Source organism: Ochotona curzoniae, unplaced genomic scaffold (genome assembly GCF_017591425.1).
Source record: "Ochotona curzoniae isolate NIBS_2020 unplaced genomic scaffold, NIBS_Ocur_1.0 contig_2210, whole genome shotgun sequence".
Classification (NCBI taxonomy): Eukaryota; Metazoa; Chordata; class Mammalia; order Lagomorpha; family Ochotonidae; genus Ochotona; species Ochotona curzoniae.
Window position 1 is genome coordinate 34,749,229 of NW_024465369.1, and position 72,089 is coordinate 34,821,317.

Consider the following 72,089-nt stretch of genomic DNA (forward strand, 5'->3'; position numbering starts at 1 on the left):
TTCCGTATCACTTAGTATCTGTCACTACAAGATATTTACCACAGGGCATTCTATTATATGAAAATCTGAACAAGGTAAGGGACCGGTAAAGATATCCTTCTGTCTCCAACACTAAGTTCCATTAAATACCATTTTGTTCCCAAGACAGCAGCTGATTAGTTTTCTGCTCTCAAGACTTAACACTCATTCAACAGCAGTGCTAGTGAAATAATTATTTTACCTTAAAAACAACTTTTAATCAACACCATTTAAATAAAATTGCAGGGCAGGCCACATTGTCTACTAATGGGTAGATCTAACCTCTCAATACATATTCTAAAATCCAATCTTATTCCGGTAAGCCTAGTTTTCAAACATACTCAATAGCTATCTTGAACGACAAAGTTTGAGAATCTAAGTAAGTTGTTAAGATTTAAACTACAGTTCAGATCCCAATCCTCGTCAAAATGCCTGCTTTAGCATACTAACACAGAAATGCTGCTCAGAATCACACAAGGTGTTTGAAGTAAGATCACACATTCATACATTCCAAACCCAATTGTTAGTAGGCAAGTATGAGTCCACACATACGTGCTCTTAAAAATGTTCTCCAGCATTTTCTGATGAACATTGGTCAAAAGCTTATTTCCCATGAAGTATTTGACAACTCTTTGGTTTTGCTAGACATTTTGACTTTCACTGAGCTGAAAGACTGAAGTTATTTGCAGTACCTAACTTTTTGCAACAGGTATAGCTTCACTGACAGGTTATGGTTTGGGGGGGAGGGGGGTTGTTGTCATTAAGTCACTTTCCCAAAGTATTAGGTCTCAAGCTAGAGAAAACAGGATGCTCCTAAGTGGTATTTCCTTTGACTTGAGGCAGTACAGACATCTAGTTCACCAGGTGAATGTTAACAATGAGAACTATTTGCTACACACTGAATGCGCAGTAACTCCAGTAACTGAGCAAAAACCCTCTAGTGCATACTTACACTGAGAAATATTACACTCACATGTATACTGCTAGTTAGAAAAATTTTTATAACTAGAATTTACTTAATTCTTCAATATTGTTTCCAGAGTTATGTTTAATACTTAAAATATAAAAACAGAATTTTAAGATTTGCCTAATGAGATTGAATACTTTGATTTTGTTAGGTAAAAGATCTAAAGTTCATTAAAACATTCCTAGAGGGTACTCAAGAAAATCTTAGACTGCTTAATTTCTTCACTGCATTCAGCCTCAACAAATGATAAAATTTGCTTTGAAACTCAGAGATCAAGAGTGTTCTGTACACTTACTACAAAATCTCAGCATTATTTTTAAAATCTTTATGATCACTCTAAAAAGGTTTAATCTCCTGACTTAATGGGCAGTTTGCTCAAGTAAGCAACCTTGTCAACTTAATCCTCTTCACATAGTTGTAAGTAACATTAAAAATTACCTAAAGGAGTTTGAAGATTCAGATTCTAATCCTTGTAACCTCAAAAATAATTGTGCATTCAACTGGCTGATTTCTGTAATTCCAAGCAATACTTCCCATGTCACATCACAAGCTGAACTTTCACATTCAAAAAGAAAAAACTCATCCATGTTTATACAAAGTCACTTCAAAAAATATAAAATGAAATTTTAAGGATTATTTCAGTGCAACAAATGTTGAAAATCCATCCATACTCTTCTTCATGAGTGTTTTCCATGAACTCTTCAAGACTCCTCATGTGTGTCTGGAGTTGTGCTATGCATTCAAAGACATTAACTGACAGTGTTAGGGTGGGCCTGGAAAAGATAACAGAAACCTTTATCCCCACTATACACAGAAGTGATGGGAGATGATGTGATTTTACTTTCAATTAGCTAAAATACAGTCATATCAACATTATTATACCTTCCTTCCTCCTCTCCTGCCTTTATCATTAAATACATGCGAATTCACAGCAAACTTCCCAAATAACTCCTGTCACTGCAGTATCGTTTTCAGGAGTCTTCATGTCAATTCAACATTTTTTCCAAAATACTCCGAACAGTGCTTTTTAAAAGATAAACAAAAACAAGAAGGGGGGTTTGTTACGCGGCCTGGATAAAACTGACACAAATCAGCGTGGGTTGGGGGCTAACAGAAGCTTTGTTCTCTTCACTAAGAGAACTTCAGAGAAATTCAGTAAAACTGCCGGTGCTTTTCAATTCTTCTACAATATTCTCTCTTACAGTTCACTACCTAAAAATAAAAAACGGAGATAAAGAAAAATATAGCACACAAATCCCCACACCATAGTAGTAGTTAAACGCACAGGAATACAACAAACTCAAAAGAAAAAAAATAGTGTTTTATTAACTACCACACTGTTATAATACACTTTAAACGTACAATAAGGTAGCCTTTAAATTTGAGGTGGTCTTAAGAATAACAAATGAACAGAATTCCAAATTTTTGAAATAGGTGAACTGCTGCAGTTATAGGTATACATTTAGGAAAACTGTATAGCTCTTACAAGACCAGCAATTGTAACTTTATTTTGTACATTTTTAATTGAAAATATAAACAATAATTAAAAAATAAAAAGAAAATACAGCATAATAAAAAACATACAATTCTCAATTAAATGTACTGGATACATATAAATTTTTTAAGGGAAGAAGCAAAAAAGGAAAATGGTTGATATTTAAGTGCAGACTGACTACCTAGACAAAGAAAAGACTTAAAAAAATATCATAAAACCTCTAGTTTTCTATGACTAATATCCATATAGTTGGAGTATCGTCACTATGAAAGTGATTTTGTTAAATTTGCATATGTTATACTTTATTGGTAATTTACATGATGGCTTTTAAGGCCCTGGCAGACACATGGTTTTTGGAAACAAGATTGGATAAAAATCACTGCTAAGACGCAATACACCTTATTATTATATATATTTTTTTGGTCCTCCAATATTCAGAAAAAGGATAATTCACTATAACATTGTCTTACCACCCAAATGCCTCAACCTATACATTTTAAATTTTTTAAACATTGGTTATATTGCCCAACTTTGTTATTGAAAGAATATTAACAAGACATTATTTTGGCAAATTAAATCTTACACATGGCTTTTCAACAGGATTTAAAAGGTGACTATCCCTAGAGTTCCATGTTAAAATGTAATTTTCAAAATCTTACAAGAGTAATGCTTAAAATATTGTACAGTTAACCTAATTAAAATAATTAGCTTCAAAATGACAAATTGATAAGCTAAGTAAAGCCTACACTATGTAACATTTGCTTGGAAACTTGATTTGTCAGTTATGCATAATAAAAATTCCAGTCATCAAGAAAATTACAAAAAATTTTTTTATCATAACATGATTTCTCTCACCCACCAACTTTTTTTTTTATCTTACAATAGATAAATACCAACATGTTCTCATTTTTACACTAAACCACACAGGATTGATGCATTTGGTTAGACTACCATTCGCATTGTTAAATTCAATTTCTCTTTATATAACTTGGTAAAATTTCATTTCTTCTAGATTCCAAAAGTACCTACAAAACCCATGCAATTTTACCATTTTTATATACTATGGAATATCATACAAAGTAAGGCATTTCAGTGTCATGTATAACCAAGTTACTGTCAATCCAAAAATTTTTGCACATCAATAAAAAGATATCTAAGAACTTAGGAACAATATTCTTTTCACTACTGTATAAAAATAACCACAATGAATAAGTATTTGTGTAATATTTACTCCATTGTCTCATTTCCAGAAACTGTGACAAGCTGTAAAGGTATTTCCGTGTTGGTAAGGATATCTTGATTGCTGGTGGCGGAAGTACTAACAGTTCCTATCCCTGAAACAGAACCTTGTTGAATATTTGCAAGGATAAGTGTTGTTCCTCCTGCAGTAATCAAAGTATCATCTCTCGCAGCTTCCACAGATGCCAGCACTGTACTGCTTGAGTGAATAACTTTTTTATTTTGATGGGTTTTAATATGTTTGGCAAGATGATCACTTCTCATAAAGCGTTTTGAACATTCTGGACAAACAAATTTCTTCTCACCTGTTAAGAAAAAAATTAAGTTATTTAGTTTTTAAAATTCAATTTTAGCAGATTAGTCACCACCCCAGAAACAGTACATCAACACCGACAGGAGCTAGCAGCAACAGTCTATTAAAATGCATCAGGTTCCTGCAAGATTCTTAGAGAATAGCTCTCCTCAAAATATGCAAGCCATATTTTTTTTCTGAAAAGCAATCCTCCAGTGTATAACAGACTGATATTTAAATAAACATTCAAGATTTTAGCCATGTTAGGACTTTATTATACCTATGTTTGAAAAACATCAGCTTAAAAAAATCATTTGCAGCATGCTTTATTAAAGTCCAAATTAAAGTACACTTTGAGCTATAGTTAAGTTTTAATTAACATGTCATATCCATGCTTCTAAACCCTCTTCAGCAATTTTATGGAGCTCTAGAAACAACCAAGTACTTCCAAGGCTGAGGCAGATACAAGCTCAGAGGTTCACTCTAGTGGAGTGATCCAAGAGTAGTGAGGACAGCTGACATGGTCTCAGCAGGACTATTCAAGAGCAAACCCAACACTTAAGATGTTAGTTAATACCCTGATGTTTGCCTTATTCCAAGACATAAATAAAATACTTTAATATGAAGCATATATTGAATTTCTACTATATGATCTATTATGTGACAGGATAATTGGAAGAGATGGCAAAAGGAATTCAGTAAGAAATCAAAGAATAAATCTATTATTTTTTTCGTCAAAAATGTCTTGGCTATCTTCATCTCCATATTTCCATTCCATGTAGGTCCTCCCTAGACCTCGTGTCTATATTTCAGTAACATCTCAGTCTCACTCCGCAGTCCAACAAATCATCGTCATGATATTTCGTAGCAGATGAGCTGCCGCCTTTGTAGGAACCTTAACCTGCTTCCCCAGTACTTCCCACCTTTATCTGATCACAGACCTCTTCTCCCTTTGTAACAACTTACTAATCAAAGTCCACTCATGAAAACTGTCTTGGGCCACCCTAACATCTGGAAATCAGTATCTCCACATGTGAGCATATTTAGCATGAGACACTGCAACACAAACTCCTTATTACTGTCTACTTTTCTTACACAATTAAGTTTCTTACAGTCTCATCTGTCTAGCTAACCAAAGAAAAGAAACTAAGAACAAGTAGAGCATGTGATCTAATACTACTGCATACTGCAAGGTTATTTTAAACAATATATAAGCAAAAGGAGGTGTGCAGCAGCAAAGCTTGTTTAAAAAAGAACCTACAATGCAATCCAGATATCACAGAGTTTAAAATCCACTACATTCCCCATTTCCCCATGCTTCCTCTTTATAACTTCTCGGTATTGTAAATAAAACAATTTTTAATTTTCCAGTATTTAGAACAGACTGATGGGACATTCTGACCATTTAACTCTACTTGACAGCAAAAGAAAGCTGTCTGAGTCAAGTTCTAGGGCCATTTTTTCTATAACAACCATACAACACTAGCTTAAAACAATGTGCACAACAGAGCTTTGCTAAGCAATGCCTTAGTTACTCCTCAGTGAAATCTTTCCCTTCCTGGTAACTAAAACAACAAAAAAGGTGTTAATGCCCAAATTTATCTTGAGAAAACGCATTATTTTTTGTTAGTGTTGGGGAAGAAGAACTAACACAGATCAAGAGTAAAAAACAACAAGCAACTAATTTAAAATTGTAACAGATAAGGAATAGCATAAACGAGCCTTAAATCATTCAATGATGCCCACAAAAGCTAACCAAAATTTGCATAAAATACAACTACAAAACAACCCACCCTGGCTTGTTTCTTAGAAGTAGGCGAAATTTCCATGTAATTACATTTTAAAGATTTGGTTCAATAGATACGCTAAAAAGTACTGGGGCGATTATTCAGATTTAATTCATTTTTATCTGTTAAAAATAAACATTATGAACCTGTATGTGTTCTTCTGTGCCTCTGTAATTCATCACTTCGAGTAAATCTTTTACCACAGAACATCCAGTTACAAACAAAAGGGCGCTCTCCAGAATGCCAGCGTAGATGAGCTCTCAGATGTGAGGTCTTCCCATAGACTTTACCGCATCCTGGTATATGACAAATGTGTTGCTTCTTTTTCCCAAGATTGGTACCTCTAAAAGAAACACACACAGAATAATATGCACTTGCATGAAAATATCAAAATGAATACCACCACTTAGACCTATATTCCCATGTTGTTTTTCAACTAAATGATGCTATCACGATGAAATCCATCAAGAAATCAAGACCATTTTAGATAAATGCAAGTGAAAATTTGTACTTCAAGCATGTTTTACCTATTAATTTTTCTCCAAAATTAGTGTGATTGTTGTCCAGATATAAATATGCTCAAAATTATGTAAGCAAAAGGACACTTCATACATAAGTTATTATTCCATCAGAACCATTCATGAATTCTATGTACAGGCCCAATCCAATGAAGTTAAAAGGTGCTTACTTAGAAAGTTAGATAGTTCAAACATATACATAACCACTCCAGAAAAGTTTATGGAAAAATGTTAACTAAAAGATGACTGGTGGTGGCCAGCATTATGGCATAGCAGGTAAATCCTGCCACCTGCAATGCCAGCACCCAATATGAACACTAATTCCCACCCTGGCTGCTCTGTTTCTGATCCAGCTTCCGGTTACTGGCCCAGGAAAAAAAAAAAAAAAAAGCAACGAAAGATGGCCTGAGTTAGTGGGGTCTCTGCAATCCACATCAGACACCTTGGATGAAAACTGGCTCTTGACTTCAGCCCGGCTCAGCCCCAGCTGTTGCAGCAATCTGGGGAGTAAACCAATGGACAGAAGACTTGCCCCTCCCTAACTCTTTCAAATAAATCTTTAAAAAGGGAGGAGGAGCATTTTCCATTAACTTTTTCAATGTCCCTCATATAAATCAAAGACTAAATGACTAACTGATCACAGGTACAATTAAAAAGTAGACAGGCAGTTTAAGCATAGCTTAATATGATTGCAGCATATTTTGCTCATGCATTTTTACGGCCACAACCTAATGTGTGCTTATTAAAAACTCTGTCTAAAGCTAGATGTCCTAATTCCCTTAGTATTAGCTTAAATACATTCAAATCAAAATTCTCTTTATAATTAAGACTGCTTTCATATAAACCATATAAAGATACCCAAAATTATTCATGATATAATACAGTTTGATCCATATCACAAAATTTGACATTTATTACATTTCAGCATTTAATACCAAGAGCAAGGATTAGACGACAGGTGAACCAAGGTATTCTTAGCTTAAGCAAATAGAAAACATTCTGATTCCAAAACTGATATTTGAATAGTATCACAAACTACAGTAAATAGTTATTTTTCGAGCCCTTAAAAACAAAACAGGCTAGTTACTGAAAAGAAAAAACTTTTTTTAAAAAGAAAAACATGACATTTCAGACAGAACAGTTACCAAAATCATACTGCATAAACTTTGCATTGTTTGAGATTTTGTTTAAAAGCACATTTAAAATCTCCCCACATCCCATCCTCCCCCAATCTCAATTCTAGGTGTAGCCTGTAAACCTTCCACAGCCTATAAAATCCTACTAAATCAAATATACCTATTGTTTTTCAAATTTTACTGGAAAAAACGCATATTTCCCCACATTTATATTTTAATGTACTCACACTCAGTAGCATGTGAAATTGCCATAGGACAAACAGTGCTAAACGGTGCAGTGCTGGCTGTAAGATGCCATAGGTGTTCTGAACAGGGAGACATCAATGGGCTCCGGTAGTTAGAGAAGACTTCGTGGAGGAGGTGGGTAGGATTTAGATAGAAAGGAGGGAAGGCATTCCAGGCAGAGGAATAGCATAAGTAAAGACAAGGAGGAGTCATGCTGTTGTCTCAAGGGCAAGGACGTCATAATCTAACACAATTCCAGTTCTGCTCCAGTCCACCCCCAATTTCTACAACTCTCTTCCAAGAGCTGAGTGAGACAGGTTTTTCTGGCTCACTTGCAACACCAAAATTTTCTTTACCAAAGCCAATTTTCTTCCCATTTAATTTAGCTTTTAATATTTGTTTTATTCTTAAATGGCCATATGAAAAAGAGAATGTTTGTGGCTATTGGTGTACAAACCAATGATACACATGTTCACCATAGCAATTTCACAAAGGTTCCAATTCAGTTCACTTGTATATTCATCACTTCTTGCCCTCCTCAGGTGAATCAATGTGCTTTTATAAACTCAAAAGTACTATTTCACAAACTTAGCAAAATTTATCAAGGCAAACAAAGCACATTTATCATAACAAAGCACAAGCTAACAAATTAATAGTAACAATCTGGATTCTCAAATAATCAAGGAAAGACATTTTCAATTCAGTTACAAGGAAACAGGAAAAACTGTCTGATAATCAAATGGACATCTAATGGGGGGGGAGTGGCAGAGTGGCACACAAATATCCCATAATTGAAGGGAAATAAATGTTCAACACCCAAGTACAAGTTTCTACTTAAAAAGGAAATGCTAGACATGGAGTTATGGCATGTCCAATAAAGGAAAGGTAAGAAAAAGATCACCTAGCTTTCTTCTGTGATTAACATAACACTACTAACACCTATTACACAACCACTAAAAACTGAATTTTCTTATCAAGTGCCTAAATGTGTTTAACAAAAATAATAGTTCCAAGATATAGAGGGGTTTTAAAAAATTAAGTAAATCCAGTCTCTTGCTTGGAGTGGGAGCAAAGGTGAAACGCTGAACAAATGGATTTTGCAAAAATAAGCAAATTTAATTAATTAATTAATTATGGATTAATGCTTAATTCATACAAAACCCTCATCACAATATCTTTAAATCTAATTTTGCTTTACTACACTTATATGGCCCTTTTGCTGAAGAGTCTCTGAACACTGTTTCTGGTCAATAAATACTGGCTAACTAAACACAGTGTTCAGATTATTTATATTTTATACTTTGCTTAAAATGTACACAAATGAAATTACCTAATATTTAATATCTCCAATTATCACTTGCCCACATTATTTAAGAAATGTTGCAAAGAAGTCAATACTCTAAAAACATTTCTAAGTGTCACTAATTTCATCTTAGATGCAACATTGTCATTTACACACATGTGCTTCTCATATGTATAATAATTGAATTTTGCTGAAACAGGCTCTAAAAAACAATAGTTTTCTTCTTAAAAACCTCAAATTTAGAAGTAAACTACTTCCAAAAACAAAGATATTAAAGTCTTAGAAAAAAATGTCCAAGTATTTCTAAAATCCTCAGGGAAATTTTTAAATAATATGATAAGACAGTAAGAAGGAAAACTGAACTCAAATTGTTCATGCTACATACAAGATTGCAAAACCATAAGTAATGGGACTCTTCCATAACAATGCAAACAATGCATTCTGCAAATCACTGAAAGGTGTAGGCAATGTAAAGTTAGAAAAAAACTATTTGCATGAATGACACACTAACAGGAACTAACAGATTCACAAAGGACATTAAACAATTCACAGAACAAATTTCAAAATAAACTAAAAATGTCCAACCTCAACCATTAGAAAATACATTACGTAAAATAACAGTGAAGTTGCTTTTTATCTTCCAAAACATTAAAGGTTTAAAAAAAAAAAGGAGTGGGAAAAAAACCAAAGCCAACAAAGGTTTAAAGAATATATCCTCACACACTGCTGGGGGGACTACTTAAACTAATGCAGCCTTGCTAACAGACAATTCATTCCCTCTGACCCAGCAATTATACTTTGCCAACTTACACTAATGACATAATCAGACAAATTTGTAAAGATACGTGTGAGGAGTATGACAATAAACTCCCAATGAAAGATGTTAAGTTATATATCCATAATGAGAAAACAGACATAAAAACAATGGAGACTATACAGACCTGGACAAATTTACAAAATATTCCAACACAAGTAAAACAGTGAGAATAAGATGATTTTACTCTAAAATACATGCAATGTCTGGAAGAATATCGGCAAAAATACGACGATGATTTTCTTAAAATGAATAAGATGTGGTATGTATGTATGTACATACGTGCGTATGCATACATGTATGGACCTTTAAGAGTTATTTATCTGAAAGTCAAGAGTTACAGGGAGAGGTAGAGATCTTCCATTGGCTGGTCCACTCCCCTGAAGTCCACAACAACTAGGACAAAGCCAGAAGCCGGGAGTTCTATCCCAATGTCCCAGTGAGTGCAAGGGCCCAAGCACTCGGGTCATCTTCCACTGCTTTCTTAAGCACACTAACAGGAGGCCAGGTTGGAAGTAGATCAGCCAGGACAAGAACCAGAGCCTAAGTGAAATGCCAGCATAGCAGGTGGCAGCACAACTTGCTGCGCCATAATGCTGGTGCCCAGAATTTGGTATTCTAAAATCCATATCTGAGTTCTTATGAGCACATATTAGTGTAATAAGATAAAAGAATTTTTTTCCATTTTAAAATAAGAAATGGGTGAAATATGGGCCAGGCCTTTATCCCTGATTTGACCTTCATAAACAATTCATCTTTTAAAGCTTTACCAAGAAGCAGATTTCAGAAGCTACTGCCTTGCAAAACTTATTTTAACAGATCAAAACAATTCAAAGAACAAGTAAAATCTGTAATGGCTAAAAGTAGATACGGATATCCATGAGTGAGATGCAAACGATCATCCCCTGGGAGGCAGCACAGCATGACGGTTAAAGCACTGAAATATGAAATTGTGCCCAAATTCCAGTTGTGTATGCTCTGAGAAGTCATTCTCTAGGTCTCACTTAAAAGACTAAACAGGGCATTGTGGCATTGAGAGCTAATATTCTGTACCAGAACACTGGGTTGAGTCCCAGCTGCTCAATTTCCAATGCAGTGTCCAACTAATGTGCCTGGGAAAGCAGCAGACCATGGCTCAAGTCCTCCTCCCATCCGGAGACCTAGATGAAGTTCCAGGCTCTTGGCTTCAGCCTGGCAAAGTTATGAGATCTTTCTCTTCCCACCCACTCCAACCCCATGTCAAATAAATGTTTAAACAAGGGGGGAAAAAGTAAGTTCTCAGTGTTAGCTATTATTAGCCATTATTTCTTTTTTTAGGTGGTCTAGCCAATGTCCTCAACCACAAAGAGAAAGGCTTTCTTACATCGAGCTCGTATTTCATTCACTGTCTATTGTCTACTTTAAATAGATTTCCAAGAAAGGTATATTAATAAGGCCTTTTACTATGACTAGGCATTGGGGTTAGTAAACCCTGTAGTATGGTACCATAATTATTAAAGTTTGATGAAAACTTCCTATTAATGAAAAATCCCTCTCTGTCCATTAATCCCATCTTGCTTGATAATAATATTGCTCTTAAACTTTCTTTTTGCTAGCACTTGACAAAAAATCCTTTTTGCATTCTGTTGCCAATTTTTTTGAGATGTCCCTTATAATAAACATCAGACTGGATTTTATTGTTTTTCAAAATATGATCTGATTCTCAATATTGTAATTATTAAGCAAACTCATCCATATTTAACATAATTACTGATCATTCTGAGTTTATTCCTATCATGTTATTTATCCTAATGTTTTTCATAAACACTCCAATGAAATACTATAATGCCAGTTCCTTAAAAAAAATCATCATTAAGGCTTATTTTCCTTTCTGTTGAAAATGTAAATGCTTATGCTTATCAAGTATTTCAGAGCTGCTTCTTAACTTATTTTTACATAACTGCTATTCTCAAGCTAAAAATCAACTTTTTCATCTGTATTTGGCAAATCTCATTGCTGGTTTGCAAATATGCTAATTTCTGTTGTGGGTCTAAAAAAAGGCATCTGTTAACACTGATTTTTAAAACACAAACTAAATTTTTTAAGTTTAAAAGGCATTTAGAACAGAAAGTTCTATTTCATACATTTTTGTCTTTTAAATTCCACCACACGCAAACAGACACACACCCAAAATGATCATGTAATGAACAACTTGCCACAATTAAGTGATCCAGCATGCAGTATATCAAGAATAGGGGTGATGTTATTAACGCTCTTAAAAGAAACTATGGTTTGTACGTGCATACCTCCCACCACCTTCTTTACAGTTGGGACAGGTGCAAGCTACCCTCCGAAGTCTCTTTCCTTCTTGATGTTGTTGGTCCCCTTCTTCATCTACCACCTGCACTCTTAAGTGTGTTAGATCATTGGTATTCAAGGTAGAATCACCACTGAGCTGCCACTCTTCAGGATCAGGCTCTTCTTCCTTGATCCTAATATCTAAAGGAAAAAACAAGTACAGATGAGAAGCAGCCCACTGGCCCAAAATGACAGCATGAGATCTGAATCTCCTGAAGAAAAGCTGTGTATTATGTTGAAGTAAAAAATGCAGAACCTAGTCATTTTGGCTTATTCCTCTCCAACAACCTCCTTTACTCCAATTATTAGAAATCAGTCCAGAAAGGAACTAAAGCCAGTGTGACAGCTTTCTTTTTTAAAGATTAGGAAAGAAAGGAAAACATCAATGATACTTGCTCAACTAGTCAATAAATCCAATGATCAATTCAGACTGGCACAAATTCTAATGCCTTTAATTTCTCTTTCATAACTTGCATCTATCATGCCTACATGCACATGGTATATGAATGCAAAAGAAGAGTAAGCATTCACTTAAAAGTGTCATTCATGCTAAGATTTAATTACTATTAAAATATTTATAATGGTCACATTATGGTAGAAGGATGTATACAAGTATGAGACAGCTTCTATTTCTAAGGAATTTTATCATATATGACTGGAAAACAAAATGAATGAATAATGGTGTAATAAAAGAGTTGGCAGGGCAAGAAGTTTTGGCATTTTCTTAGCAGGGCCAACTGGCTTTCATTATTTACATACCAAAAACAAGGCTATATCATCTTCTAAGTGAAACTAAGAACAGATCAATTAATACTTTTTTAATCTTAGTGGAATTGTTTTTAACTCTCAGTGGATTTAGAACAAACACTGAATGTAACCATCTTTGGTAAAAATAAATTCCCAGCAATTTTTATTTGATGTATGTAAATGAAAAATCTTACCTCAGGGCTATTTAACCAATTCTTGGGCAATAACAGCCTAAAAATTACACTGATTTAATAACTCCTGAATTTACATTAATGAAAAAAATAATGTGTAACCAACAGTATCTTAAGCTTACCTAACAACCACACCAACAGTCAAGAGGGAAATGAAAGAGGGGATCCTGGTCTGGGTGGATGGGCACTACCATCCCCTGGGAGCTGGAGAAGATCCAGGTACAGGGGAAGGACAGTTAAAGAGTTCTAGGCAGAAAGGCATCAGCTGGTACTGTTTTTGAGACCTACGAGAGGACTTCAAAAGGCTAATGGGGAAAAACTGGAATTAAAGAAATAACGTGTATTTTCCATATGCCTGCAATAGCCAGGGCTGGTCCAAATAAAAGCCATGAGTCAGAACTTCACCTGAGTCTCCCACAGGAGTGGCAGAGGCTCAAGCACTTGAATCATCCATCATCTGCTGTCTCACAGGTGCATATTACAGGAAGTTGGATCTGAAATGAACTTGGAACTTGGATCCAGGCAATCACAACAGGGTACAGGAGTCCCTAACAGTAGGTTAACTGTAGTGGCAGCATTAACTGCCCTTAGATAAACTTTCTAAAATGCCCTCATCCAAAGAAACCAGACCCACAGGTCTGGAACTTAAGAAGAGATAGGTATGTGCCAGAGATACAGACTGGCAGATCATCAGTATTCATCAGTATTTACACAGTAATGAAGCCCATCTAAGGAAACAGATCCTTCAGGGATTGAAGGTAGAACGACAAAAGACGTAAAAACATGCTAACATAAAAAGATTTCATTTCAAGAAAGACAGGAAGCAGATATTAAATACTATAATTAAACTAAAAAGCTATCAAAAGGTGAAAAAGTGTTAGTAGGTATATTCAACTTTTTCAAGATGCCCAGTTCAGAGATCAGAGACAAACATGGCAGCAGAAGCTGAAGACACTGCAAAGGGGAACATGAGAAGGCATATCTACAGACAGAAAAAAAAAAACAGATAAATATCATTCTAAAAAATTTTAAGAAAGATTCAGTTTGAAAACACAGAAGTGAAGTTCCTAAAAGTCAGGACATGATCATTCAAAAGATTCAGAGGTTAAGCTGATGGAGAACAGCCTTTTCCTCTCACATGAGGGAAAAGGGCTCATTCACTCACTCATTTATCCAGTAATATAACTGTCTACTATGTGCCCCGATACATAGTGAATCTGACTTGGCGGCTGGAAATCAAGGCGAAAGTGAACAATCAGAAATGAATCTAATCCTTTCAGATAACCAATATAAATGAATCTTAGCTTCTGTTCATTTATAATCAGATGTCCACTTAGATCATTATGCCAAGATTAATACTACAGATATTGTACAGTACTAGCTTTCACAAGATGAATAAAACAGCAAACATCAAATGTAGTGTTGAATATTAAGTTCATATAATACATGTTATTGGGTGTTTTAACAACTACTCATTTTACCATTCAACCTTTTATCAATGTGTATTCGGCACTACATGTGATAAGGCGGTAGGAAAAGGCAGACAAAATACATCAAGAAGCAATGGAGTCTAAAGATGTGATGCTTGAGAAGACTGACAGACACAGAGAACAAAAAGCCACAAATGAGACAGGACCTGAGAGCCTACAGAACTAGAGCAGGTCCAAACGACATGTCTTGTCCATCCGTCAAACCTTCCTTATCACATTCCTCGGCTACCAGCAATCTGACTGGACAAGTCACCAACTTCAGGTGAGTTGCGTCAACCTATTTTCTAAACAGCCTCTCAAAATCTTCTTGCTAAATAAAAATCTAACTGTATTACATGCCTGATTCAACATTCTGTACTAATTCTCTACTTTGTAGAATAAAGTCTTAACTCATTAAATCAGTATTCAATCTGACACCATTATTTTCCAACTTTAATATTAAAACACCAAAATTCTCATCATTTTCAAAACATAGCCTTTCCCAAAGTCCCACCTTTGCATGCACTGCTACTCTCCTAGACTGTTATCTAGCTTTCTTGCTCTTCATGTTAACACTTCTTACCCTTCAAAACAAGTTTGAAAATAATTTCTTTATATATGCTTATAAAAGAACCAATTATCTTTAATTATAAAGTGCCCAGAAAGTGTCATGTATAAGTGAACCAACCCTTCTTAAGAAGGAACTTTCAACACAGGTAACAATCTATCCAGAAACACTTTATCCCTTTCCTTTCTAGGCTCTGTCCACATAAAATGAGATGAAAGGTTAAAAAATTTCCTAAAAGCTCAGTTCATATGAAAAAACCAAAGTATTTGCTGAAGGCAGTAATTACCCAACAATTTATACCCAATTATAGTCACTGCACTTACTTCAACCAACACAGAATCATACGAAATTAATTAAACCAACAAGTTCTAAATAAGTCCCCTCTGCCAAATGTAAACCAACTTAAAAACAGAAATAGGCTAAACAACCCTAATCTGAAATGCTCCAAAACTCAAAACATTTTGTGTACACTCAAAAGGTTAGGATTTTAGGACACTTCCCATTTTTTATCTAGGGATGCTCAGCCAATAGTATATGCAAACACTCCAAAAAAAAAAAAAACAAAAAAAAAAAAAAAGAAAGAAAAAGAACTTCTGAAATCTATAATACTTCTGGCACTGAGCATTTCCGAAGAGGAAGACAAAACTCATACCTTAAAAGTAAATCTTCAATACTAGGCAGTCAAGTTTACCTCTTCCTCACTATTTTATAGCACAGATGACAGAAAAACTTTTTTAAAACAGTACTCTGTCAGTGTCCTACATGGTACCAAGTTATTAGAAATTTACTCTGTACAAGATTCAGGAGAAAGATAAATAATACACTTTACAATGGCTCACAGAAGTATGAAGAGATACTCAATATTAAAATTTTTAAAAATTGATTTCTAATTACAATATCATTACTAACTGATTTATTTGTGTGTGTGTTTACTTGAAAATTATGTGACAAAGAGAAAGGGAGATCCATCTTCCATTCACTGGTTCCACACTCAAATACCCGAAACAGGGGGGTGCCAGGCTGAAGTCAGGAGCCTGGAACCATGTGGATGGAAGGAACTCAAGTTATTTGGGCCATCATCCTTCCACCATCCCAGGCACATCAGCAGGAAGCTGGACTGGGAATAAAGCAGATGCCACTCAAACTGGTACTCCAAGAGATGTGGTTATCTCAAGTAGTGACGTAAAACACACCTGCTCTAAGACTAAAAAATTGTACAACAACTGTATCAACTTTTGTTAAATACTGATGAACAAGTGGTAGAATTAGCCAGTTAGGGACATCCTTAAAGCAGAGCCAAAGATGGCTGCTAAAAGATTTCATAGCTGGTTACTATATGGGGTTTAAGAACAGGAAAGGAAGTTGCATCCCAAGCAACTAGAAAAATGGAGTTGGTGCAAAGCAGGTTTAAAAAATGTCATGCGATGGGAGGTGCCTAACTCTGGATGTGAAAGCTTTGGCATGGCTATTAAATACCCAAATAAAGACATGGATCAGGAAGCTGATGGGTCTAGAGTCCAAGCAGCAATTTGGCCTGCCAATACAAATATACACAGTTCTGGGTCACCTGGAATACCATTTGAGTAGAAGGAACTCCCTGACAATGCAGCATGAACAAGCGGAGGAGACTGGAAAGGAGACCCCCAGAGGTCAATGAGAGAAGAAAACGGGCACCCAGAAGCCAAATGAAGAACCCATTCCAAGAACATAATCTACCATGTGAAACGCTCAGTAAGAAGAATAAAGGGGGGTCAGCACTGTGGCACTGCAGGTAAGGCCACAATGCTACATCCATATGGGTAGAGGTTCAAGTCCCAGCCACTCCAACCTTCAATCTAGCTCCTTACTAACGTGCCTAGGAGAGCAGTGGAAGACGGCCCAAGTACTAGGACACCTGAACCCATGTGAGTCACGGGATTGGAGTTCTTGCCTTCTATGCTTGGTTCAACCCAGCCCTAGCTCTTGGGGTCATTTGGGAAGTCAATCAACAGGCAGAACACCCTCTGTGACACTCCTTCCCTATCACCTCTCCAATTTTGTCTTTCAGATAAATAAGCAAATCTTAAAGAAAAATACACCTTTGGAGTAACAATAAGACAGTCACCAATGATCCTGATAAACACTGTTGTAATGAAATGAGGAAACATTCTAGAGTGGATACAAGGCAATGGAAAGATAATGAAGGCACATAGAGACAACTGAGCTTTGCTGTAAAAGCATGCATTAAAAAATTGGTTAGGCCACAAATGCAGATTTACACCAATGTAGCCTTTAAATTCAGTTGCAATATCTGAGTAAGATATACTGAAGTTATTACCAATGAACATGCCTAACTCAAGGATATCAGCATAGTATCTAACACATAACATAATACATTGAAGAACTTTTACAAGCTAACCAAAGTATTGGCTCTTTTACTATATTTGTTACAACATTTAACTTTCCTTTTCACCTAATCTTATACAGCACTGACACAATATGCCTCCCACAATCACAGCTGTTTTCAAAGTCTACAAATAAAGCAACCTGTTGAAGAGATTTAGCAGAAAAAAAAATACTACATACCTGAACAAGAGCTGAAGAGGAGAAAACAAGAAATTTAAATTATAACACATATATACACAGACACACACACAGAGGTATATATGATATAACTGGAGATGAGAATGCTAATAACCCAGGGTAGGCCTAATTTCTATCATAATTGCTACTAAATCTACCATCTTCCTGATTTTCTATGCCAAAACAAATTCTAAATTTTTTTAAAGCTAATTGCAAATCTATCAATAAATTAAATATGTAAGATAAATTGGATCAACAAGTTTGAAACGTATGTAAAATCCCTAGCAATAGACAAACGTGAATTGCAGTACTGTTGATAAAAAGAGGCAATCTTTATCAATAGTGAAATCTGTATGATGTTGATGCTCTTACCAAACTCTCATATACTCTGTGCCTTTAACTTTTTTAAGCATTAATAAAATCAACTCATTTAATCCTCTGCTTATTTCTTTTGCTTTATTTGCTTTTTATTGTTAATATTACTTTGCCATAAAAATCACCTAAACAAAATTACAAAATAGAGCCCAGCACAATAGTGTAATGGTTAAAGTCCTTGCCTTGAACACCCCGGGATCCCATATGGGTGCTGGTTTGTGTCCCAGTGCTTCCCCTTCCCATCCAGCTCCCTGCTTGTGGTCTAGGAACACAGTCAACAATGGGCCAAAGCTTTGGGACCCTGCACCCATGTGGGAGACCTGGAGGAAGCTCCTGGCTCCTGGCTTCGGATCTGCTCAGCTTCAGCCATTGTGGTCACTTGGGGGGTGAAGCATCGGATGGAAGATCTTCCTTTCTGTCTCTCCTCCTCTCTGTATATCTACCTTTCCAATAAAAATAAGTAAATATTTAAAAATAATAATCTCATAGATCCAGCTTATTTTGTTTTGTTTTTAAGTTTTATTCATTTATTTATTTGGAAGAATTACATAGAGAGGGAAAGACAGATCTTCCACCCACTCGTTCAGTGCCTAGATGGCCCAAAAGGCTAGGCCTATGTCAAGTCAAAGCCAGGAGCCCAGAAACTTCACCCACATCTCCCACACGGAAGGCAAAGCCCAAGCACTTGGACCATCTCATCTTCCACTGCTTTCCTCAGGAACCTGGAAGAGAAATGGATTGGAAGTGGAGCAGCCAGCATCACAGGCCATAGCTTTACCTACTGCACCACCAACGCCCACCCCTCACACACTTGTTTTAATTACAATTGTTGTAATCATCTGGATTCCTGTGGACAATTTTGAACTCCCTGAAGTCTTTTTAGTGATTTTTCTTTTAAGGGAAATTGTTCTAAATTATAGACACAGGTTCCTAAAACATAATTACTCAGGTGTAATCAAAAAAAAAATTAACGCTTTAGTGGCAGGTTTTAAGATGGAATTCTAGGGCCTGGTGCAATAGTGTAGTAAAGTCCCCACCTTGCACGCTCCGGGATCCCATATGGTCGCCAGTCCTAATCCCGGCGGTCCTGCTTCCCATCCAGCTCCCTGCTTGTGGTGTGGGAAAGGAGTCGAGAACGGCCCAAAGCCTTGGGACCCTGCACCTATGTGGGAGACCTGGAGGCAGCTCCTGGCTCCTGGCTTCGGACTGGCTCAGCTCCAGCCATTGCAGTCACTTGGGGAGTGAATCACAGGATGGAAGATCTTCCTTTCTGTCTCTCCTCCTCTCTGTATATCTGCCTTTCCAATAAAAATAAATAAATCTTTTTAAAAAATGAATTCTATTCACTTGCCAAACATAACCAAAATATAAATATATACCATATTATCTGTTGTTAACACTGAACAGTCTCTTCCCAGATACCCCTTCTGAGATCTGGATTCTAACTCCTCTCTTTCCCTAAGCAAGCAGTGTGGTACAGAAGGTCAAGCCACTGCTTGAAGTGCTGATTCAAGTCTCAGGTGGCTCCACTTCTGATCCAGGTCCTTGCTAACACGCCTGGGAAGGCAGGGGATGGCCCAAGTGCCTGGGCCTATGCCACCCACAAAGCTGACCCAGCCAGGGAGGCCCCCTGGGGAGTGAACCAGCAGATGCAAGTGGTCCTGCTATCTTGCACTCCCCCCTCCTTTTTCCTCTCTGAACCTTTCCAAATAAATCTTTTTTTAAAAAAAATTTTTTAATCTGCCATCTTATTACAGCAGTTTTCTAAAACTGCCATCAATATTTTTCTACTCATTTGGAAATTATACATTAACAGGATTATTCTTCCTATTATACCTAGATAATATCATCCTTAATACACAATCACATGAACATAATGAATCTTTTTTTTTAAGATTTTTTTTTATTGGAAAGGCGGATATACAGAGAGGAGAGACAGAGAGGAAGATCTTCCGTCCGATGATTCACTCCCCAAGTGAGCACAACGGTCCATGCTATGCCGATCCGAAGCCAGGAGCCTCTTCCGGGTCTCCCACACGGGCACAGGGTCCCAAAGAACTGGGCTGTCCTCGACTGCTTTCCCAGGCCACAGGCAGGGAGCTGGATGGGAAGCAGGGCTGCCGGGATTAGAACCGGCGCCCATATGGGATCCTGGGGGGTACAAAGCGAGGACCTTAACCACTGCGCCACCGCGCCGGGCCCTGAAATAATGAACCTTGTAACACACCATACACAGTATCACTATAGTCTCACCACAAATATAAGGAAAACGTTGTGATGTTAAATTAATACATGAAAAATGCTTTTTTTTTTTTTACCATAATAATCTGAACTACTAGGCTAAATCCTTGTTAAGGAAAAGGAGGTCTGCTGTTAGAGGTTTTATTTAGATAGAATCAGCTCCTCTTCAGACACTGTTAGCATACTGTTCATGTTAACGTACGTTAACTCATTTCACTCTCTCATATACTCTGACAATAGTTTCTTTCTACTCGACTGCCTTATCACGCCACAAGCAGGGAGTTGAACAGGAATTGGAGCAGCCGGGACACAAACCAGAAACCCATAACAGTCTCAGTAGTTGTAAGGTGAGGACTTCAGTCACTGAGCCAGACCCACAATATATTTTTCATTTAAAACAAGCTATCATAGCAACTGAATCCTAACTTAATTTACTTCCCTATCTTTAAATCACCCACTCTTTGAAACATTGCATCACTAGAGGACAAACCTATACTCCTGCTCAAGTCTCTGTTAAAGTAAATTTCAATTGGGGGAATACGTAAAAATAGCAGTAGGCAATATCTGACATATTGTTTTAATCTGAGAGAGAGAGAAAGCCCCCATCTACTGGCTCACTAACTGCCAGAGCCAAGCAGGTAGCAGGGACCCAACTGCCTAGGTCAACACCCACTGCTTCCAAGAGCTTGCACTAGCAGGAAGCAAGGACTGTGCCCCACAACTCAGGTATGCATCGGGGGAGTCCCAACCGGTGTCTTAACCACTAGCCAAAATCCAAACCCTAAACTTGATTTGTAAACCTCACCTTTCATGATCTTATTCTCAAGTTTTCATAGTGTCTACTCAGTAGATACATATGTTCCTCCAGGTTCATTTTCTTAAAAATGCAAAAACAGCTTCCAACTTAATTCCATTGCCAATTCTTTTAACTGTATAATCCCAAGAAAAGTCTCTTAAATTAGGTGGCTTGCAGTTGCCACTTAAAATACTATATAGCCATGTAAGAAGAGAATTCAGTTATGCTTTTTAGATACTCATTAATTATTGAAGCACAATGGTAATGGCAACACATAGAATATACACTTAATTTCTAAAATTTAACCTATGGTTCTTTGCTAAAAGCTTCAAATACAAAACATCACAGACTTTACAAGTCTTAATTGCTGCTTTTGTTTCAGTACTTGGGTCCGGCACAGTGGCCTAGCAGCTGAAGTCCTCACCTTGAATGCGCCACGATCCCATACAGGCACCGGCTCTAATCCCTGCAGCTCCACTTCCCATCCAGCTCCCTGCTTGTGGTCTGGGAAGTCAGTTGAGGATGGCCCAAAACCTTGGGACCCTGCACCTGCACGGGAGACCTGGAGGGAGTTCCTGGCTCCTGGCTTCGGATTGGCATAGCATCAGCCGTTGTGCTCACTTGGGGAGTGAATCATCAGACAAAAGCTCTTCCTCTCTGTTTCTCCTCCTCTCTGTATATCTGACTTTACAATAAAAACAAATAAATCTTTATATATATATATATTTACATTATATATAATATAAATTAATGTTTTTATATTATATATTATATTAATATATTGATATATAATATATGTTGTATATGTTAATATATTAATATATAATATAATATATATATTACTTGAATTATTTACCAGATAACTACAGGTTACCAAAATTTGAAATCTCTCCAGAATCGATTATTTACTTATCTCTATCCTCAGCAGGAAGCTCCAAATATTCTTTTTCAATGACTCTGGTTTATTACAGCTGTGGTATTAGACAAGAACACCAGAAAAAAAAATCCAGAATGTTCTTTTATTTTGTTTTTTTCACCAAAGTAAACTTATCGCCTAATTTCACGTTTTCACAAGAAATTTCCAATGTGTCCTTGCATCTGGGACCCCAGGTCTCTGGATACATCAGAGCAGCCCCATTAAGAACCACTTTGTACACTGGTGTTTCACCTAAGACTTCATTTGAGGAGATACTTAGGCTGCAGCACCGAACTAAAGCTCACACTGCTGTCACTGTTACTGTGGACCGGGGGAAGAGGCATGGTGCGGGGGTTTTCCCCTTCATCAAAATATATATATATATATGCTGCCTTTAAACAAAACAAGGAAGTTCTCCTTTTTCAACCATGTGAGTGATATGGAAACAACTTCAACATCAGGTCCAAACGTGATCCCTCTTCAGAAAGATTCACTTGTATTCACAAAAACAACCAAGTTACCTACCTCACTTCCCCTCAAATGCTGTCCAAACCCTCCACCATGCCCCAAACACCTCCTACCCCTGCAAACAAAAACTCCAGAGAGGAAGGGGGACACAACAATCACTGATTCATAGCAATGATTCATAACCTCCACTGAGGAGACAGTGCAAGGGTGTTCTCTCAGTGGGGGCACAGAAGGCTCTGATTTGGGGACGTGCTCTGTCTCAGTGGCTCCTGGCTCTGCCCCCCGGGGGGATTTTGCCTAGTGTTATTCTCTTCCACCTCAAGTACAGTGACTATCAGTGTCCCTCCTTAGGCGAGCAGGTTAGGGAAGGATGGGACGGAAAGCAAGATCATTAAATCTCAAAATCACATTTTCAGATTTCTGTCACTGAATGTACTGCCGATTCCCTGAAAAATTCAGAAGGCGTCTTACCTATTCGATTCCAGCTATTTTTAAGCTCCAATACCTACAACCACCATTTTTCTAAGAAACACTTCTTAGATTTACTACATTCTCCTGTCATGCCCCCATGATAATGCATATCTGTTTCTCTCTACTTAACTGAGGGTAGCTTGAGTTGACTTTATGGCTATAGGACGGAATCTACATTTATTTTTAAATAAGAAGCTTCTTCTAAGTGGTTTTACTTATTTTCATTGGAAAGTCATACATACAGAGAGAAGGAGATACAGAGAAAGATCTTCCATCCACTGGTTCACTCCCCAAGTGACCCCAAGTGGCAAGAATGGTTAGAGCTGAGCTGATCTGAAGCCAGGAACAAGAAGCTTCTTCTTGGTCTCCCAAGTGCATGCAAAGTCCCAAGGCTTTGAGCCATCCTCAACTGCTTTCCCAGGCCATGAGCAGGAAGCTGGATGGGAAGTGGAGCAGCTGGGATATGAACCAGTGCACATGCTGGATCCAGGCCGGCAAGGTGAGGACTTTAGCCACTAAGCCACCGCACCAAGCCTCGGGAATCTACATTTTTAGACCCTTTCTTCTATTCCAAGTGAGTAAAACTAATCACTTGGTGTACATTTATTCTTAGTTGGTAGACAATATTCTAAGTTGTCTTAATTTATTCAGAAGTTTTAATAATGGCAGTGGTAACTGCCAAAAGACTGAGTTGTGATTATCTGTTCAAGTCTTCCGAGTCTCATCTTTCACTGACTAGCAGTAGTTGGTTTTTCTACTACTAATCTCCAATGTTCTAGACTTCTATAATCATTCCTACCTGCAAACCAATTATTTTCTAGCTCATCTCTTCATATATATCGTCAAATGAAGACACAGACAGTTAAAATATGACAAGTTTCCAACTTCACCTTGTAAAGCTGCCTACCAAGCAGGTGCATTAGATACATTTCCTGTTCCCCACCTCACTGCATCCAGACTTTATCAAACATTAGAACTATCTGATAAAGCTGCTGTCTTCCCAGTTTCTAGTATCAGTTCCCAGCTGACTGATCTTTAAGCCAATATTACAATAGACATTTTTTGCTGGAACACATCTTGTATCAATTTTTATTTTAGTCAGGACAAGCTATAGCAAGTGCTGTCCAACAGAAACACAATGAAAAGCATTGTATAACTTCTAGGAGTCAGAGAAACATGAAAAAGCAATGAAATTAATAATATACTTCACTTAACCCCTTATTTCAATAGTTACATTTTATCTTGCCATCACTATAAAAACTGATACTCCATTCCATTGTTACACTAACTCTTCAACTTTCCATTTGCACTTTACATTTATTTGATCAAGCCTACCAACCTTAACTATACAGCACCACAGAACCAAAGACAACCACACAAGAGAGCACAGAGCAAAGCTCAACTGGCAACCATCGCTCTTGCAATCACTGACTTAAAACAAGCTTACTATCTTATTATCTATCTTAGATCCATCACAAATCAGCCATCACAGGTCAACTAAGGGCGCACTGTATGCTTCTTCCCTTACAGATCAATACTATCAGAGTAGTCACTATGGCCTATTTCATTGATAAAGCAAGCTAGACAGCTACATCCAATGTGGTAAGCGTATCCAGGAATAAAGTATTAGGTGAAGTGTGCTGATGACTTATTATACTCACAGTTTAAAACATTTAAACTCTATTCTCAAATTCCATTTTCTAATTTTCATTTTTCCCTTGGTATAAACCTGCTTCAAACAGCAAATAAAATAACAGTCAGGGCTGGTGCTATGGCATAGCAAGCTAAGCCTCTGCCTGCAGCATCAGCAGAAAGCCATGAACAGGTACAATTCATGTCTCAGCAGTTCCACTTTCCATCCAGTTTTTTACTTAAAGCCTAAGAAATCAGCAAAGATGGCCCAATTCCTTAGGTTCCTAAACCCACGTGGGAGAAGTAGAAGCTCCTGCCCCCCAGCCTGAGATCAGCATGGCTCTGGACCTTGCAGCTATTTAGGGATTGAACCGGGAGACAGGAGAAATCTGTCTCTTCCCTGCAAAATGTCTTTCAAATAAAAAATAAAGTTTTAAAGTAAAGTTTAACTTTGTTTTCACATGTCTAAGGCCAAAGCCTTTTTCAGCAAAAACAGGTGATTATCTTCTATTTCATCTTCACTTCTGCTTTCAAGATAGAACTTCGGCCTACTGGAGAACCCGTAACATCTGAACTGTAGGACAGCTGGGAATTAGGTGATAGGGGATAAATGAGCATTACAAGGAAGGGCTTACGTAAATTTAACAGCAAACCTTGCTTAGCAAACCAATGTAGTAATATACATGTACACTGGCTTCATACAGCAGTTATCCTCTCTGCAAAACCACTGCTTTTAAAGTTGAATGTTTTAACCAAAATAAAATAAAATAAATTCTGTTAAATAAAGCAGCAATCATAATATACACAACTTACAGGCAGCCAATGTAGAGGCTTTTCTGGAAAGAAAAAAAACCAAACTTAAATAAAACACAACCAACGAAACAACCAAAACCAAAACTATCCACTAAGTTCAAGCTGAATTTCCCAATAGTCAGGGGAAGAGAAATACTACTTTCCTCTTACCACTGAAGTGTTACTATCCCAAAACAAGTTGGGGCGTGGGGGGGGGGGAGGAATCAGTCAGGAAAGTAGGATCACTGTAGGGATGGATCACTGTAGGGATGGATACTTTAGGAAAGGTAGGAAATGTTCCATTTTCCAGAATGTTTTATTAGTGATGCTAATATACTACCAGCTAGTCACACACTCCCCACTCCATATCCAAACCCCCCTAAAACATTTTATTTTTTGTAACTTCCTCAGCCCAGTTTATGATCTCAGTTATGTCATCACCTCTATCCCACAGAAATTCATCCTTAGCTCTGCTCTCCACCTCTGCTACCAAACACTCCTCAAAGATTAGCATTATTCTACCACTCCTGCTTCATTCCTCCTCACAACTCAGCCAATAACTCTTCTTTAAGCAACGGATTCATGTCACTTGTTCCCAATAGCTGGTCACCAATCCTATAAACTAATCATTTAAGATGTATAGAATTCTTCCTTTCTCTACTTCATCTTTGTTTCACTGCAATGGCCTCCTACCTTCTTTTACTCTTGGTTTGTCTCATTCTAACCTATTGCTGAGATGAGCACCTATTTTTCTTATTATTTTTATTTAAAGATTTGTTTTATTTTTAATTGCAATGTCATATATACAGAGAGGAGGAGAGGCAGAGAGGAAGATCTTCTGTCCAATGGGTCTCTCCCCAAGCGGCCACAATGGCCAGAGCTGCGCCAAGCCAAAGCCAGGAGCCAGGTCTCCCACGCGGGTGCAGGGTCCCAAGGCTTTGGGCCGTCCTCAACTGCTTTCCCAGGCCACAAGCAGAGAGCTGGATGGGAAGCGGGGCTGCCAGGATTAGAATCGGCGCCCATATGGGATCCTGACACATTCGAGATGAAGACTGTAGCTGCTAGGCCACTGTGCCGGGCATGAGCACCTATTTCAAGTACTAATATATTCATGTTCAAAAACTTCGAAGGGTTTCTTAAGTCAACTTAAAAAATTAGGAAAATCCTTTCCCCAGCAGCATTCTTAGCATATTTTCTCAAATACATATGCCCTATCAGCCACAAGATAGCAAATAGCCCAAACTTCTATCTATATCATTATTACAGCATTTCTCCAAATAGTTCTTCACAATTAACCAGGGGAAATACTAGTCTGAACAAGGCACAATCAAGAAAAAGGATGCTGTTTCCTTGCTTAACCAGTCAAGCTTATTTTCTACAAGATTCCTCAGAAATTTTAATATACTATATCCAACACCTTACAATTTATTTTTGAGGTCATGTTCAGTTATGTAACTGTCTCCTGTATGGACTGCCTCTATTCCCACTTACACTGACTTAACACTTCCAGCTACATGGGTGTGTACTGTTGATTACTGTGTTTGCTCAAGTGCACCCAACAAATCAGTAAGCTCAAGAACATGAGCACATACAAACTTCACTTATTTGATCAGACAGAGGTTCACACTGAGAAACATTCGTCTCATCTCAAGTTCTTGAGCCTTTACTTTGCCAAGTAAAGCTGCCAAAATCCAAGCACCAACAGCATTTATAAAAATGTAGATGGCTTTATCCTTCATATCCAAGGGGGGAAAAAAAAGCAAGATCACTGCACTATACTTTAGTCCCTTCAAGTTTATCCAAAGGATTCTTCATACGGGAAGATAAAGCAGGAACACAGTTTAAACAGGGCCTTCACAGAACCAAAAATACTCTGCCCACTAGGGAGCCCAAGCATTCACACCCTGCTCAAACTGCTACTGTGAATAAGCCTCACTAACCACACATTAAGATGTATACACAGAAGTAAGGTCCAATCTTACTTGTATGTTAATTTTAGTTTTTAAAATGTCTAGCAAAACAAACTTTTCATTCATCAAAAACAAACAGCTCAAATAATTTCAAAAGCATTTTTAAAAAAAATCTCAAATAACAACCAAAAGCAGAACAGTGCAACAGACCCCAACGTACCCCTCACCCAGCTTCAATAACATCTGACAATTCTGTTCCTCTACAACTCAGAAGTTCCTCCACGTTATACACATTGTTGTGAATTACCTGCAGAGAACTGACTCTTTTAAATCTCTCATCCTGTTACTCTTAATATAAATACACGAAATTTGTTGTACTGAAAGCAGCTATGGGTGTAACATGTAATTCGTCTACTAAATTCCCTCATAAAAAGGCTGAGCTATTATCTATTTTGCTCCTTTCCTCCTCCTTCCCCAATCAATTTACAGGTTAGTTTGTATAACATGGTTCTGTAAGTCAAGGATCTTTTAAAGACTACAAATTTAACATAATTACACAATTGGCAATGGCATAAAATGAATACTGTGCATCTAACACATCTGAACAAAGCAAATAATAAAATTTACAAGACATATTACCATCCAAATTTTCTGTACCTATTACTGAAAGTTATTTATGCATTCACAAAAAAGGTAAAAAATGATTTTGAATCCAAAAAGACAAACATTGCTAACTATGTATACTACAAAACAAAGAAAGCAAGTAATACTAACCTGTAATTCAAAGGAGGCAAGAAAAGTCACAGGACAAGGTCACATGTAAGCTAAACTTTAGAGCTATGTCAACGAGAAGGTTACTCTATTCTCTGTGCTGTGGCTCAATATTACTACACTGACCAACACATTACATTAAAGTACCTGTATGCTTGCCTAGCCCAGCAGCTGTTAACAGGCAAAGGAGAGATTTAGTCTTCCAGATGCAAGGGCATTTTTTTACTGTGATAACTGGAGGTAGAGCTAAGGTAAACCTCCTGAAAAGCAGAGGACACACCCCAGGACCAAGAACCACTAGGCCCAAAGTATCAACAGTGGAGAGGTAGAGAAATTCATCAGTAATCAACGCAAGCATTATCACATTTCCAGTATGTGACACACAAAAAAAGCTCTCCATATACCCAAGGCACTGACAGAGTCAGTGAAGCTGTTTAAGGGTTCTGTTTTAGGTTTATTTGGGGAGGGGTAATTTTTATTTGTTTGAGAGATGCATATTGATATATCGATATACTGACATATAGATATAGATATATACATATAGATCACTCCCCAAATGCCCACAACTGGGCTGGACCAAAGCTGGGAACTTGGAACTCAATCCAGAGTTCCCACATCTGTAGCAAGAACTCAATCATCAGAGCCAACATCACCACCTCCCAGGGTCTGCAGCAGGAGAGAGCTGAGTCAGGCATCAAACCGACACACACAACATTGGATACAGGCACCTCACCCAGAATCTGAACCGCTAGGCCCAACACCGGCTCCCAGTAAGATTTTACAGAAAACAGTAACAAGTTCTGTGTTTAGGAAAAATGAGTGACATAAAGGAAATACTGGAACAATTTCTAGTATTTTCCAGAATTAAAAATGCCTATGTCCTCTAACCTAGGAATCAGAACTGATGAATTACAATAAAAACATGAAAACTATATCTCAGGATGTATATTGTTCCAAGTAAAATAAAACTATATATCTGTGCAAATATATTCACATGATCTTAAGACTGAAAATAAATACACATCAGTTAGAGCTAGCATTGCGGTTTAGTGGATTAATAAGCTGCCACCTGCAAAGTCAGCATTCCATTTGGGCACCAGTGAAGTCCCAGCTGCTCCACCTGCAATTCAGCTCTCTGCTAATGGGCCAAAAAAGGTAGCAGAAGATGGCACAAAGTGCTTGGGATCCTGCACCCATTTAGGAGACCTACATAGAGTTCCAGGCTCTGACTTCAGGCTGGTCCAACCATGGCCACTGTGGCCATTGCTAGAGTTCCCCAGCAGATGAAAGCTATCTCTCTAGCTCTGTCTTTTCAAGTAAATAAATCTTTAAAATAAATACACATCAGTAAGGATCTTCCCAAACAACTTATAAGACATTTATTAAATACTGTTATTGTCATTGGTAAGAATGAAACTGCTGGGGCCAGCATTGGGACCCAGCGGGTTAAGCTGCCATCTGCCACCAGCATCCTGTATGGGTCCTGGCTGCTTTAATTCTGAACCAAAAGCCCAGTTAGTCCCCTGTAAAGTCTGCAGGAGACCCAGATGGAGCTCTAAGTTTCTGACATCAACCCAGCCCAGTCCCAGCTGTTGCAGTCATTGGGAGAGCGAACATAACAAATGGAAGAGAAAGCTCACTCTCTCACTCACACTCACTCTCTTTGCTTTTAATAATCGTTTTTTACTTCTGTCTCTCTGTAAATCTGCTTTTCCAATGAAAATAATTTTTACAAAATTTGTGGGAAAAAGATTGCTGTATACTTATTACATCAAGGTATCCAATTTAAAACTTCCCAAATTAAATAGAACATTAAAATGATACAATTTCAGGGAACGGCAGAGAATATACAGGATGGCAATATTTGTAGTTGCATCTTTACACCACAGATATCCTACACATAAAAAAACAGCAACCACAGGTAAACTAAGGAAAGGAAGTGAAGGACCACAGTAAGGGGGGAAAGAGACTAAGAGGCATTAGTCTTCCATATCTCTGACCTTTTACCTTATGCTAGATATCTACTTATTAAAGAAGTAATTCATTTTTAAAAATTGTAATGTACTGGTAAAAGGAAAGATCCAATATATGGAAAACACATCAGAGGTTTAACAATGGCCTAGGGAGCCAGTCAGAACCAGATTAACAACATGAAAATGGACTCTGCCTTTTGAATGAAAAGTATCACTGTATTCTTATAATTCTATGAACTATGCTGAATCTAGGAAATAAATTAATTTCTGAAAGGGGGAGTGAGAATAGAGAGTAGATCACAAAAATATAGCAGAGGCCATTTTAAAAATGGGATTTTCCAAGGGAACAAAGAAGAATTTACACTGCACACACACGCCAGCAGGTAAAGGTTACGGGAGTCAAAGCAGCCGTGCTGATGGAAGTGGGTACCAGGACTGCTGCAATGCTACATTTCACTTTCCAACTTTCAGATTCTCATTTCATACACCACCTTCCTTTTCAAATTTCTAATACCTGCCCATTCACGCTGCTTATCACAAAGGGAAATGAGAAACATTTAATGCCTAGAAGTATCTCTCAACCAACTTATTTTCATCTGTACAGCTCTTCCCTGTGTATTTCCCATGGCAACATCATTATCCTCCCACTTACCTGTGTCTTGCATTTCACCTTCAAAACTTAGCAAAAACTTTGTTGTAGGGCCGGTGCGGTAGCCTAGCAGCTACAGTCCTTGCTTTGAACATGCCAGGATCCCATATGGATGCTGGTTCTAATCCCAGCAGTCCTGCTTCCCATCCAGCTCCCTGCTTATGGCCTGGGAAAGCAGGTGAGGACAGCCCAAAGCCTTGGGACCCTGCACCCTCATGGGAGACCTGGAAGAGGTTTTGGACTCCTAGCTTTGGATTGGCGCAGCTCTGGCCATTGTGGCCACTTGGGGAGTGAATCAACGGATGAAAATCTTCCTCTCTGTCTCTCCTCTTCTCTTTATATCTGACTTTCCAATAAAAAGAAACTAACTCTAAAAAAAATTTTTGTAGGCTTTGTTATACCTTCTTCCCCTTATCAGCAACTCCCTATTTTTGAGACATTGCCGGAAAAACTCTCTCTCAGTCAAAGTCCTTCCCTCCAACTACCAGGTCATATTTCAGTACTCCCAACGGGGGGAAGGGGGAGAGGGGAAGATTTTTTAAAGCCCCTTAAAATATTTCTAACTGCTAACAGTACTATTACAAGCTAAGACTCAAATGATTTCATTGGTCATATCTATGTACGTATCAATCTCTGGCCCAACCAGACCACCAACATTTGATACACAACAATTAACTTGAACCATCCAGTTGGGTATCTAAAAGGCATTTCACATTTTGACATAATCAAAACAGAATTCTTAATCCCCTGTTTACCCCATCCTCCCCAGATTTCCGTATTACTAGATGAGCCAAATTCTGCATCCCTTCTAGCCCAGATCACTGTCAGCTTTGGGCTTCCTCTGCCTCAGCCAACTGCCAGAACCATCTTTTTGACACATAAATCAAACTATGCCAAATTCAAAACTTTCCAATGTTTTCCTATTAAAATGAAATAAAACCCAAATCCCCACAGCTTATATTATCTGATACCTAATCCCCAACACTTCTATTATCCAAACCTCATTTTCTAACATCCCACACTAAGTCCTAGACACCTTGCTCACCCTCTCTTCCTGGAATACACTCTTTCCTACAGATCTCAACAAGACTAGTTCTTTTTTCAATGTTCAGTCCAATTACATTTCCTTATGAGGAAATATTTCTTAATCACCCTATTATAACCAAAATCTACCATCCTCCATGGTTCTTTCATATTCAATTTTCTTCATAGCACCAGTTACTTAAAAAGATCACACTCGCTTCACTGTGTTTACCTACTAGAACACTAGGTGAATATACTCTGTATCACCATTACAGTTAAACAATCTAAACATATCTCCTGGGATATCTTATTAAAAGATCCTCAAACATCTGTTGACTGGATGAATGATGACAGACTAGTTAGCTGTGATGCTGATGACACTACTCAACAGAGAAGTATAAAAAGTATCACATATTGTCAAAATAAACAAAACATTGTTAACAAAAAAAAAACTATCACATATTAAATATCCTCATAAAATAAAGCTGGGTAAAATTTAAAACTCACTAATATGACCAATTAGCTTGGAAAACAAGCTATAATAAAATTCTTCTCCTAGAATAAAAGTATATAGAAAAGCAATATAGAACAATGTTATCAAAGAAAGCATTCCAATAAAAACCACAAGTCAGGAGCGAGTGTGAGTGTTCTGAGTCAGTGGGTCACAATGGCACTTAGCACAATCTGAGTCCATTGCGAAGTGGATGTCCTACAGCAAGGGGCCTGCTTGGATATCCACACCCACCTCAGAGGGCCTAGGTCCAGACCTGGCTTCTCCAACATCTAATTTCTTTCCTTGCTAATGTACCTGGGAGGCAGCAGCATCTACACAGGAGACATGGAGGCAATTTCTAGCTTCTTGCATTGGTCTGGCTCAACTATAGCTGTTAGAGGCATTTGGAGAGGGAAACAGTGGATGGAAAAAAAAAAATCTCTCTCTTTCAATTCAAAGTAATCAAATCAAAGTAAGTCTTAAAAAAAAAAAAAAGAAAAGGAAAGACAAGTCACATGTGAGGTGACTTCCATCAACCCCAGATTTTTAATTTGCATTACTTATTGGCATGTGAGGGAGTAAAGTTTGATTATTCATAAATGAAACACACTATCCCAAAATCAAAAGAAACAAATGTATAATGGTGGTATGAATTAAGAAATAAAATGCCAAGGTAATGTATTATAGGAGGAAGCACAAAGCCTATAGCCACAAAACTGAAGCACTTTTTTCTTCCAATCTGTGACAATAGCAACAGGATCACTGTAAGAATGAATATTAACCCAAAACACTTAAACTCTGTCCTTGACACAGTAGATATACACAAGAGATTTTCCTTTTGCCCAGCAGTATTTATGAGGTCAGTGCAGTGGCAACCTAAACCTCTGCCTACAGACACTGCCTCAAGTTTCGGCTGCTTCCACTTCTGATCCGGCTCTCTGCTAGCAGCCTCAGAAAACAGCAACAGATGGCCTAAAGCCTTAGGACCCTGCACCACATGGGAGACCCAGAGGCTCCAGGCTCCTGGCTTCAGAGCAGCCCAGCCTGGCCACTGGGGTCATTTGTATAGTGAAGCAGTGGAAGGAAGGTTGATCTCTAGGATTCTCCTATCTGTAAATCTACCTTTCCAATAAATGTTTTTTAAATCTTTCTGTGCATTGCTTCTACTCCAATTAAAAACATTAGTACAGATACCCAGTTTTCCATGGATAATGGGGAATTCTCAACATTAGGCAGTTTGTTTCAAAGAAGTAATGCATTCTTTAAATTTCATTCCTGGGACCAGCGTGGTAGCCTAACAGCTAAAGTCCTCGCCCTGAATGTGCCAGGATCCCATATGGGCACTGATTCTAATCCCAGTGGCCCTGCTTCCCATCCAGCTCCTTGCACCCACATGGGAGGCCCAGCAGAGACTCCAGGCCCCTGGTTTCAGACTGGATCAGCTGTAGCTGTTGCAGTCATTTAGGGGGTGAATCAGCAGATGGAAGATCTTCCTCTCTGTCTCTCCTTCTCTCTGTATATCTGCCTTTCCAATAAAAATAAACATCTTTTTTTAAAAAAAAAATTGTAAAATGGAGAATACCACCAGGCATCCCAGTTCTGTTAAAAAAAAAAATCTTTTTTCATTCCTATTTCAAATACCTGAATGAATTTTAAATATGCCCAATCTTGAGGGGTAAAACTATATTTACGTAAAACAAAACCTGGTAGCCGACCAAGATTCAGGAGACTAGATCTTAAAATCTGGAGAAATTTTCTGTCTAAAGAAGATGCATACTTTGCTCCTTCCCACGCAGGTTCAAATACAAAGCAATGACAAACAAAACAAAAATAAGACTCCAAAGAAGTTCTCATAAATAGCATGCATCTCCCAGTGGGTCAGAAATGTAAAGAAATTTCAAAGGCTCAAATGGGCCATATTTCCAGATAAGTTGGGGACTGACTCCTCAGAGTAAAAGTATTCCATCGAGGAAAAACCAAAACTTAAATCATTGGTGGTAAGAGAAGTCATTTCTGTTAAAGTGAAGCTTTAAGGGGAAAAAAAAGATATTAATTAGTTTATTGTTTTACTTGCAAGACACAGCTATCCCATCCACTGCTTCATCTGATCAATGACAGCCAGTGGCCTGGGGAAGGCATGACAGAAGTGTGCAACTCCCTTCAGGCCTCCCATGGGGAGGAGTACTTGGCCAGGGCTCAAGCACTAGGCCCATTTTCCACTGCTTTCTTAGACAGGTGGATCAGAAATGGAGTAATAGGATTTGAACCAGCACTCCAACATCAGACTGGCAGAGTAATATGGGATACCAGCATAGCAAAACAGCAGCCACAATCCTCTCCCTATAGGGGAGGTTCAAAAACAAAAGACAAATTCCAGAGCCCTGGTTTAAAAAGTTTTCTCCTATATTTTAGAAAACTGTTAAATTCAAACTTACCAAAAAGGAAAGTCCAAACAATGTCAGATTTTCAAGCATTTATCTATGCATGCTACACTTAACACAAATAATTTTTTTAAGATTTATTTTTATTGGAAAGGCAAATTTACAGAAATAAGGAGCTACATAAAGATCCATCTGCTGGGTTCACTCTCCAAGTGGCCACAACAGCTGAAGTTGAGCTGATTCAAAACCAGGAGCTTCTTCCAAGTCTCCCAGACAGGTATAGGGTCCCAAGATCTTGGGCCATCCTCTACTGCTTTCCCAGGCCACAAGCAGGGAGCTGGCTGGGAAGTAGAGCAGCTGAGATACGAACTGGTGCCCAAATGGGATCCCAGAGGATATAAGGTGAGGATTTAGCCACTAGGCTGTCATCGGCCCAACACAGACAGCTTTTAACTGATTCTTTGAGTGAGAAATAGATAGATCAAAATGTATCTTTTTGGGCCAACACTGTTAACTCCAGCAAGAAATTCCATATAGAAGAGCCAATTCAATTCCCAATTGCTCTACTTTTGGTCCAGCTTCCCATTAAAGTGCCTGGGAAAGCAACAGAAGATGGCATGAGTGTTTGGGGCCTGTTGCCCACATGCTAGACCGAGACAGAGTTTCTGACTCCTGGCTTCAGCCTGGTCCTGACCCAATCACCATGGCCATCTGTGGAATGAACAGTGGATGAAAAATCTCTATGCCTCCCATTTTCTGTTAACCTGCCTTTAAAATAAATAAGTCAGGGCCCGGAGGCGTGGTCTAGCAGCTAAAGTCCTCACCTTGAACACACTGGGATCCCATACGGGCACCGGCTCTAACCCCAGCAGCTCCACTTCCCATCCAGCTCCCTGCTTGTGGCCTGGGAAAGGAGTCGAGGACGGCCCAAAGCCTTGGGACCCTGCAACCGCGTGGGATGCCCGGAAGAAGTTCCTGGATCCTGGCTTCGGACCAGCATAGCATCAGCCGTTGTGCTCACTTGGGGAAGTAAATCATCAGATGGAAGATCTTCCTCTCTGTCTCTTCTCCTCTCTATATACCTGACTTTCCAATAAATAAATAAATAAATAAATAAAATAAATAAGTCTTCCGGGGAAAAAATCATTCTTGTCAATAAAAAGACCAAGAGAGAATTTTTCATAATAGCTACAAAATGGAAACTTCCTAGTTTTTCTTACTAAACAAATACTGTACTAACTTACTTTCTCAAATTATTTCCTGGTTGCTTTAAAACTGGAACCAAAAACTCCTTTATATTTCCCTTTTTTAGTTTTTATTTCAATAAACTAAATTATCATTCCAAAGAAAAACCCCATTTTGTATTTAATTCAGTCTTTCCACATTTCAGATTTATTCAGCTTTGAAAATAAATTACTGAAGTACTCATTGCTTTTTACCAAGTCCACAAAATTAAGTACAGCACTCCATAATATGAAATTCACTTAAATTAAAAACTGATTCAGGCCTGGCGCAATAGCGTACTGGCTAAAGTCCTCGCCTTGCATGTGCCGAGATCCCATATGGGCGCCAGTTCTAACTAATCCTTGTGGCCCTGCTTCTCATCCAGCTCCCTGCTTGTGGCCTGGGAAAGCAATTGAGGACAGCCCAAAGCCTTGGGACCCTGCACCCACTTGGGAGACCAGGTTATGGCTCCTGGCTTCAGATTGGCTCAGCTCCAGCTGTTGTGGTCACTTGGGGACGAATATCTTGGACAGAATATCTTCCTCTCTGTCTCTCCTCTTCTCTGTATATCTATCTTTCCAATAAAAATTAAAAATAAAAATAAACAAAATCTTTAAAAAATTTGATTCAAAAACGATTCTTCAAATTTTTTGACCTCAGGACTTCTTTGAAACATTTAAATATTAGTGGATATGATAGACCCCAGTACTCCAACATTATACATTTCCATAACTGAGAAGCCATGAAACAAGGTCAACAAATGGTATGAGTTAGAGCATCCACAACAACAACTATCATATCCGGATGTGGGGGGAATAATGGAAGATGCATCCCTGCTTTCAGACGAAGATGGATTCCCAATGAAACTGTTGGACATGTGTAGACAATGGGATGCTGGACTGTCTGACATTGTCTGTGCCAACAATGTTGGGGTACACTTAAATAAGAGACTGATAGAATTATGATTCCTTATGAAGGACTACACCATTGTAGTAAAATGGGGAAAGTCTGTTGGGGGAGTTTGGGGGCAAATCCCAGCCTACACGAAATTTTACCACATAATTCAAAATTCAAAATAAAAATGTACATTTTAAAGAATAAATAAATAGTATTACTAAAGCCCCCAGTAATGCTTATTTTTCATGTAGGGCACACATATTTGTGTGTATAACATACTATGGGATTATTTGTCATATCAGAAATTATAAAATTTAAATTTTAGAGCATTTCTAAAATAAATCTTACAGACTAACATCAATTAACAATAAAAACTCATTTTCCAAAACAATAAAGGTTTGATAAAAAGTAATATTTCACATTTTTACAAATCTATAATATCAAGACTAAGGCATCTACAGAGTCTCAAGATGTGTTTCTACATTCAGTTTCTTGCAATATATGACCTATGTTGAAACACATAAAAAGTTATGCTAAGATTCGTATGCTAAAAAAGAAATAACCCGGCATTTTAGTCAGTTACAGGTATTCTTTAGTAGTACTCCAAATTTGACAACTGCTGAATTTTTTTTAAAGACTGATCTACTTATTTGAGAGAGTTGCACAGAGAGACAGAGGGTGTCTTCATTCGCTGGTCCACTCCTCCCACAGCACCAACAGCCAAGTCAAAGCAGAAGCTCCATCTGGGTCGCCCACGTGGGGGAGAGCGCTTCACTCACCGGCTGCTGCTTTCCCAGGCACCTTGGCAGGGAGCTGGATCAGAAGAGGAGCAGACGGGCTCGAAATAGTACCATAAGGACGCAAGCACCACAGCTGCAGCTATCTGAACCTTATCAGTAAACTCTTCAGAGGTCTCACACACTGAATTAATCTTTTACCCTTGCATGGTTTTGAAACATTATGGCTGGCAAACTGAAAAATACTGTTCACTGAGCTTCCATATACATCTTGGAAGCACTGACACATCCCATTATAACACAACATCAAGAAAATCCTACTTATTAGTATCACCGGTTCATCTCTTTAGTTTCCCCAAATTCTAATTTTAGCAGCTGGCATCAAGGCACAGGATTAAGGCACCACTTAAGGCATCAGCATCCAATATCACACCGATAGTTCAAGTCCCAACTGCTTACTTCCAATTCAGCTTCCTACTAATGGCAATATGAGATGACCCGCATATTTGGGTCCCTGCCGCCCACAGGAGAGACCAGGATGGAATTCCCAGGTCCCAGTCTCGGCCTGCCCTAGACCTGCTGTTGCTGCCATTTGGGGACTGAACCAGTGCATGAAAGGTATTTCTCTCTTGTTCTGCCTTTCAGATAAACAGTTTTTCTAACAACTCAATTTTTCATTGGAAAGCCCAAATTTTATCACTGACAGCAAATACTATGACTGCCTGTGACAGGGTCACCTCAATCTATCGAGGAAATATCTGTCACTTAGTGAGGTTCAAAAACTAAAGTTCATCATTCTTTCAAGTAAAAACATTCGTGAAAACACCATCTAGTTTTGCTTGCAATTGACACAACTGCACAACAAGGGGTAACACACTTTTTTTCCAAGACAACTATCTTGGAATAGTTTATCCCATAAACTATCTTGGGATACTTATCTTGATAGGTAACAGAAGTTATATTAAAGTATACTTCCCATTTCGTCACCAAGAAAATGATAAAGACATGCAGCAGGAACTGCGCAGATCAAAGCCACAATGAGATATCACTTCACTCCTAGAGAACAGTTACAGTAAAAAATGATGGTGAAGAACAAGCAGAAGTGGGGAGACAGAGGAACTGGAACCCTTATGCATTGCCACTGAGATCACAGAAGGGCACGCACTCTGGAAATAGTCTGGCAGTTATTCAGGAAATTAAACAACATACAACCCAGCAATCCACTCCCAGATACAGCCTTCAAAAGAAAATGTATTTCACAAAACTATACACAAATGTTCATAAGAGCATTATTCATAACTGCAAAAAGTATAAACAACCCAGATGTCTATCCACAGGTAAATAAATGTAGTAAATAGCCACACAACAGAATATTATTCATCAGAAAAGAAGAAATGAAGTTCTCACACCTGCTACTATACACATGAACCTTGAAAACATTTTACCAAATCAAAGAAGCCAGACGCTAAAGGCAATGTCACGTACATTTACATTCATATGAAGTAACAGGCAAACACAGATAAAGCCAACCTAAGGGCACAAAAATAGATGCCTGAATAGCTGCCAGAGGCTGAGCACAGGGAGGAGTGGGGAGTCATTGCTAACAAGTACCCGCTGCTGTCTGCTTTCTGGAGTGACACAGATGCTCTAAAGTTAGAGTACTGAGGGCTAGAAAAGTCTGTAACTATATTAAAAACCACTGAATTGTATTTTCTAAGGGATGAATTTTATGCTATGTGAATTATATCCCATAAACTATTATTTCAAAGAGACATGTACCACTCAGGATGAAATTTTAATAAAAATATATTTACTGGTTCATAAAAGTCATTTTTCACTGAAACCGAAAATTTTCTTTAACTGTTAAGTGTCAACATAGTAAAAATATCTAATGTTTTCTTCGTGTTATGAAGAGTAGTTGGACAGGAGAGATCTCTGGGGCCCTCTCACAGGTCTACAGATCAAACTTTGAGGACTGCTCCTCTAAACCACAGCTTCACAAGGCACAAATGCAAAATCAGAGATTTCCAAATACAGATCTGAGGCTCTACATAATTTCAATTTTATATGCATATATCATGAAATTTCTCAAAACTAAGGCCATCTCTAAATGGTGACTGGAGTTATTTCTATCACTTCGATTTAAGAGTTTGGAGGGCCCGGTGGCGTGGCCTAGCAGCTAAAGTCCTCACCTTGAACATGCCAGGATCCCACATGGGCACCGGTTCTAATCCCGGCAGCTCCACTTCCCATCCAACTCCCTGCTTGTGGCCTGGGAAAGCAGTCGAGGATAGACCAATGCTTTGGGATCCTGCACCTATGTGGGAGACCTGGAGGAAGTTCCTGGCTCCTGATCAGCACAGCACCAGCCGTTGCGCTCACTTGGGGAGTGAATCATCGGATGGAAGATCTTCCTCTCTGCATATCTGACTTTGTAATAAAAAATAAAATAAATCTTAAAAATAAAAGTTTGGAATCACTGACTCAGTAGAAGGCTGTTAATGCAGTATTTCCATAGAAACTCAAGTACAAAGTAGAAAAGTTACAGTAATAAATTTGGGATTTGCTGCATAATGAAACACTGAATGAAATATTATCTTAGATAAATAACATTGCTAGAATAGTTCTTTTTCCAACTGTTTTGTGTGAATCTTGTACAACATCACATGAGTAGATTTCTGAAGTTACTACCCACACTGTCAATAGTTATCCTCTAGCATGGCTAAACTTAATACCCAACATCAAAAAAAAATCAACTATTCGGAGTGGTGGGGGTAGGAGAGGGAACATGATGAAGGATGACAGGACCTGCCATGGGCTGTTTAAGACCCAGAAAAATCATCTGTTCTAGCCCTGTCAGGACAGACGCAGGCAAGGCTCAAAATTCAATGAATCTATACCCAGCTAATTTTTAAGTTGATAATTTTGCATGACCCACAAATGATGTTATAAATACCCAAACAGCCCTTGGCAAAACAAAGATTTCCCTCCCCCACTTCTGGTCTAGAAAGCACCCTATATTACCCAGTCCTACACTCCCATTCTATACAATGAGGAAAGCAAGTTTGCAAGAGAAAAGCAACTTGACCACAGCCACACAGTGAGCTAGCTAGTGGCTGAATTGTCCTGACTCCGAGCATCGTGTTTTCACTGTGCTGCCCTGGTTCCCAAGAAAAAACATAATACATAAACCAACAACTCACATCACAACCAAAGCCAACCAAGACATTCTACCTGCCAAACAAACATTTTATAATGCTTGGTGATACCAATGAGCATAGAAGTCAAAACAAAAACAATTTTAAGGAAAACCTATAAGCATCATTGTTGATACAAAGAAAAATGGATTCTCAACTTCCAATACTTCCAAACTTTCAAAGGTGAACCATTTAAGATAACAACACAGATAGAAAGACAGAAACACAGAAAAACGTACCATGATCTTTAGCAAGAGCCAGTTACTTATCTTACAACCCCTAAAATACAATGTTTCCATGTATATTATTTTCAATTTATTTCGTGTATGACATAACTTAGACTCACCTGCGGGACTGTCAGCATTCTCTCCTGAATGCAGCTGAATCCCAGTAGAATCTATAGAGTTTACTGTAACTGTCTGTAGATTTGGCAACTGACCAGTGCTCAGACTAACTGGAGTTGAAGTCAAGGCTCCACCTGCTGCAACTTGACCAAGCGTGAGTGTCTGAACAGGCGTCAAAGTTATCTGTTGGGCAGCAGTATTCTGTATTTGCAAATTCTGCAAGTTCTGGACTCCTTGTACTTGAAATGTCTGCCAAGTTATCTGTCCAGAAGGGGTCACTGTCTGTGCCTGAATTAAAAAGGTTCCAGGATTCAGCTGCAATTGAAGATTTTGCAAAGCTTGTTGTGATATATTCTGACCACTGGCTTGCACACCATGGATTGTCTGTGGTGTAATACCTTGCACAATTTGGGCTTGACTGGTTGGCTGCTGAGACTCTTGGAGTTGTAGATGTTGTACAACAGGCTGTGCCGTAGAAACCTGAATATTCTGAGCCTGCGTCTCTTCAGAAACAGGCGACTGGATATAATTTCCCTGAAGATCTGAAGAATGAACTTGCCCACTAGAAGTAGTCAAGCTATTTGTGTTTTGTTGTAATATACCTGTACTATCTATCGTAACAGGCAACTGTGATGAAGAGGACGTTGGCACAAATAAATCTGTATCAGTATTAGTTTCGTTAATATCAGGAGAAACCCGTTCACCAGTCCTTTCTGAATTGTCTGAACTATCCATAGCTTGTCCTGTGTTTATCAAATGTCCATCGGCATTGATGCCTGCAGTCATTGTCTGAGAACTGCCCGAGAGTCCCAAAGAATCTAGATCAACACTATTGATTGGTACAAAGGTAATATTTCCTGGCAGACCAAGAGGCACATTAGCAACTACTTGGGTTTGGCCAGGAAAAGATGAACCACCAATTGCAACTCCCTGAACCTGGACTTGACCAGTCTGTGGTATGAGATTCTGGATATTAGCAGGAGGCGTTCCAGAGGCAAGTAAGGTCTGATTAGAGCCAGGAATGATCTGAATTTGACTGCTTTCTTGATTTATACCCCCATTATCTGAAGAACCTGTGAAACCAATCTGGACCTGCTGACCATCTGTGGACTGAATCTGTGGTATTACTTGATATTGAACATTGGACACGGTACCATTTGATGAATCTGATCCTGGTGCAACTGAAAATATTTGTTGATTCTGCAAATTCTGAAGGGGAAGGACATACTGCCCACTCGAAGTAGCAGCACTTGGAATCTGCACTAGATTACCAGCTTCATCTTTTATAGTTGTAGGTGTGGCTGACAAAACCTCCCAGCGATTTGGTGCGCCTCCTAACTGTGTAGAAGCCAAATCACCTGTCTGGATAAAAGAAAAAAAAAAAAGTTGTGATATGTTGGTAGTATATTTAAGTGAAAACTCAAGGCTTTACAAACTGATATAAATACTACTACCTGAAAACAAAGTTACCTTAGTAACAGATTTCAAATACACAAGCAATAATTATCACGTCACTTTTGTTACTGCAAACACAGCCCAACCGTTTGAACAGTGCAAAAAAAAATCTCAGAATATTCTTTTCTCACACAACTACAAATTAATCTTCTCATCTCTCATCTATGTTCTTTCAACTATAATCTTTAACACCTCTACTTTATCCCCACCCCACCAAATCAGTGAAGGTGGCTAGAGAAGGTTATGAATAGTTCAAACCAAACTTCTCAACTACTGGAGCTTTTAAAAGTGTATTACTGCTACAAACACATAACCAAATGAGGTACATTGCATCTGTGCCCCCAAAATAGGAATACACGTGCAATGTTAGTAAATCATCCAAATTAAGAGGACTTTTACATTATTGCTTTATTAAGCTTTGATTAAATAACTAAAGCACCAATATATTTTAGATTACACTCATAGCTAGAGTTATTCCATGAGCAAGTCAACAAACTTACTTTTCCCATACATTACCAGAAAAAGTATTTGAAAACTTAGAAAAAACTTTACAAGAGAAGGTTATCACCCTGAAACCACACGGCAAAGCAAGTCCATCTGAAAGGTATTTCTCGACTCTAAACGCTGGCGGATACATAGCACGACTTCACCTAGGGTTCTATTTTAACTTCGTAGCAGGATACCAGGCACACATTTCCATTCTGTGACCTGCCAGAATCTCACATATCATCCTCATATCTATGGATTAAGCAAGATAGGAAAAAATCCCCATGTGGAAAGCAAAAAAACAGTAAAATTCTGCTTGTCAATGTCCAAAGTAGATCTTTTTTAAGGGAATATTAACAATAGAGTCTAACATTTGAGCTTTTATGTGCCAAGACAAGACAATCCCATGAGAATAAGTGTTAGTTATTATTCCTATTTAACAATGAAGAGTGAAAGATAAAAATCACATACCAAATAGCCAAGATTTAAAACTAGGCTAAGCCTAACACAGGGCCTTGAATACTATAAACTACTTACACCTTCTAATGCCAGGGGTAAAAACAAGGAAGGTACAACACATCGTAATTTATCAAATTTATCAAAATAAAGTTAAGTGCCATGGTCTGGGATGCAGTCCACATGACTGAACCCTGATGGCTCTGTGAGGAGACACAGACACACAGGACTCTGCCAGCAAGAAGGCTATTATCTGACAAGGTGCCTGTCCCTCACACGTCTCTGAACCCTGGCCCCAAATAAACCTCTTCTCTTTATAAACCTCTTCTCTTCCTCTGCTATTTTGTTATGGTAATGAAAAGCTTGTACACTATCTCTAGTCCACTTCTCAGTTTACTTATCATTTTCTATAACCTCACAAGTATCACCAATGAAAACATATCTAGTGAGCGCTGTCAATCTAGGATTGATGACTGGGCTTTACGGCATACCAATGCTTTGAGGAGGCATGATTTGGGCAAGAGTGGAGGAAAACATAGGGTTTCAACGGGAATCAGTGACTGTAAAAAAAGACTAGGACAAGCACTGCTCTCTTAACATAAACCATTTCATACATTTTAATGCAAATATCATAGAACCAAAAGATCTTAAATTTCTTTTAAAAACCTCACTTTATAATTTGCACATCTAGTTGGAAATGTGTTTTTGCAACTGATGAAGCCCAGTTTAATACTCAAACAGGAAATAAGCCATGTAATGTGCAACCTCTCACGGTACACACAATCCCTGTCATCAAATGGTTCCATCTATCCAGGCTGACACACATCCATGCTAACATAGTAAGAAAAGTGGCCCAGACCAGCCACATGACTGGTACACTAACTGGGAATGTAGAAGAGGCAGCTGAAGCAACAGATCTGATCATAGCTACCTGGAAGTAGAGGCACTAGTAAAGGTACAGTAACCATCAAAATCACAGACAAAACCCCTAAAGGATAACATAGAGTATGGTGTTAAAGAGGTCCAGAAAAAGTTCATATTCATAAAGAAAAGTAGCCAGAAACAGACTAGACGTTTTTATCAAGGCCTGTAAATGGCTTCATAGATCCTGCTGAATTGTTTGGACTTTATCCTACAGATAGTAAATGAAAGCCATAAAAGGTTTATAAGCAAGTGGTGCAATCACATCTGTGTTTTATAAACTTAGGCCCAGTGAAAGAGACTGAAACAAAGGCAGAAAAAGATTAAAAGCAGATAAACTGTGAACCCTGTACAAATCTCTAGGATGGAACTAAAACAGTAATCTGTCTTGCAAATACAAACACTTAAATTCATTCAACTTAAATTTTAAAATTAAATACCCAACTTGAAAGTCATACTCTTCAACTCCGTCTTCTCAAAAAAACAAGCACCTAATTACTTTACTTAACAGTAATAAATGCACATATTCAACCACCAGTGCACAGTGGTCAAGAAACTCCCTGAAAATCAATACAATCCAAATGACAAGTCTGAGTAAACACTGCCCAAGCTCCCAAATCTCAAGAAGCCAGGTAACAGTAACCCAAGCAATGGAGACCATGAGTCCAAAGAAAACCACTAAGCCTAAGACAAAATGATACATTCTCAACTTTTCTGAATAAACCTAAGATAAAAAAATATATATTGTGCATATATTAAAAGTACTAATTAAACAGAAAAACTAAGGGGAAAAAAGCAACCACAAGAAATTTAAGTAAAAAAAGCCCGGGACCAGCCTTCACAGCGCTGCCAGGCAATGCCAACGCCTATCACCTGCAGTACCTGCTCCCCGCTGGACACCAGCTGCAGCCCTGGCTGACCTACTCCCCACCCGGCTTCCTGCTGATGTGCCTAGGAGAGCGGTGGAGAACAGCCCAAGGACTTGGCTCCCTGGGCCAAGAGGGAACACCCATACAAAGCCCTGGCTTCAGCCTGGCCCAGCCCTTACTATTGCAGACATTTCAGGAGTGAACCAACAGATGAAAGATCACTGTCTCCCCTCCTAACTCTCAAATAAGTAAATGGTCTTCAAAAAAGAAGAAAAGAAAAGCAAGCCCAGAAATATTTGCATGTAATAAATCTGCAGTCAAAAATACTGCTCATTTTTTAAATGAAGGAAAAAAAAACTGAACCAAAATACTACACTTTAATGATTTAAACTAAAACAATGTTGGGGGAGAAGAGTGTATTACAGTAGAAAGGAGGAAAGGAGAGAGACCTCAGACTTGAGTTCTAGTCCCAGCTATTACAAGTGTGAAATTGTATACGATTTAAAACAAGACATGAGTTCTTAGATTAACAAGAGTTACTACCTTACAGAGTCACAAGAACCAAGAGAAAACTCTGAGTTTTATGAAGTTCTATGTAATCCCAAGTATGATGACTGACTGAAAGCCACCATCTGAGAGTAGCACAAATCCTGGTATAAATAAGACCAGCATGTCGAATAAAGGTGTTCTACTTTATACTGCAAAGACAAGGACAGGAAAAAAGAAATAGATGATAGAAATCAGATCAATAAAATTGACTTTCAGGTACTGAAAAACTCTAACTTTCAATTTATTTATTGCCATAATTTCCATAATTCCACCATGAATAAGCCTCAAAATTTCAAAACCAAAAATCCTTCTAAGCCCATTCATTTAAAATTTCATCATCATAGATAACAGAGATAAATATTTTATTCTAAACACCAAACAGGAAAGGGACAAATTAGAGGATTTCTCAGTCCAAATAGGTTATAAAAATGTCTGCTGCCAAGCCACTGGAAGCACTACAAAGACAAAGCAACAGAGACACAGAAACACAACACGTGCCAGATATTAGGATTACAAACTAAAAGAAAAATCAGCTTGTGGTTTGCTTTTTTTCAGTGACTAGTATACTTAACAGGACAATCAGCAAACACTATATAGAACATGGTAGTGGGTAACACAGAAAAAAATTGTAACTGAAGGCACTCCAAGACTGTCCCTACACATAAATAAAGAATCACAAGCTACAGTAGAAAGGAGGGAGTGGCTCCAAGGGGGCTGATACCTGCAGTGATTTTGCTACAACAGAGCTCATTACAAGGGCACGCAGTGTGACAGGGATGGGGCATTTCAGAGGAAGGGCGGACACCTGCAGCAGGGGAAAATGAACAAATCCACACTGCTCCTTGCCCACCATTCGGAAGGGATTCAACTCTTCTCAGTTCCCACAAACAATGTTAAAGTCAGAAGACATACCTGAAACTAATTAAGAACCATTCTCGGGCAAATACAAGTCTCTTAAAATTTTCAAAGAACATTAACAGAAATAAAAGCTTTTAATAAATCAGTTACAATGACAGTATAATGGCAAAAAAATAAATAAATAAAAAATACCTTTTCTTCAAGTAAGCTGTGAACTCATGTTTTTTTAGCTCGCCAACATTTATGTGTTAAGGTAATTAAATATGAAATTCACATCTTAAACCAAAGATCAGGAAATTACTTATCATGATATTTACTTTTCAGTTTATTCTGCTAAAGTAAAAAAATTAATAATCCACAAATTCGCACATGTAAATCGGACAAATTATTACCTGCATAAAGTCTATTTTTTGCTTTCTTATATCCTGGTTTATTAAATTGACTCCACAACTTTGGAGACTTGCTTTGTGTCTGGCCCTCCTCAGCACTGTTTGAAGGTAACCAAATGCCCTTGACTGGGCTCTTCCTAAATAGCAAATTCTAAATTCAAAATGACTTTAAGGCAAATCTTCAGAGCAGTTAACTCTTTTTCAAGGCCCTCTGAATCTTAAATATCAAAGTAAACTGGCATAATGCTCAACTGCATGTGGATATTTCCACCTGACTTTTAAACACAATACCATATGCAATGTGGCATCTTGGACAGATCCCAGAGCAGAAATCAGCATTAATGGAAAAACTGGTGAAAGCCTAATCAAGCCCGCAGTTGCTTTAGGTAGTACTACATCATCAATTGCCTGGCTTTAACAAATGGATCAGTGATCTACACATTAGGGGAAGCTGGGTGAAGAATACAAAGGAACTCTCTCAGGTCTACTCCAACTTATCCCTAAATCTAAAGTTACTTCTGTCCAAATTTTCAAGACACACACACACAAAAGCAAGCAAGCAGCTGCCTGCAGACCTCTCAGGGTCCCCCACAGATTTGAGTAAGAGTATCTTCTAGACACATTTCTAAATGAGAATAAAAAAAAATACTCATGAACCCACCTAATTTATTCCCACTTTCTAGATGAACTGGGGGCAGGGGAACAATCTGAAATCCATTTTCTGTCTGCTAAAGCACACTTATCCAAGCCAGTCTGCTGGTTTTACCCAAACTGCAGTCTTAGGCACAGGTACCAAACACAAATGCATTCTGGGGATGTTCCTGGCAACACTGTATTTCCATTTTTTCATGACTGTCAAATTATGAGATATCTGCTAAATCTCAGATTTATCTGACTTTAGTTCATGCTCACCTAGCAGGAAATCTGCTGCCAGCAGCACTGATTTGGTAATTTAGAAAAGGGACTGGGAGGCACAGAAAGTTCAGAACAAGTGTGGGAGCACAGCTGGCTAAGGATGCACATAGTATCGAATCCTCACCTGAGACCCACGCCGACCGGCATGCTCACACTCTGACCTGTGACTTCCTTCTTCGCTTCTCCAGGTCCCAGCTGTAAACTGATGCCCAAACTTGGCAAATCACATTTACGAGAAAAGTTCCTTCTACTCAATATATTAACAGAAGACCAACAGAAATAATCTGACTTGCAATTTGACTTTATGCAGAGGCTTATTAAGATAAAAAGCCAATTTGTTTTGAGACTTTGGAAATGGAGGCATATAGTTCTTCACAAATGTTTACTAAGTTTGCTCATTAATTAACAGTGCTTCTCACAAATGTATGCTTTGGCATTTTAATGTTTACAAAAGCAGAACTAAGACGTTAAAACTATTCACATCCCCTACAGCGTAACTCAGAGCACTAAAATTACATTTACCAGCAATGTAGCTTAATGGTGGCTGAGCAACAGCTCAAGAAGTTTAAGGCCTGAAGTGTCTGATACCAACTGAAAACCCCAATCTCTAGAACCCACATCCAGACTGGGCTCCCCTTATTTCAATAGGTGAACACATGAACTTGTTCAACTACAGCAACGGTAACAGTCCAAACGTAAAATTCACAATCGTGTAAAAACTGTTACCAGATAATTTTGAATTAAGCCCTCAAAACATGGCCAACTTCTACCCACCCCCCACTCCCCGTCCCAGGCCCAGACACTGAAAACACCACAAAAAGAATCCCACCACTTCCTACAGCAACCACAACAAAATGAAAATGCCAGTTTGGCCAAACAAATCCCACTCTAAGTAGCACGCGGGTAAATGCAATTCCTGACACCTACCAGGGTTCCTAACGCTGACACTCATTCAGTTCCTGAAGCTTAAAGAATCACCTAAGTCACCAGGCTCATTCCAGCAGATACTAACTACCTCGTTCGCGCAACACTACCTGGGGGAAACGACCGAGAATCTAAGCAGCAGTGTACAAAACAACCCAAACCCAACCATTTTGAGCGGTCACTAAGAAAGCACTCAAGGAGCGTCCACTCCTACACAGAACAGAACAGCTCAAGGAAAGTTCATTCCTCTTCGCGGTTTACGACTTAAATCAGTCAGACGCAGTAACCTTCAGGAGAGGGGGCCAAGAGCTCGGGGCCCCAGAGGTGCCACAGCTCGCGCCTGCGGCTGATGGGATCTGGGGCGGGCGGCCGTGCCCGCCGGCGGCGCGGGGCTGGCGGCGCCCAGACGAACCGCTCCAACATCCATTTTGGAGTCCTCCACCCCCGCCCTCCCGCCTTCATTTTGTGGCCAGTTCGGAGCGCGGGGCCGCGGGGCCACCGTGCAGGGAGCCGGGCCGCGCCGGGGCTCCACGCGGGGTCGGGGAGCGGCCAGGGCAGGCCGGAGCGGGGCGGCGGGGCGGCGGGGCGGCGGGGAGGGCGGGCTGCGCCGGGCCGCGCGCGGGACTTACCGCTCCGGCGGCGGCGGGGGCCCCGGCGGCGGCCGCCTCCTCCTCGTCGTCGCCCGGCGATGGCGGCCCTATCTTGCTGCAGGTAGCGGCCAGCAGAGCGAGCGGTGACGGCTGAGTGTCCTACCCCCGAGGGGCGGGTTCGGAGAGGGAGACAGGGCGGGAGGGGGTGGCGGTTAGGGCCCGGCGGCCGCGGGCACAGGAAGTGCGGGCTCGCTGCTCGGGGCCGGCCCCCGCGCCCGCCGCCCGCCGCTCGCCCCGGCCTCGCCGCCCCCACGGCCCCCCGGCCCGCTCGCACGCTCACCGGGCCCCGGTTTTTCGGCGGGCTGCACGCCGGGGCCTCCACCTGGCACCCGGAACCCACCCCGGGAGGGCGCGCACCCTCGCTCGCGCGCGCGCGCACACTCACAACACACACACACACACACACGCACACACACACACACACACAAAGGCGGCGGGCGGGCGGGCGGGGGAGCGCGGGCGGGGTCGGAGCGTTGGCGCCTCGGGCGGGCAGCTCCCGGGGCGGGGGAGGGGAGCCGAGGGGAGGGGAGAGGCGCGGAGGGAGGGGAGAGGCGAGGGGAGGAGAAAGCGGCGCGAGGGGGGGAGCCGGGCCGGGCTCCGCCGCTCCTCACCTGGGCCGCCGCTGCTGCCGCCGCTGCGCCGCCGTTCCCGGGCTGCTGCTGCTGCTGCTGCTGCTGCTGCTGCTGCTGCAGATACTCGCCGTGGCCGCCGCCGCCGCCGCCGCCGTCCACGTCCAGGGCAGCCATTTCCTCTTGTTTCACGGGCTTTTCGGGAGCTGCAGGCACAGCGCGGGGAAGGCGGGGGGCGGAGAGGGAGGGGGCCCCGCGGGCCGCGGCCCAGTTGACTCGGAGCGCCCGGGCCCAGGCCCTTCCCCTCCCCCAGCGGCCCGGCGGCGGCGGCGGCTCCCTCCGCCCCTCCCGTGCTGCCCCCGCCCGCCGCGGCTGCAGCCCTCCTCCTCCTCCTCCTCCTCCTCCTCCTCCTCCTCCCCGCGCTGCCCCTGCCCCCTCTCCTCTCCTCCCCTTTCCCTTCGCGCCGCTCGCTGCTCTCGCACAGCGCCCGCCCCGCCGCCCGCGCCCGCACACCAGGGGGATGCGCTCCCGGCGGGCCGCCCGCCGCCCGCCCGTTCCCGGGGGCGGCCCGCGGGGAGAGCCGGCCGCGGGGGCCGCGGGGCTGCGGGGCGGGCGCTGGCGGGCTGGACGGCGGCTGGCGGGGAGCGGAAAGCGGGCGGAGGGGAGTGCGGCTTTCTGCCTCGCACAGACAGTCGGGGGCACACCACGGGGCCGGCGGCGGCAGCCGGGGGTGCTCGGCCGCTCTCGGCTCTACGTACCGGTCATAGTGTGTTTAGGGCACCTCAGGCGGGGCTCCCCGCCGCCTTACACATGGTGAGGAGCGAAGGCGGCGGCGGCGGGAGAGGATGCGGGAAGCGGCGGCGGACACGGCCGGAGCGGTCCGGGGATTTTTTTTTTTTTTTCCTATTTTGATTGACTGTGCGGGAAACACAAAAGGTGGAGCCTCCAGCCCAAAAGGGGGGAAGAGGGTGACAGCCCGCCCGGAAGTTCCGCCTCTCTTCTCCGCGTTCATTCGCCGCCACGCTCCTCATCGGCTGTCCTCATTGGCCTGAGCGCTCGTCTGTCGCTCGGCCAAGCGGCGCGCTTCCTGTCCCCCGCCCCTACCCCGGTGGAAGGGGAGAGACAATGAGCGGCCGTGGCGGCGTCGGTTTCCGAGAGCGGCTGCGGCTCGCCAGTTACCCCGCTGGGCCCGCCTCGCTCGCCGGCTGCCGCTGCCAGGCCCCGGGCCCAGGCCTCGTCCACCTCGCCGGCGCTCCGAGTAGGCCCGAGCCAGCTGGAGGGCAGCCGAGCTGGGGAGGAGCTCGGTCCCCGGTGGCTCCGGCTCTGCTCAGCGTTGTCTCCATTCCGCCGCCGGCCGCCTCGGCGCGATCTCCCCAGGGCCTCGGAGCTGCGGCTTCCCTGCGCGGCCGGGCCGAGCCCCGGGGCTGCTGCTGCTGCGGCCGCCGCCGGCCGCCACTGAGCGAACGAGACCCGCCCCGCGAGCCCGGGGGGGAGGGAGCTGGTATTGGGGGAGACACCCCCTCCGAGGCTAGGGGAGGATTTTGCTCTCGCACACTGGGAGCCGTCGGAGTCACAGCCAGAGCCATCTCATTTCCCAGCCCTCGTAGCCCCTGGGTCTCCAGCCTGCTCCTATAAGTGGAGCAAAAAAAAAAAGATGGAGAGCATTCTTGCTGGCCAGTGGCACCAGATGGAAACTTAACCAAGTGTTGTGTTCAGTGAGGCAGAATTCTTGGTGTTAAAAATTAGTCACGTAATCATTTTACTGCACATACACATATCATCCCCTGCTTCTTAATCCTCTTAGTACCAAATCCAAAAAAAAACCCTCTCGGTCATTGCCAACATTTCTAAAATAGTGAATATGAGTGAAGGTCTCCCTCCTACCCCTCTCCCCGGCCCTTGGAACGTTTTATACTCCATGGTTTTTAGAGACCGTGTTTGCCTTGCTGGCTTAGGTTAACACTCCTTCCCTCTGGCATATTTGCTATCTTACGGCTGTCCTGGGCCAAAATACTTGAGTTTTTACGTGTGTGTTTTGCCAACCAAGAGACATCTCTGCCTATTACCTTTAAGTGTAGCTGCCAAGAAAACGGTTCCAGGTGGAGTCTGCCCACAAGAAGTACACTTCTCATACTGTAAACCTGACTCAACCCGAGAATCGGTGTTCCCATTAGGGCAATGTTTGCATTTTGTGTGATCAATGAAGTAGCCCTTGGGGGTTAGAAGAGATTGAACTATGTGGAACCCACTGTGAGAGACCCACTTGGCATTTCAGTCCCAAGGCACCGAACACTTGCTGCCTGTGCTCATGGCATGGGAGGCACAGCATGGTCACTTAGCTCCTAATTGTGCAAAAGATGAAATTTCCAGGAAATTGGCAAATATAAGACTGGAAATTCTGTCTCCCAACAATAGGGTTGATTCTCCTAATAGTAAGTCCTTTCCTTAATCATAAGAACCACTTGAGAAAGTTAGTTGGGCTCAGGGCAGCAGCCCGGCCTGGCGGCTGAAGTCCTCGCCTTGAACGTGCCAGGATCCCATATGGGCACCAGTTCTAATCCCAGCAGCCCCACTTCCCATCCAGCTCCCTGCTTGTGGCCTGGGAAAGCACCTGCGCAGGAGACCCAGGAGAACTCCTGGCTCCTGGCTTCGGATCTGCTCAGTTCCAGTCATTGGGCTGGAACCAGTGGATGCAAGACCTTTCTCTCTGTAGTCTGCATTTCCAATAAAAAGAAATAGAACGATTTAAGGAAGCTCCTGGCTTCAGATCGGTTCAGCTGCAGCCATTGCGGCCATTTGGGAAATAAATGAGCGCCAGAAGATCTTCCTCTCTCCTCTCTATATATCTGCCTTTTGAATAAAAATAAATTTTAAAAATTGGTGCACTACTTTACACTTAATTTTTTTTTTTCAACAAAAAAGACAGTTGGTCCAGGGCAAGGGGCAGACAAAAGAAGGATGGGTGGCTTGCAGAGTAGAAGAGGAGGGAGGTCACGGTGCCCCTTGCTTGTTACCTGGCCATCTTGGGTAGAGCCTCGCTTGCTCTCTGAAGGGAAGTTTGCTGCCTGGCCAGGAGTAGAGCTGTGTTACACGGTGTAATACACTGGCTCCATGCCCCTTTGGTAAAGAGTTAAGCCAAGTACCATGGAGAGTAAAGTGCTTGTCCACAGGAATTAAACTCAATTCACTGATATTGACAAACGACATGAAAAAAATTGTCTTCAGGGGGTGGGGGGAGAGAAGACCTCTTAAAAACAAAAACACTCCGAATCATTCTGGAAAACAAAACCATGTACCCAAACTGATATGCTCTTGATGCACATCAAGATTGAGAAATCATGTATTATTTTGGTGTCACTCACTGCCACAGCCTGATTCAGAAAACTCTCAGAGCAGGAAGACTCTTAGATAGTCGATAAGGAAGGCAGTCGCCTGAACGAATGCCCTTTCCTAGCTGTTCCAATACTGTAGTCAAACCCTGAAATGCAATTTAATTAAAAGATACTTAGTAGAAAGGTGCTTCCCAAGGCATCACCAACTGTTTACATAGGAACCCAAAGTCGCTAGGTTCCTGTATACCCAGAGGAGGCCGTTAGCTAATCCCGCTAAGATCAGTGGTGGGTATTATTTATTCTTTCTCCTTTCCAGATTGATTTAAGGAAGCTCTTTGCTGGCCTGTGTCCATCCCGTTAGGAGATCCGGATGTGTGGTCTCACCTACCCTTCTCTTCCGTTTCCTTTGTGTAAGTGTGTAAGTTTGCTTAACAACTCTGTAAATTGAATGAGGGTAGAAAGTCTGCAGATGCATCTAACTGCCCCGGGCTCTTCAGCTCCTTTCATTGCTTAGCTGGACCAGCCTTAAGGACTGCATGCTTATCTAAGTCTCTAATTCTGCCCCACCCTTCACTCAGCCCCACCCCCAACATCTGTTAAGTGGACCATTTAAAATTGCGGATCTTCAACTGCTTTTCATCTTTTATTTTTTTAAGATTGATTTTATTTTTATCACAAAGTCAGATATACAGAGAGGAAGATCTTCCATGCCATGACTCACTCCCCAAGTGACCACAACGGCTGGAGTTGAGCCAATCTGAAGCCAGGAGCCAAGAACTTTCTCCAAGTCTCCCTTGCAGGTACAGGGTCCCAAGGCTTTGGGCCATCCTCAACTGCTTTCCCAGGCCACAAGCAGGGAGCTGGATGGATGGGAAGCAGGGCCACCGGGATTAGAACCAGTGCCCATATGGGATCCTAGGGTGCAAGGCGAGGACCTTAACCACTATGCTATCGCGCCGGGCCCCAAATAAATTTTATAAGTCTGAATTTATCTCCTGTGTTTAGACAATTGACAATCACATTTCAAAAACATTCAACTTTCTGTTAAATCTACTCTCCTTCATCTTTTTCTGTTTTCTTTTCAAACACACTTTGAAAGCCTTGTCTCTCATTTCTAACTCTGCAAAAACATACCAATAACATTTTGAGCTTTTACTGTGTCCCAAGCCCTCTCACCTATAACTTTATTTTTTTTAAAGATTTATTTTTATTATTTTTTTATTGGAAAGGCAGATATACAGAGAGGAGAGACAGAGAGCAAGATCTTCTGTCTGATGATTCACTCCCTAAGTGAGCGCAACGGCCGATACTATGCCGATCCGAAGCCAGGAGCCTCTTCCAGGTCTCCCACACAGGTGCAGGGTCTCAAAGCTTTAGGCTGTCCTCGACTGCTTTCCCGGGCCACAGGCAGGGAGCTGGAAGGGAAGCGGGGCCTCCGGGATAGAACCGGTGCCCATATGGGATCCTGGGTGTGCAAGGCGAGGACCTTTAACCACTGCGCCACTGCGCCGGGTCCTCACCTATAACTTTAAATAATCGTCACAGCTGCCATCCATGTGACATTATAGATTTGACAAATGTAGAATCTGAAATTCAGCAATATTATGGAGCTTAGTCACTTTCAAGTGACAGGGTTCAAACCCACACCTTTGCCCATCAACACAATAGCTCTCCTTAAATGATCACATTGAGACTCACCTACCCGTAAAAAGAATAAATAAGTAAATAAGAGAATAAGAGATATAATTACTATATATTTCTGCATATCAGTTTAAAGCAAGGGTTCCTCAGAGTGTCTGTGCATTATGTTAAGGGTCATGTATTTTGAATATTCTAATCAATATCTGACACGTTGTAGACATTTAATATTAGGCAGAAAGATGCTTAAGACAATTATCTTATTGGGAAAAAAATGAATGATGGATTTTAAAAAGTGAACTAACAGATACTACATAATATAATCTGACTTTACAATAGTTCGCCTCTTTCAAGATATTCCTTCTCCAAATGAGTTTCTTATTTTCATTCAAGGTCTATGAAAGTACTGGCATCCTGATGATCAAATAATCCCATCCACTTTAACCATCAACATTGCTTGACATTCTAAAATGGCTGATTATCCACATCGCCGCTGAAGCCATCTTCATCCAAGTCCAGGGAGCTCAGTCCACTCAGACTTGATTTCTAACACTTGGCAATTTTCCAAGACAAGATGGAATGTATAATATATATCTCCTTCATTCTTGTCCTAGAAGAACACAGAATGCAAGAAATTCTCTTGGCTACAAATTAGCAAATGTAACAAGTGGCATTGTTTAACAAAGATTAGACCTGGCTGGGCTATAAAGTCTGACGTCCTCCAGTGGTGAACAAAGACCTTCAGCATGGAGTGCACTGTCTTCAGTGGAATTTGTTTCCTGATTTGTATAAACAGATATATCAAATAATTCCAAAAGATCCACCGCAGCCAGGTCCAGCTAGAGAAATGGAATGGGGGGAAATTAAAAATGAGGTGTCATGGAGACAATTGGCTTGAACTCTAGAAAAAACTACAGTACATTGCTGGACTGGATAGACTTTTTCCAGTTTCCTCCCAAAGGTGGCTGAAATGCTGCATTGTATATCATCACTTCCTTTCATCCTAACAGCAAGGGTAAAACACAATACAGCTAGATACATGGACACATACATACATAGGAGCCCTTCAAAGGGCTCATCGTAAGTGGTTAAAAAAACAGGTATTTTAGTGCAAAAAAATGAACATTTGAAATCCAGTGCTCGCTTTGGCAGCACATATACTAAAAATTTTAAATCCAAACATAGTTTTTCAATATATACATATTTTCCATGAGCTTTTTGAAGCCCCTCATATGTATAATATATATACACATATATATTTGTGCATTGAACATTACTCTTACATACTGCAGAATGATGTTTAAACGGAAGATGCCTATTATCATAGATAAATTTCAAAAGCAGTATTGAATTTAAAAAGCTAGATACAGAAGGATGAACTAGGAGCGGGTGTTTGGCAGCAGTTTATGTCATGGCTTGCAACACCCACATTCCATATCTGGTTCAAGTCCTGGCTACTCCACTTCTGATCCAGCTTCCTGCTGCTGTGTATCCTTGTAGGCAGCACATATGGTTCACACAGGAGACCTTTGGCCGAGCCCAACTCTGGCTATTGTGAGAATCTGAGGAACAAACCAGTGGGTGAAACATGACTGCCTATTTCTGCCTTTCAAATAAAAATGGAAAAAGTATAATAGCATTTATATGATGCTTTAAATCCTACAAAATACATTCCATACTACTTGTGTTTACATACATGTATAGTAAGATAAAATGATTCAAGGAAATGAAAAATGCTATTTTTTAAAATTTTATAAAAATGTATTTTCTTGAAAGAGTTGCAAAGAGAGGGAGAGGTGTCTTCCATCTACTGGTTCACTCCCTAGAGGGCCACACTTGCTGGGGCTGGACCAGGCCAGGTCTTTATAGGATGCTGGCATCCCAGGCAGAGGCTTAACCCACAATGACCCTTTGGAGGGGAGAATGGGATTGGGGTTCATTTCCAAGAGATTTTTTTTTTTTTGCATTTGCAAATTTTACTGGAGCCATTATATTTTACTTAATTCCATTATATTTTAATACTGTCATTTGCCTGAAATAATATATAATCTTTATTGTAAACAAAAAAAAAGGAAGGAAAGAAAGAAGGAATAAAAAATGGGGTGAACATTGTGTTACACAGATTGAACCACCATTTGAAACATCAGATCCCATTTGGGGCAGCCTGGTTTAAGACTCAGCTGTTGTTCCTCACATCCAGTTGCTGCTGATGCATTCCAGAAGCAGCAAATGATGGCTTAAGTGCTCAAGCCCCTTCTTGCTACCCAGTTGGAGCACCAGGCTCCTAACTTTGGCCTGATCTAGCCATAGCTGTTGCAGGCATTTTCAGAAGTGAAGCAGCAAGAAGAAGGTTGCTTTCTCTCTCTCTCTCTGGACCTTTATAAATAAACTTTTTAAAATTTATTTGGTTTTATTGGAAAGGCAGATTTATAGAGAAAAGGAAAGACAGAAAGATCTCCTGTCTGCTGGTTCACTCCCCAAGTGACGGCAACAATGGGATCCGACACATGCAAGGCGAGGATTTAGCCACTGAGCCATCACCCTGGGCCCAATACAAATAAACATTTTTAAAAGATACTTTAAAAAATATTATTGAACAAGTGCATGATGGAAGTAATAAAATAAGCATGCCTAGGGAACTAACAGAGGTTTGGAGAGGAAGATGATTCAGACTTCAGCTTTAGGAACTGAAATCTGGGCTGTAAGAATTGGGAGTGGTGATGTCTGTAGACAGAGGAAGAAAAAGCAGTGCACTCTCCGTCTCTCCCACCATGTGCTTACAGCCCGGCTGACTGCTCACACCACACCTGTGGAGCTCCTTCCCCACATACTAATCAATTACCAGCTAGGTGACCTTTAATTCACTTCTGGCACTGGGGCCCAGTCCCAGAGACTCCCCCACCCACCTGACATGCCAATGCAAGCCCCAAGTTGTTTTACCTGTTTCTTATCAACTAACTGCAAATACAGGTTACCACAACCCCTATTCTCCTCCGGGGTCCTTAATTTATCAGAGGGACCCCAGAAATCAACAACAAACTTAGGTTTAGTAATGTTGATGAAGGACATTACAGAGGGCACAAAGAGGTACACGAGCAACATAGAGACAAGGGGGGCGGTTTCCCTGCCCTCCCCTGGTGCACAGATCCCCAGGAAGCTGTGTGTGATTGGACACCCAGTTCTCTGAAACCGGTCCTTTTTTGTGTTCGTACAGGTTTGACCACTGACACGTGACTGCTAATAGACTTCCCCATGGCTATGGATCCCTGTCCTGCATAGGATGTGAGGGTGTCACAGAAAAACCAGGAAAATTAGAATGTCTCTGACCTCCTTGGGGAAGAAAGACATTAGCTTTTATGGGTTGTCTTGATGAGGGAGTTATGAGAAGAACTGTGTGAGGATGGAAACCAAAATATCAAGCAATGTAATGAGCCACCTTTAACTTTCTCCTCCTCCTCCTTCTTCTTTTTAATATTTATTTATCTAAAAGGCAGAGAGAGAGAGAGAATTTCCCATCCACTGCTTCACTCCACAAATTGCTGCAATGGCCCGGGGTAGGCCAGGCCTAAGCCAGGGACTTGGAACTCCATCATGGTGTCCTACATGGTAGCAGGAGCCCAACCACGTGGATCATCTTCCTGATTGCTTTCCCAGGTGCATTAACAGGGAGCTGGATCAGAAGCAGAACAGCCAGAACTTAAACGTGTTATGATGCAGGATGCTATTGGTACAAGCGGTTGCATGACCCACAGTGCCTAACCCTAACCCTAATCTTAATGCATGGTGCCAGTGCCTCCTTTTTAACCTTCAATTACACTTACAGTATCCTGTTTAATATGGTACCTTATTGATGGTTTAACATTGTCAACCACAATTTAAATCATTAGCCCCTTGTGATTAGCATAATCACTTCCTCTTACATGGTTTTTTTAAGGCTTATTTATTTTTATTGCAAAGTCAGATATACAGAGAGGAGGAGCGACAGAGAGGAAGATCTTCTGTCCATTCATTCACTCCCCAAGAGGCCACAACAGCCGAAGCTGCACCAATCCAAAGCCAGGAACCCAGAGCCTCTTCTAGTTCTTCCACACAGGTGCAGGATCCCAAGGCTTTGGGCTGTCTTCCACTGCTTTCCCAGGCTACAACCAGGGAGCTGGATGGGAAGTGGGGCCACCGGGATTAGAACGGCGCCCATATGGAATCCTGGCACATTCAAGGTGAGGACTTTAGCCACTAGGCTATCGCATCAGCCCCCCTTATGTAGTTTTTAAGCAGTGACTTTCAAGGAAAGGGAGGTACACCTTGAAAAACAGCTTTGTCCTGCTTATGGGAACTTTTTTTTTTTTTAAACTATGACATTTAACTTACTGAATTTCAAACATTAAAGGAAATGAGATTTTCATATTTTATCAAAGGAAATATGGTTAATAACAGGGCTCAAGAAATAATTCTTAACAGTGTTGAGCAAATAGAAGATAACAAAGATTCACCTAACAATTCAGTGATTTCAATAAGCCATCTATTTGGATTCTTGTAAGAAACCTAAAGCTTCTTAATGTTTGCAGAAGCAGTTGGTAATATGACCTGTTCTCTGTAAGCAGACCATAAAATTAGCATTTATTCATCAGCTGTACATGGAAGACCCTCATGAAGCTCCTGGCTTTTGGCTTTGACCTGGACCAGCCCTGATCATTGGGGCCAATTGGAGAGTGAACCAGTAGATAGAACATCTCTCTATTGCTCCTGCTCTCTATGTAACTCATTCACATAAATAAATCTTTTTTTTAATTATGTCATTTCTTGAAACTGTAATGCATAGTCCTGATACTTACAGCACTTGGAATTACTTTGTCTCCAACAAGCTTATTTACTCAGAAGTTTTTTTTTTTCCATCCCATTTTAAACACTATGCTTTCCTGTGAGATAGTCTTTCTACTTCGTATTTCCTCCACACTGAATTGAACAAGCCACTTATCTGCTATGTACCTAGTTTACAAGTCATTTCATTCCTTCTTCATATTGACTGATCCTCCCTCTAGTTTTATATGACAAGCTTACTGCATGTTCCTTCTTCCAGATCACTGACACATGAAATGAATAAAATTAGTTCTAATATTGATCCCTGGAACTTTGTCGCCCATCCATGCCAAACTATTCCACACTTTAATATCAAAATCAATGTGTAATCTACTTAAGTAGTTCATCTGTATACCATACTTATCTAACTTCTAGATTAGTTGTTATATAGTACTCTTTTCATGGTACTTTACCCCAAATCCAAGTAATTGGCTCAATACTTCCCTCAGTTGACACCTGTTATTAGGCACAGAAGTTATTTCCCATAGCAAGGCAGCTAAAATGTGAATCTGCTCTGACTCCTTTTCAGATAACTCACAACTTTCTCATATTTCCAATTTTGGTTTCCAAAGAAGTTTACCCATTTTCTCTTTGGCACAAATTAGAACTAATAATTTTGGACTGTATACTCAGGGAAGGAAATGGGATGTTAAAGAAGTAAATAAGAATTTAGTGAGGGTTTTACTTATTAAAACTGACAGAGGTAAAGTATTTCAAAGCACTTCTCTTAATGGAAGAATTTATTTCTTGAAGATTTCTTTTATTTGTTTGAAAGAGCTAAGAGATAGAAGGAGAGACAGAGAGTTGGAGATCTGTCTCCTGGTTCAGTCTTCCACTGGCTGCAGTGACTGGAGCTAAGCCCATTCCCCAGCCAGGAGCCAGGAGTTTCTTCCATCTCTCTAAAGTGGGTGCAGGGGCCCAAGCATTTGGATCATAGTCCGCTGCTTTCCTAGGTGCACTGGTAGGGAGCTGGATTAGAAGAGATCGGGTGGACTCAAATCATGGCTCCTATGCGATGTTGGCACTACACAGCAGCTTAATTTACTACAGCACAACGTCAGTCCCCAAACTCTTCAAAATTTATTTAATGTATCCTAAAAGTGAATGTATTAAACAGTGAATACATAGGGACCAGGATCATGGCATAGCAAGTTAAGCCTCTCTATCTCTTCCCCCTACTTCTCTCTGCAACTCAGCTTTCAAATTAAATAAATAAATAAATAAATAAATTGTTTTAAAAGATGAATGATAAAATCAGAGAACCCCTTATAAACACATACTTGGGCCCAGCGCGGTGGTGCAGTGGTTAAGGTCCTCGCCTTGCACACCCAGGATCCCATATGGGCGCCGGTTCTATCCTGGCAGCCCCGCTTCCCTTCCAGCTCCCTGCCTGTGGCCTGAGAAAGCAGTCGAGGACAGCCCAAAGCTTTGAGAACCTGCACCCGCGTGGGAGACCCGGAAGAGGCTCCTGGCTTCGGATTGGCATAGCATCGGCCGTTGCGCTCATTGGGGAGTGAATCATCAGACGGAAGATCTTGCTCTCTGTCTCTCCTCTCTGTATATCTGCCTTTCCAATTAAAAAATAATAATAAAAATAAATCTTTAAAAAAAAAGTTATACTTGGCATCTCTGAAAATACCCCCAGCAAGGTAAGAGGAAGAAGAATATACATTTGAATGTATCTGTCCACTAGAAACCAGGGACCAGCAGAAAGTTTTTTTTTTAATTTTTTTTTAAAGATTTATTTTTATTATTTTTTCATTGGAAAGGCGGATATACAGAGAGGAGAGACAGAGAGCAAGATCTTCCGTCCGATGATTCACTCCCCAATGAGCGCAACGGCCGATGCTATGCCGATCCAAAGCCAGGAGCCTCTTCCGGGTCTCCCACGCGGGTGCAGGGTCCCAAAGCTTTGGGCTGTCCTCGACTGCTTTCCCAGGCCACAGGCAGGGAGCTGGAAGGGAAGCGGGGCTGCCGGGATTAGAACCGGTGCCCATATGGGATCCTGGGCGTGCAAGGCGAGGACCTTTAACCACTTGCGCCACCGCGCCGGGCCCAGAAAGCTTTGCATGTAGGAAGGCTTCCATGAATTTAGTGAGTAGATGGGTATTATTGCATCCCATTCGTCAGTTGTTCCTAGTTTGTGTAGATTTTAAACCTCAATTTCTTGTCATTGTATCTGACAGACAGAGAGACAGAGATCTTCCACCTCCTGGTTTACTTCCCAAATACCAGCGACAAGCCTGGAGCAGGCCAAAGCAGGAAGCCAGAACATTACCAGGTCGCTTTGTCCAAAGTTAAAACTGTGAACCTGACTTTCTCTTATTGAAGAGCAAAAGTGAAATAAAGATTTATTTTCTTGCTCACATAAAAAAATAAAAGCTTAATAAATAAATAAATAAAATAAAATAAAATAAAAAGATAATGAAGTCCCAGTATATCTTTAATAACCCATTTTCCCCAATGTGAGCTGACCCATGCCCCAATTTGCTCACCTTGTCTTGGCTCCAGCACTATGAAGCCCAACATCCGAAGAAATTCCTCATAGGCAGATCCAAATGGTTAGTCACCCCACAGTGCGAACCTCTTAGTACCATGATACATTTGTCCAAACTGAGAAATTAGGGCAGACGCCATGGGATAGTAGGCATAGCTTCCAACTGCCACATCAACATCCCATACTCCACTTCTGATTCAGCTCCCTGCTTGTGGCCTGAGTGGGCAGCAGAGGATGGCTCTGTTACTTGGGACACTGTACCCACTTGGGAGACCCAGAGGAAACTCCTGGCTCCTGGCTTTGGATCATCTCAGCCATATTGTTGCAACCATTTGGGGAGGGAATCAGCTGTCTCTCTCTGTCTCCTTACTTGTAACTCTGCCTTCTAAATATAAATGAAATAAAGCTTAAAAAAAAAAAAGCTCTGAGAAACCAACAATGGTGCTTTACTAAGAAATTCCAAGATTTATTGGGATTTCCCCAGTGTTTCATTAATGACTTTGTTCTGTTTTGTATATCTAACTGAGGGCGCTACACTCACTGTGTTTGGTTGCCAAGTCTTGGCGTTGTCTGGGCTGTGGCAGTTTCTCTGTCGTTGTTTCTCATGATCTTGACCCTTTGGGGGAATATTGCGATTTTGTAGAATGTTCCTCAGTTTGGGTTTATCTTTTTTCATATTTAGACTGGTTTTACAAGACTTATAATCCAAATTTTTTTCATCTACAAAAGTGATGGTTGTATTAAGTATTGTGGGCTTGAACTTCCACAGAACATCATTATTTAAAAGGATTAGATCACTTGTTCAATATCATGCAATAAGTTGGAATGACTTTTCTGCTTTTAGAAACAGTTCTTACATTACTATTTCACAACAAGGAACACCAATTTTTATTTGAACTTTTAAAGGGACAAAGTTCATTGGCCAAATTATCTCTGAAGCTATGAGACTTCTCTACTGTTCCATCCTCAGTGACTAAGAACACAGCATTTGGCCTAATAAACAAAGTTATGAAGGGTTTTTTATAATTATCAAAGGAAACTATATTATTTGTAGAAACTTCAAAAAAAAATATAAGTAACTAAATGGAAGAAAATGACCTGTACTTCTACTACCCTAGAAAAGTGAACCACCACTTGTGCTGTTAACCTTGTTTATTTCATTTTACCTTTTTTATCCATACACATTTTATTTTGCAAAAAGATTATATGCTAATTCAAATTAACTTTGAAATTTCAACAATATCCTTTTATGTAATTAAACATCTCTGCCATCATTTTCAATTTCTGTATAATATTCCACAATACGCCATACTATCTAAGGCTATGTCTAGGAATTCACACAGATCAATGACAATGACAAATGACAAAGGTTAAATTCATTACCATACCAAAGGGCATATACATTTGTAAAGCAATTGATAATACTCTGCCAAATTGCCTTACAAAACAGATATACATGGCGGGGCGGGGGATAGTGTTGTGGCACAGGGGTTAAACAGCCAGACACTAACATCCCATACCAGAGTGCCAGTTCAAGTCCTGGCTTGCTCTGCTTCCAATCCAGTTCCTGCTAACAGGCGTGGGACAGCAATAGCACATCACCCAAGAACCTGGGCCCCTGCCACATGTAAGGAAGACTTAGTGGAGTTCCTGGCTCCTGGCTTCAGCTGGCCAAACTGTGACTATTGTGGCCATTTGGGGAATGGACTAGGACCATGGAAGGTATTGTCTCTCTCTCTTCTTCCCTTCCTCCTTCTGCAGCTCTGCCTTTCAGATGAAATATTTTTGAAGTGTATAAATACATCAGTTTATGTACTCATGAGCAATTTATAAAAATAGCTATTTCTCCACATACCCAATTCTATTTTTGCTTTGCTTTTAAATCTTTGCCACCTTGATTATCAATAATTGGTGATTTGGGGGGTTGATTTTAAGTTGAATTTCTTTGATTATTACTAAGAGTGAGCACTTTTACTTATTTAGTAGCATTTGTGTTATACTGTGACTTACTTGTTTTTACCCTTTTTCAATTTTCTACTGAGGCATTCATTGAGTTTTTTATTGGCTGGAAGTGACATTGCAATTTCTCAATATGCTTCAGATATTTTTTCCCCAGTTTTTCATTTGTGTTTTAAGGATATCTGGATCTTTGGAGGGAGGTGAACCTTTCCATTTTGTTTCTGCCTCTGCAAGCTGTTTTTGCTTTTTAGTTTGGGGTTCATGTAGGTTTCACATGGAGCTCAGTTCTGGACCCTGAATCCTGGTGGCTCCTGTCCTGTCCCAAGCAGCTTCTGTGAGTCTTCAAGCCCCATTGCTTAGCCAAATCATCATAAGTTGGCAGTGCATGCTCTACTTCCCAGAGGCAGGACCTTAGTCCTCATAGTCCCAAACTTTAGGACATAAAAAGACACGCAGGGGCCAGAGCTATGGCTCAATAGGCTAATCCTCAATCTTCAAGTGCCAGCATCAATGTGGGCACCAATTCATATCCCAGCTGCTCTACTTCCCATCCAGCTCCCTTGTAGCCTGGGAAAGCACAGGACAATGGCCCAAAGTCTAGGGACCCTGTGCCCTCCTGGGAAACCCAGAGGAGGCTCCTGGCTCCTGGCCTTGGATCAGCTCAGCCATTTTTGGAGTGATCCAGTGGATAGAAGATCTTTCTTTTTGTCTCTCGTTCTCTTTGTAAATTTGCCATTCCAATACAAATAAATAAATCTTAAAAAAAAAGAGAGAGAGAGAGAGAGAAAGTAAAAAATAAAAAGAAAAGAAAGAAAGAAAAGGCACACAAATTCAGAAGCACACTGTCCTGGTTAGTGCTCCGTGCTGCTGCCTACAGCCTTCAAGGAAATGCATTCCAAAGACATGAATACCCCTGAGTGGAAAATCCCACCATTCTACATAGCTTAGCTCCCAGAGCTCCAAGACTGTATTTTGCTGGCCCAGCCAACAGGGAGGCTGAGCTCTCTCGAGTGTGAGAGCAAGCGCCTGGACTCTGGCGGCCTGCTCGGGGGACTGGATGTCTCTGTGTTCCCTTCTCCTGGCCTCCATCATAAGAGGCTGAAAGTCACAGCAACTTCAGGACAGAAGGCAGGACTGAACCTTACTACAAAGAACCGGAAAGATTAAAATGCCTTCTTCCTCTTTTTCTGTAATGAAAACATTTAAGTAAAGACAAAATAAAGAAAAGAAAGGGGAACAAGGCAAGAAGCAGGCCTGGAGCCCAGATGCAGACTGCAGTTTGTGTTTTTTGTTAATTGACATCTTTTTGGATATATATTTCTGGTGCAGAACATAAGGCTGTGTAATAATGCATACGTTGTAGAACAGCAAAATGAAGCCAACTGCCATACGTCTGACCTCACTGAGCATTTCTTGTGTGTGGTAAGGACACGTAGCATGTACCTTCTTCACATTGTTCAAAGACCCATTAATGTAGTCACACATTGTACAGTAGAGCTCTTGACCTTAGGGCTCCTGTTTGACATTTTGCATTCTGTCACCAACATGTTCACACATCTATCCTGATGCCCAAACCCCATCCTGGCCCCCAAGCCCTGGAAGTACTCTTCTACCCTGTGCTTCTGTAACTTCAACTGTGTCAGGTTCCATCTGTAAGTAGATCACACAGGATTTATCTTTCTATGCCTAATCAATGTCCTCCATGTTCATCTACACTGTCACAAAGGGACAGGACTGTTTTTGTATTCCACAGTGAATAAACACTACATTTTATTTATCTGTTGATCCATTAGTGAATACATAGATTGATTTTATAGCTTGGCTCTTGTGAATAATTCTGCAATGAATGGCAGTAGAGATGTTTCTTTAACATATTGATTTCATTTCCATTGGCTGTCTACCCGGGAGCTGGAGCACATGTGCTATGGTTTCATGTTTTGTTCTGTTTATTATTCATTTGAAAGTTAAACTGACAAAGAGGGGGAGACTGAGACAGACAGGAGCTCTTCCACATACTGGGTCACTCCCCAAATGTTCAAAGGCTCACAACAACCACTACCCTGCCAGCCTGATGCCAGGAACTCAGAAATCCATCCTGACCTCCCCTGTGGGCAGCAAGAACTTGGCCTATCACTAACTACCTCCTAGATGTGCAATAGCAATGTCCAGCTCTATTTATTTTCTTATATTTCAAAGACAGAGATACAGAGAAATAGAGATCTTTCATCCACTGATGCTCAAATCTCAATTCAAAACTCCCATGTGGATGTCAAGGACTTGGGCCAATACCTGCTACCTTGCAAGGTGCAACATTCAAAGGAAGCTAGATTTGGAAGCAAAGCAGGGACTTGAATACACGTACTCATATGGAGTGCATACATCTTAAGCAGATCAAATGCCCTCCCTACCCCAGTCAACATTTGTGTGAAATCCAATTTCCATTATAACAGAGTAACATATTGGACATACTCTTCTGAACAGTTTAATGCTGTTATCTCAGGAGTGGGTTGCTTATTGGATTTCCTCCCTGTCTCTTGTCCATCTACCATACAATGGGGCAACAGGGAGATCCTAACATTGGCACCAAACTCTTGAACTTTCTAGTATCCAGAGTTATGGCCAAGTAAATTTCCATAGTTAATACTTTGTCCAGTTTATGGTATTCTGCAATAGCACTAGGAACTGGACTAGAGCCATAGAATTCTTCTACTTTTAATTTTTTGAGGCACTTTCCTACTGTTTTCCATTATGGCTGTACTAATTTACCAGTTTCCTTTCCTCCATGTCCTCACCAACACGTGCTAGCTTTGAACTCTTGCTTATTATAACCATTTGAACAGGTGTGAGCACAGTTGTGTTTTTCTCTTTTAAAGAAAAATATATGTAATATATATTTGAAAGTTAGAATTAGAAAGGAAAAGATGTTTTCCATTCGCTGGCTCATTCCCCAAATGGGCACAATAGCCAGGGCTGGGCCAGGTCAAAGCCAGGGGTCAGGAGTTCCTTCCAGGCTTCCAATATGAGTGCATGGGCCCAAGCACTTGTGCCATCATCCACTGCTTTCTCAGACACATTGTCAGGAACTGGATTGGAAGCGAAGTAGCTGGGATTTTAACCAGCATCCATATAGGATGCATCCTTGCTTCCACACAGCATCTAGAAGAGTAGATGGGACTTCCTTAGCCACTGAGTCATATCCAGGACCTCAAAACACCCGGCTGGGCTCCTGCTCATGAGGCTAGATGACAGAGGGATTTCCTCCAGTGCTTATGAGCTCTCTGCTTTCTAGAGTTTCCTTGTTGGTGGCCTTATTTTGCCATCCAGTTTCAATATTAATGCAGCATGGAAGGCAAGTAGGAGGGAAGGCCCCGCCTGAGCTGCAGCTGGGCTCTGGGCCAGGACACAGATTTCGCCTGGGCACGTCTGATGTGCTTGCCAGGCGTCTCTCAGCACGGAGAGCTGCAGGACAGATAGAAAATAACATCCTAAGGCAGTGGGAGTGGGACATCTCCCAGGTGCCAGAGTTACCAGGGAAACTTCCAAACACACGTGCCGCCTGTCCAGGCACAAAGCCCCATTCTGCCCATGTGCATGTGCAAGCGTGTCCATATGGGTGCACACTAGCAAGGAGCACAGCTTTGCACCCAGTGTGATCAGTCTGTACCAGGAGTGCTAACCTCTCTCCCCCACACAACACACACACACTCTAGAAAAGCACTGTGATGGTGGCTTCCATTGGGTAGAAGTCTCCAGGACTCCAGTAGTGTGACCCTGCCCTGTAGCACTGAACTCTAACATCTTCCAGCTTCAGAAATTTTTACCCTAGGGACCATGGACTCCTGGGAGTCCAAGAATAGGCAACAGGGATTCGGGACCTCCCGACAAGACTGACTGAGCATGTGTGTTTATTTTTCTAGAAAGAGGTTGGATTGCTTTCATCAGATTCTTAAGAAAATGTGATCCCCAAAAGGTTAAAAACTTTTCTCTCTCCATTTCTCCACCTCTCTCTGTAACTTTGCCTTTCAAACCAATAAATGAATCTGTAAAGAAAAAAACAAACAGGTCCAGAACCATGGCCCATGTTCTCAGGCCATTTTCCTCTGCACATTAGCAGTGAACAAGATCAGAAGCAGAGTAGAACCTGTACACCAGCATAGCAAGAGGCACCTTGATCCACTGTGTGACAGACTGGCCCCTCTGTTATTTTGATCTCAGAGTATCTGAGTATCTCATCCATGCAAACCCACTTCAGATGCTTCTACCACCTTCCCAGTGGAAAAGCCATGCTCCTTTGCCTACGCCTTGTGTGTGTCCCTTTTTGGTCATGCTGAAGTTACCTGTACTTACACATCACTGCTCTGCTACAGACCATACCTTCTGAGAAAAGAAATACAGCCTACTTATCTTCTTCCTATGTTAGTGCCCAACACGGTACATTTATGTGGCTACCACTGGATGATGAAATGAATAAATCATAAATCCATCCCCTCGGCCAGGAGTAATTGGCTCTCTCCATGAAAAAACAATGAATCCCATTTCCTTGTAAATTATGCATTGTAAAGCATCAGTTGATTTTACTATTTACACACGATCAACACGCCTGTCCTATGGAATTCTTCAGTTGTGATATATTTACTGCGCAAGGATCATGTATAATTGGAACTATGTGACCCTGCTTCTTGGGACGAATGCCAGGCTCACCAACATGGCTAGTGTCCTGGGATGTGGATCCCACAGCACTCACACACCACAGGACCAGGCAGAACAGAGGTTGGTGAAGAAAAGAAGCAAAAAGGCCAAGCCATCAGGCTGTGGAAATGGATTCTGAAAAGGAGGTAAGCAGAGGGAGAGACGCTTGAACCTGCCTGCGGGCAAGAGCTGCAGAGGCAGCCTGGCTGCGGAGGGAGGTGTCGGCCCATCACAGTTCAACGCTTTGGGGCTGGCTGGCTCCGTGAGGGTTTTATAAGACCTGCCAGGTTTCTTTTTAAATCCTATAGCCCTACTTAGTGTGTTGCATATCTGTGTCAGGCTTTTCTGACTGCAGCTGAGGTGCATGTAAAATAACATTCATGAAATTGTTTGCTATTGTCTGCTTTTAAAGTAGAACACAGGAGGAGTGTTTGCAAGGCAATCTGTGCCTGTTCTTGATTATCAGAGAAAAGCACCCATGGAGATTGGGAGAATTAGTGGCATTCCTCTCTTCCTCTTTTTTCAGTTTTTTTTTTTTTTTTTGAAAGTCAGATTTACAGAGAGAATGGAAACAGAGAGAAAGATCATCCATTGGCTGTATCTCTCCCCAAATGACTGCAACAGCTGGAGCTGAGCCAACCCAAAGCCAGGAGTCAGGAGCTTCTTGCCCATCTCCCATGCAGGTGCAGGATCCCAAGGCTTTGGGTCATTCTCAACTATTTTCTCAGGCCATATACAGGGAGCTGGAAGGGAAGTGAAGCAACTGGGACACAAAGAGGAACACTTATGGCATCCTGGTGCTTGTAGTCAGAGGATTAGCCAATAGAGCCACCATGCCAGCCCCTTCTCTTCTCAGCTTATTTACATATCCACTCAGGTCTATGGAGCACCCTTAGCACTATAGGAACTCTCTAGAGGGTTGCATGAGCTTGCTGATTTTTCAGCTTAATGACTGAATTGAGTTGCAGGATGGTTGTTCTGGGAGTGCTGGTTAAATGGTAATGGGCATAGTCATAAATGTCAGATCACCCATTCCACTGGCAAGGCTTGGGTTAAAGAAGAGTTGTAAAAAGAAAGATCTTACCAGTGGCTACACAGGTAACATCTCTGCTAGTGACTCCAGTACTCCATGTGAGTACCCAGTACTCCATGTGAGTACCCAGGGGCTAGTCTAAATCCAGGTATAATTTTAGGGTAAATATTGTCAGATCAGCATATCTCATTTATCTTATCAGATGTTTATTCCTTTATCATCCAAGAAGCATGTCTTGAGTGCCTAAACATGGGGGATTTCATCAAACAGAATGGAGCTGCTGCCCTGGCATGTTTACGTCCCACTGTCATCTGGGACAGCCCTGCATCTTCTCCAGCTCTCTATTCTTCACGGCAGTTATCAGGTTTTCCCCTCTTATTTGCATCCCTGGAATTCAAATGAGTTGTTTTTGGCTCTCTGGATCTTTGGAGAGGCAAGGTGCCTGCATCTAATCGCCTCCCTTATGCATCTGCACTGGTTAAAGATGACAGTCCTCCCCACGTCCACTCAGCTTTATCGACTGGCAGACATTTCTAGGAGGGAGATTTGCAAAATAAGAGTGGGCCCAATGTAACCCACTTAATTCCCAAGTGAGGAAACAGACCAGAAAAGCAAAGTGCCTTGCCAGCATCACACAGAGGAACTTGATCCCGGTCCCAGGCCTCTTTCTCCTAACCTAGTGCTTGTTTATCATGCTGTAAATCACATGCCCCGTGGGACCTAGTAGCCAAAAGATCCGGAAGTGGCCACAGGACAGAGATGTGGCAGGACCCACCGTCAGGGAGAACTCACACTGGAGAACAAAGGGAAGGCCTGAGTATCTGGCGAGATGGAAAGTCCACCCTAGGCCAGGTATTCCAGTGACTTCCTATCATATCCTGTCACCTCCAAACAAGGCCTAGGAGCTGTTGTAGGGTACCCTGACAGCCACACTGGCTGCAGGCCAGCCAAGAGCTAAGTTAAAGTTTGAAAAACAACAACAACAACAAAAAATCTGAGTTCTGTAAACAAATCCATTTACATGTGTTCATACTTGCTTTCTCCGTTTACTAGAAGGAGCCAATTTTGAAAGGCCCCTGTGTTGTCACAGCTGGGCTGGCCCACGCCTAGAGGAAAGAATTTTTTTTTTTGTAGAGCTCATTTTTTAGCATTGGGATCAGAAACAGAGGCTGCCTGGGCCAACAGTGATGATAAATATGAGACAGAGACTTGAAAGCATTAGGAAGGTTGAACTTGCTTCCTGTCTGATTTTCCCTTAAAGAATCCCAACCAAACTAGACACCTGAATATAAAGCCGTAAGATCCAGAACGTCTGACAAAATCCAGCAGTTTTTCACAGTCCTTACCAACGATCACCAGCAGCTAACCAAGAGCATGGCTTTGGTGTAAGATTTGATTTCATGCTTCTTTTTTATAACTTCGGGCAAGAGCCTTAACTTTCCTGAGCCTTGCTCTCCCTGCCCTCCTTCCTGTAAAGGAGAGATAACAAATACTGTTGAATCTACCTCTCTAGGCTTGAAAATTTAATGAGCCGGCTTCTGAGAACTTTGTATAAACTGCTTAGCATTGTAAAAGAGTAATTACCATGATCAATTAGTATTCAGCTTAACAACTTTCTTTTTAAAAGTAGACGTGTTCAGGCCCAGCATGGTAGTTTAGTAGCCAAAGTCCTTGCCTTGCAAGCACTGGGATCCTATATGGGCACCAGTTCCTATCTCGGCTGCTTCACTTCCCATCCAGCTCCCTGATTGTGGCCTGGCAAAGCAGTCAAGAACAGTCCAAAGCCTTGGGATCCTGCACCTACACAGGAGACCCTGAAGAAGCTCCTGGCTCCTGGCTTCAGATCAGCTTAACTCTGGCTGTTGCACCACTTGGGGAGTGAACCAGCAGACAGAAGATCTTTCTGCCTCTCCTCTCTGAAAAATAAAAATCTGACTTTCCAATAAAAACAAATAATTTCTGTTCTTTTTTTTTTTTAAGCAGGAGTGTTTAATTGATTTGAGAGAGAGACAGAGGTTCTAACTACTGGTTCGCTCTCCAAATGCCCTCAGTGACTGTGGCTGGAGTGCATGGAAGGTGGGGGCT

At 41.0% G+C, this 72,089-nt stretch overlaps 1 protein-coding gene across 2 annotated transcripts; it reads right to left on the minus strand.

Moving 5' to 3' along the window:
* Nucleotides 1–2,285: 2,285 nt before the first annotated feature.
* On the minus strand, nt 2,286–51,303 carry SP3 (Sp3 transcription factor). Of its 2 annotated transcripts, none has more exons than XM_040971730.1 (7): nt 50,758–51,303; nt 50,042–50,205; nt 49,410–49,529; nt 40,961–42,320; nt 12,080–12,272; nt 5,945–6,141; nt 2,286–4,024 (listed from the first exon to the last, which is right to left on the minus strand). In XM_040971730.1, exons 1-7 carry the CDS (start codon nt 50,762–50,764, stop codon nt 3,708–3,710), a joined length of 2,358 nt encoding a protein of 785 aa, XP_040827664.1. In that variant the 5' UTR covers nt 50,765–51,303; the 3' UTR covers nt 2,286–3,707. The 2 variants fall into 2 exon arrangements, with proteins under 2 accessions (XP_040827664.1, XP_040827665.1); XM_040971731.1 differs by having other exon boundaries at nt 49,410–49,520; nt 50,758–50,852.
* Nucleotides 51,304–72,089: the final 20,786 nt, after the last annotated feature.

What these genes read in the sequence shown, in the direction of transcription:
- SP3 (XM_040971730.1), bottom strand. An exon ending in CGGCAGCAGCGGCGGCCCAG is followed by an intron (nt 49,530 to 50,041) that starts GTGAGGAGCGGC and finishes CCTCGGGGGTAG; the next exon opens with GACACTCAGCCGTCACCGCT. An exon ending in GCACAGAAGAACACATACAG is followed by an intron (nt 4,025 to 5,944) that starts GTTCATAATGTT and finishes TTTTCTTAACAG; the next exon opens with GTGAGAAGAAATTTGTTTGT.